This window comes from Cryptomeria japonica, chromosome 8, assembly GCF_030272615.1.
Source record: "Cryptomeria japonica chromosome 8, Sugi_1.0, whole genome shotgun sequence".
Taxonomy (NCBI): domain Eukaryota; kingdom Viridiplantae; phylum Streptophyta; class Pinopsida; order Cupressales; family Cupressaceae; genus Cryptomeria; species Cryptomeria japonica.
In genome coordinates this window covers 507,609,856-507,681,944 of record NC_081412.1, presented here as the reverse complement: position 1 = coordinate 507,681,944, position 72,089 = coordinate 507,609,856, and the positions used below count along the sequence as shown (strand labels likewise).

Sequence of the window (72,089 nt, the reverse complement as noted above, 5' to 3'; positions counted from 1 at the left end):
TCATGTACACACCATGTGTTGTTGTAGGATGCACATTGAATTTTCCATGCACTATGATGTTTTTTGTCATATTTGTTCTACTTTGCACACTAACTATGTTTTGCAGGAATGCAATATACAAGCACCTCCTAAGTCGGTAAGAGAATTTATTTCAAGTGTGCTATGTAATTGTAATCACATAAATCTATCCACTTAATTAAATGAATATTTAATATTTATTTGATTATTTAACCATCAATTAATAATTAATTAAATTAATATTTAATTAATTCATCTTAACCCTCTTCTCCTATTAATTAAATAAATTATTCAATTTATTTGATTTAATTCACTTAACCAAATTCAAACCATTAATTAAATAAATAAATCATATTTGTTTAATTAAAACTTCTCTCACATTTAAATAAATTAACATTTATTTAAATTACCTTTATCCTCCACCCAGTTGTATTTTCCTACAAATGCAAGTTGCACAACTATTTTAAATAAATTATTTATTTAAATCACCTTTATCCCCCACCCACTTGCATTTTCCTACAAATGCAACTTGCACAACTATTTTAAATAAATTATTTATTTAAAAACCTATTTATCCTCACCCACTTGAAACCTTTAATGGTTTCCCTTAAAGTCTTCAAAACTTAATGGCTTCCTTCTAGAGTCTTCTTAAGCCTTTAATGGTTTCCCTTAAAGTCTTCAAACTTAATGGCTTCTTTCTAGAGTCTTCTTAAGCCTTTAATGGTTTCTCTTAAAGTCTTCAAACTTAATGGCTTCCTTCTAGAGTCTTCTTAAGCCTTTAATGGTTTCCCTCAAAGTCTTCAAGCATTTAATGCTTTATCTTCTTTTTCTCATGTAAATAAATTAATATTTATTTAAATATTTATCCAAATGCAACTTACACCATTTAATTGAAATAAATGATTTTATTGTAATTGAAAATACCAAAATTCCTCCCACTTGCATTTTCCTACAAAATCCACTTGCATGCCTAAACCCCTTCTAGATTCTTCTAAACCCTTCTTAATTAACCTAATCCATCCCCTAAATATTATCACATTCCTAAGCAAATTGGAGTCACTTCTCAAAGACTCCAAAGTCTTTGAAAAGCAATTAATGTTTTGTGTGTTCAACAAATTAACCTCTAAAGTCTTCCAAACCACTTATGGCTCTTACATGACCATTAATGGTTAATTCCACTTGCACCCATGGTTAAGGACTTTGACCCCTAACTTAACCCTCATGTAACCCATGTGTCTCTTCACAGCATTTATTTCTTTGACTAGGGTAACCATCATATCCTCTCAAGCATTTAATGCTCCTTATCTCTCCTCTCAAGCCTCCTCATGGTGACACTTGTCAACATGGGATTGGGTTGAAAGTCCTCACATGGATTGAATACCATTCAATCCTGACCCTTGTTGAGATTACTTAATCTCAACCATCCATTGCTCCATTTTTCCTATAAATAGAGCTCATTTCTTCATAATCTAGATCCTGAAAACTTGTATGCATTTAACCTATAGGCATTTTAGAGAGCATTTAGCATAGAAAACTAATATCTTGTTATTTTGGTTAAAATCAATCATTTTAATAGCATCTAGTATTTTAGCTTTTCATTTTACATTTGGAGCAAAATACTCAAATCTCAATCCTCCATAAGCATCCATAGTGCAAACCGTTGCTAAGAGCTACACTATTTTGGAACTTGGAGAGGAGAGGAACAAAGGAGAAGGAGCCAAGAGCATGTTAGGAGGCATTTGGAGATGCCTCATCATATTTGCTTATTTAGTTAAATATTCTTTCATGTTCTTAGTATCTCTTTTGATATGCCTGTTTAGATTAGCTTTTGGTTAACTAACGCTAACGATTTCTTGTGTTTTGTGTTGTTTGGGATCTAACCCTAAACTACGCTTTATTCATAAATAAACTTAAAATTTCAATCTCTAAGCCTATTTTATACAAATATACGCAAACAACAAATATATATATCATATTAATGCTCATGAATAATACAATATCCAATATAAAGAAATTCAGATTTTCTACTTAGGCTTTCAATTTAGCCTTAAGATTATACAAGAAGATACATCCATTGATCTTCAGTCTAAGTTGCTTCCTTCTGTCTTTCGAACGTAGACAAGAACAAGAGTCAGGCGCTTTTTCCGCCCAACCTTGAAGCTTACGCTTCCCCAGAATTCTTGGACAATCAAGAATACCCGACCCTGCATGAATTGGTTTAACCAAAGAATTCGAAAGCAAGAGGGAATTTGGTGCATGCCTAGATGATATATGCATTTTCATTTTTCCTACTTCATTCTATGAAACAAGCATTCGCTATCATACTAGGATGTGGTAGAGAGTATAAATAAGGAATTTCCATCTTTTTCTATGGAAAATTCTAACAATAACTTGGTCGAGTATATGCCATGCATAGCAAAATAATAGTTGGAAAAAGTAGCTATTCTCTCTAAAGCATCCACATTCGGCACCCGTCTCGAAAGGTAAATTTTTCCATCTCAAGCTTAACCCTAGCTTGGTTCCCACAAACACAAATTCTTTTGAGAATACAATCATTCTTTTAAAATAAAAATAGAGATATCAATTTTGTCGCTTACTAATCATTACTTGTCTAATCTATCTTTCGAAGACAATCTTTCAAAAACAAACGATATGCCTTTTATAGGCAAACTCTTAAAATCAATCTTTCGTCTATCATAAAGTACATAAAATAGAAGGTGTTAAACATGTATGAGAGTAATCTCATATGTTAACAAAAGTACGTAAACACATTCAAAAAAAAAATAGAATTAAAAACTAAATATTTTTGTGCAAAGTACGATATTATCTACCTCTTTTCTCTAAACTCTTTTCTTTTATTCCATAATGGTTTAAAAAGATTTCCAAATACAATATTAATAATCGATACCCATTTGGACGTACGTATCTATTAACTAAACTTCCTTTTTAACACATTTTATACCAAATTTAACGAATAAAGTAAAACGAAATGAAAAACAAAAGATGCTAACCTCTTGGATAATGTTAGAATGGATTTTGAGCTTTTGACCTTGACGTTCTTCGTCAAATGCTTCGACTCATTGATCGTACGTCCCTCTTTCTCTCCAACTATTCTTCTTATCTATCAACTAATCTTCTTATCTAACTAATCTTTCTAACTATCAAACTAATCTAACTCTCTATCAAACTAATCTTTCTAACTCTCCCTTCAAGAATTTCGTTCTTCTAACTTCGTGTGAGAAAAGAATGTCATTGTGAGAGGGTGCCTACGTCTGTTTATTCAAATTTGCGGCTAAGTTTTCTGCTATCCTCTGGGTTATATTAATTGTTCCATGATTGTGGTTGCAACTATATTCTCCATGCATGAAATCTGTCGACTGCTGCAGTATTGTCGCATACCAAGTCATGAGAAAGTTTAAGTCTCCATCGTGTTGTATATTGTTTTGACTATCATGGATGGAGGAAGTGTTTTGCACATTTGTTTATGCTGTAAATGGGAGTAGTGGTGGTAGTATCTCCTACGCCTACCTAAACATCTTGCCTCCTGCGTTAATGCTCTGTTAGCAGCCACCAAGGATGGAGGAAGACTGGTTTTAAAGCTCTTAACAGTAATCACCGTGGGTGGAGGAGACTACCATGTGTGGAGGAGACTACCATGTGTGGAGGAAGACTACCACGCATTCAGAGCTTTGCTAGCACTCACCGAGGGTGGAAGGGGGTTCTACGTCCAATACGGCTATCATGGTGGAGGAGTCTTTACTGACTAAGTCGGCCACTGTAGGTGGAGGGAGTTTGTTAAAACACCGACCAAGGCGGCTTCTATCATTTACTTTACACGTCGACCTGGTTTAATACTTGGATAGCAGCTATCGTGGGTGAAGGGAGTGGTGGTAGGCTCTCCCTTAAGCTACGCCCACTTAACTAACTCTGCCTCCCACCGTTTGCTCTATGTTTAAAGCCTCTAACAGCAGCTATCGAGCATGGAGGAAGACTACCGTGGGTGAAGGAGTTTACATCGACCCAAGCGGCTATTTCATAAACGGTCGACCTCCTTTATATCCCGCCACCTTACGTTATAATAAAAGGATATATATATTACAATACGGTGTTTTATTAACTTGTTTAATAAAGGAATATGTAATATGGTTTACATTATAATTTATTTATAATGACACTCTTTTTCTTTTTATTAATATTAAACAATAAACTTGTTTTTAATAAAAGGATATATAATATGGTATGTCTTATTAATTTATAATTGACATTAGACTTTGTTTTTAATGTATTCTTGGATTAACCTTTTCTTTAATAACAAATATATATATCGGGTTTTTATTTACTTAGTTTAATTCCATAAATAAATACATTATTCAATATTTATGAAATTTAAACTCGTAAGTACTCTTTTTCATATATTTACCTACCTGAACAAGGACATAAAAACCTAAGGTCGGTATTCATTTTTGACACATTTATCTCTTTTAACCATAAAACATACTATTTCACAATTACTCAAGACAACTTATATTTATTTCAAACATTACTCACATCATGCAATTAATGCACCTATATAAACATTTAAATTAATCTACTACTTATTCGAATTTCATCATTTCAATTTGAACAAACACTCAATTAAGATCATTTAAATCATCCACACTTTCAAGATGCAAAATATAAATCCTAATGTGGTGTGTGAAAGATTCCCTTTTCTATCGAAGTCGTTTAGTTAAAGCAATTCTACCTGATTTTTGTTCTCGCCTTCGACCTCCTTCACCTCATCCTGCATTACTTACACTCAAAATTTTATCAGCAATGACAAACCCCAAAAGAATATCGAATTTCTTATCATTTGCAGGAGTAAGAAGCATATTATATTTCCTCATAATAGATTATGAAAGATATAATCTATTTGAATTTCAAAATCACATTACATCTTTAATTTGCACAATATTAAATAAAATGATTCGTGACACCTATAGGCATTTTAGAGAGCATTTAGCATAGCAAACTAATATCTTGTTATTTTGGTTAAAATCAATCATTTTAATAGCATCTAGTATTTTAGCTTTTCATTTTACATTTGGAGCAAAATACTCAAATCTCAATCCTCCATAAGCATCCATAGTGCAAAAAGTTGCTGAGAGCTACACTACTTTGGAACTTGGAGAGGAGAGGAACAAAGGAGAAGGAGCCAAGAGCATGTTAGGAGGCATTTGGAGATGCCTCATCATATTTTCTTATTTAGTTAAATATTCTTTCATGTTCTTAGTATCTCTTTTGATATGCCTGTTTAGATTAGCTTTTGGTTAACTAATGCTAACAATTTCTTGTGTTTTGTGTTGTTTGTCATTTTCTAACCTTGTCTATTTTGCAGAGCATCATTTGGTGAACCCGACGTGAATCCAAACACCCAAAAGATCATTTTTTTAACCAATAACATGTTTGAATGTTGAAATTGTCACACAGGTTGTGCTTTAGTGCTATTGATCACATTATAGCGCTATTGATACTTGTTGTTCTAGCGCTATGGTTCTTACAATAGCGCTATTGTATCAAGTTTAGTGCTATTGACATGGTTTGAGCGCTTTTGACCCTGTTTTAGCACTATTGACCATGTTTAAGTGCTTTTGCCTTCTCTGTCTTTCTTTTTCTTTTAGCGCATTTGTGTTAAATAGTGCTTCTGTTCAAACGTAGACTAGGGCTATTGTAACAGAACATTGTAAAAAAAACCTTGTAACAGAAAAAGTGAAAAATTTTAGGCTTGTGGAAGCCCCCCTTAGATATGGATTTTACTAACTAGTTGTTGTTTGTGCAGGTTTAAAAACTCACATTTTAAAATCAAAAACTTTATTTTGGTGTTTTAAAACTTGAACAAACAAACTTTCCCTTGCTTTCCAATTAGGATCACTTGTTTCTTTGGTGCATTAAAACTGAACAAAACAAACATTTGTTTTCTTGCAAGTTATGAAACACACTTCATTTGGGGCTTAAAATCAACACTTCTATTTTTCTTGCATCAAAAGAATTTACAATCCACACTTCTATTTTTGGTGCACATAAAATACACAATCAACTTGTTTAAAAACTTTTTGCAAAGCAATTTTTCGTTATACGTGCTTCAAATTCAGTTGACCAGGATTTCCAATTTCTAGATTACAACACATTTTGCCATTGAAATTAAAAAGAACACCATGACTGTTGGAGCAACATCTCCAAATAGTTAGATCACATTGCAATGGTAGATTAAAAAGAACAAGTGTTTTTCATGCTTGGCACACTTGTGCAAAAAGTGGGTCAAGTGGTCCCACTTCTAACACACACTATCCTCTCCCTTGGCTTTCGTGGTCCTAGGTGCAAGAGAAAAGTGTTAGTAACACTCAAAATTTTTATCTTTTTAAGAGAGGCCTGCCAAGAGACACATCACTCTTGGGAATGACCTCGCGTAGTAAATCCTTCGAGCCGCTATAGAAATCAGGAGAGAGCAAAAGTTGTAGCCTTGGGTATAGTTGTTCCTACAATGTAACTGGCCGAAAGGACATATGGGCCCCACCACTAGTTACAAGGCTCTTAAGTGAGTCACTGCAGAATGAACTTATGTCCAAAAACATCGAACATGACTAAACACCTTTAAGTAGTAGCCCACCCATTCTATTGATTGAGGATATTTGTGATATAATTTAGTGCAAGAGCATAGATGGTTTTGCTCCCAAGATACTCACCATACATATTTCCTTGAGTAGAAACATAGCTTTTTGAAAAGTCACTTGTGGCTTGATAAAAGTGGTGACTCCCCCATCATAGGAATCATCTATTTGTTATGTTCATGCAAGACTTAGTATATCACATCCTTACCTGCCAAGGCGGGATTCATAAGGTATGTAGTACCAAAGTCGAAGAAATATCAAGATGTGGGCTAAATTTATCACAACTGACCATTTGACCTTAGGGATAAAAAAATGTTTGAAGTGTGTTCGTTTTAGTCAAGACCAAGTGCAAATTGAGCTAACTTCAGGCTTTGGAAATACACCTTAAAATACATCTAAAGGAAGGGTCATATAAAAGTCCAAGGATTGGGTTGATCTAGACCCATACTCATTTGTGCCTTTGGGGCAACATTCTTGTGTTTGTGTGCTTGCTTTGTTTTCTTGTCAAAGAAAAATCAAAAAAATCACTTCCAAAAACAAAGTATTCATCCAACCAAACATTTCTCAAAACAACTAAACACATCAAAAACAAAGTGCAAAACAACAAAGAGTCAAATTTTATGACCATTCTTCACATCTTGTGAAAGAAGAAGCGTCATCAGAATATCAACTTGAAAAGAAGACCATTAAGCTCAAAGGCTTTGATCAAAAGGAGAAAATTATTTTATCTAAATAGACAAATCTTTGTCTCCCATAGAGTTTTTCTGCATCACATGCGTCTCTACCTTCAAGGCAAAACAAACGAATTTGATTCAGAATCATTGAATCGCATAGCTTTTTTGCAATATAGAGCTCTGAGTTATCACAAAAACCAAGGAGGTAAGATTAATCCCAACTTTTTCCCAAACGTCTGTATCACATACAACGTAGCTCGAGAAATACCACCAACACCCAAAAGGGAAGAGGTAGAGTTTGTCCCATTTGTGACACAAAGTTTTTATTGAAGTTGAAAAACATTTTCATCCATCATCTTATTCATACATCATCACTTCATCATCAATATGTTCCAACTCTCAAAACATTAAGAGGTTCTTGTCCCAAGTTCTCTTTTTTTTTAGATATTGCTTGAATCAAACACATCACATCACTTTTTAGATTGTTTCTACATCTAGGATAAGCTCATCCTAAGAGACACATCTACGCAGGTTAAAACTAGTTCATGAGTGAATCCTCTCATTACTAGGTAGTTCAATTTGTAACACATCTCACATTTCTCTACACCTTATCACATCAAAACTTATCAAACAAGCAAGCAATTCAAAGAAGGAATTTCGGTTACATCTACCTTAAAAGTGCTAGAGATCCACATACAACACAAATCACCAACCATCAATCTTTCATTTCATCAAGAACTCATCATCATTTTCACACAACTTCAACAAAATCTTGCAAGCAAAATGGCCCAAACCCAATCACAGTCAAGGCAACGAGAAATAGAAATGGAAGAAGAAGAGGAGGAAAATCTCAATGAATTTCAAGAAGCACTTGGAGGAAATGCAAATGACGAAAACCCAAGTACTCCTACTCCTGCAACAATAGAAAGGGCCCAGCATAACCCTCTCTTTAACAGACTTTTTGATGAAATACTCAGGAGCAATGCGGATGCTCACTTCTTAAAGCTTGCTCAAGAAGGAGCAAAACTCCCCTCTGACTTTGATCTTGCCCAATTAAGACAAGCATCAAAATGACAAAGTCACCATGAAGAGAAAAGAGGTAGAGATCCCATCAGATATAACATTCCTTGAGGTAACCCACCACCTCCTCCTCCAAATGAAATGGAGATGTTGTGGCAACAAGTCGAGAATCTCACCCTTCAACTTCATAGTGGTGTCAAGACTAACCAATTCTCACTCAATGACATCTGTCCCTATCCTTTTGATAGGAATCTTTATATGCCACCCTTTCCACGAGGATTCAAAACACCCAAATTCGAAAAATATAGAGGAAAGGGAGATCCTCGTGATCATGTCAGAGAATTTCATTCCGCTTGTCTCGAAGTGGCATATGAAGACACATACCTAATGTGCCTTTTTCCCCAAAGCTTGGGAGGAAGAACCACATCATGGTTTTCCCACCTACCAGGTGGCATTAGAACATTTGAGGAACTCATCCAGAATTTCCTAGCTCATTACTCTCATAACATTGAATGTGACATCACCATGGCTGATCTGTGCAACACTAAACAAAAACCAGGTGAACTATTCTTAGTATTCCTACAATGATGGCGTCAAATGTCTAGCAAACATTCTCTTCAGTTACCTGAACAAGAACTAGTAGAAATATTCATTTCCAACTTAAATGAAGAAATGGAATTTCAACTGGATGTCAAAGACACAAACTATTTTAATGATATGATCACCAAGGGTTTGAAATGTGAGCAGGCCCTCATCAAGAAAGGACTTATCAAAATCTATAATGAACTAAAGGATGGTCCTCGCCCAAGCTTCAATACTAATAAACCAAGCTTCTGGAACAAAAACAAGAATATCATCAATGATGGGGTTGTGGATGCCAAGACTATCAAAAGTGCACAACCTGTGGTTCGGTTTGTAGGACAGAATCCTCCACCTCAAAATAACACAAAGGTTCCTTCAAATCAAGGTCGCATCACATCTCACGATGAACCTAGACCTTGCCAGCAAAAACAAAAACAAACATACACTCCCTTAGGGGAACCCATCGAAATAGTATTGCGACAACTCATTTCTCAAAATTTGGTCACTCTACCTAAAACATCAAACTATGAACCTCAAGTCAAACCTACATGGTGGAGAGATACTGAACACTGTGATTTCCACCAAGAGAGAGGACACAAGAAAAGTAATTGTCACCGATTGAAAGATCTTATTCAGGATCTTATTGATCGAGGAGAAATTGAAATTGAAGAACATGACCCAAAAACAACAAATAATGATCATCTGATGTTCAAAAATCCACTTCCAGGTGAGGCACAGATACCACAAATTATATGCAGGCTGCATATAATTACACTATAAATCACCTGTATGATGCCAGTGAACAAGTTGCAACTATAACCATCAAAAATCCCAACTCCAATCGCAATGTTGTTACACGACGTGGCAAGGTTACCATCAAGGCCACTCCACAAGGCACCACCTCCATCCCAAAGTAGTACAATCTTGTGGAACAATTAGACAAAACACCTGGGCTTATATCCATTTTAGAGCTATTGCGTCTATCTCCGTCTCATAAAACAATCTTGGATCAAGCTCTCCAAGAGGCGTTAGTCCCTGCAAATTTGAATATAGACCAATTTCAAGCCATGGTTGGAAGTCTAAAGTCATCACCTTGTCTCACTTTTTCCGAAAGTGACAACACATCCTTCCAGCAACCTCATAACGCCTCACTCCATATTAAAGGGTTTATCAACCAGCACAGGATCAAGCAAGTCTTGATCGACAATGGAGCAGGCCTGAATATTTGTACACTGCAACTAGTCACATCTCTGGGATATGCCATTGAATATGTGGATCCTCGCAAGAAGATCACAATCAAAGCTTATGATGATGCAGAGCATTCATCCAAAGGAGTTGTGGTACTACCAATCCAAGTGGGCCTGGTGGTGAAGCACATCATATGTCTGGTTCTAGACCTTCCTCGGCTGTACAATTTATTGTTGGGAAGACCTTGGATACACGCCATGCAAGTCGTTCCATCTACCTACCATCAATGTATCAAGCTCCCACATAACGGTGTAGAGATCACAATCCTGGGTGATGCAAATCCCTTTGCATACCATCATAATATCAGCCATCAACCAAAGATTACCATTCCTAATAATAGAGAAGCCATTTCCTCCACATCATATATAAGTCCCGCCTCTCTTGCCAGTACGAACACCACTATACCAAAGCAAGAAAAACTTAAAATGAAAATAGCAGAGGAAGGTCCTCGGGAATACAACTTGAGTCAACTCTTTTGTGTGGGACAAATGCCCACTTCTCCTAGAACACATGGTAAACCACAGCAATTACTACAGCAGCCACTAATCACACCCACATGTGCTTTGACACCTTTCATCCTTGGAAAAAGTCAAGAAGAAGAAACCCAAGATGAGGACTTAGCGGAATGGATCTATAAAGATCCCATCACCACTGATATACCCCAAGTTGAACTTCCTACGGATCAGTATGGCAAAGGTCTCCTCATTATGCAAAGAATGGGGTATGATAGTCAAAGTGCTTTGGGATATTGCAAACAAGGATGACATGAACCTCTGCTGCTGGAATTAAAGCCCAAAGGTAATACAGGCCTAGGCTTTGAAAAAGAGATCTTTCCTAAACTCAAATTCAAAGGAAAACCCAGCAAACCATTATGTCAGCCTACTACAAAAAGGACACCTTTCATTATCAAAGCAACATCAAGCACCATCACCACTACCCCACCGAGGCTCAGAATCCCAACACAACCATCACCAATGCCATTCATCCCACCAAGTGAACCAACAATCCCATCAATAGTACCATTAGCAGCAGCAACTGTATCAAAACCCGCAGCAGCATCTATGGCACTAGTAGTTCCAGCAGAAGCCACTAAGTCAATATTATCAATACTCCCTATACCAGATTCTTTAATCCCCATCAACCTTCCTGCAACACCGATCACTGCAAAGGTACATCAACCAATCACACCTGTAGTATTTGACTCAAAAGAAATCCCAGTGTGGTATAGTAATTGGATGCTGGAAAGTGACTCAGAGACCAACTCACATGAGTGGGAATTTGATTTTGTCTAGCTTAATACTTTAGATGAGGAAGACACGTCACTACCTCCGCCATGCAAAGACATCCCTGTTTACGGAGAAGCACAGATAAAGACCACTTGGGTTCCTGAACTGGAAACATCTTCCATAAACCCTATGTCTCATCCTATGCCTGATTCTGACAGCGAGAGTACCATCAACAACCTTCACCATAACGTCTTAACCCTCTCCGATACATGTAACACACTTAACCTACTTGATGAAGTAATGCCCATTATCCACCCTAAACTCATCGAATGGAACCAACCAAATCCCCCATGTCTTGACTTCTTCCAAAATGATGAGGCCATCATTGACTTTTTGGAATTAAGGGATAACCTACCAAGCGGGGATCACAAAGCTGGATTCGCCATAGAACTAAATAGCGCAGCATACTTCGGGGTGGATGCCAAACCCTTCAACTACAAAAATATCACAATAAATCATGGATCTTCCAGTGAAAACCACACTATGGCACTATTTGATCCAACAAAAGTAAAAAGAAAGAGCATATCCAACGGTGAAAACCTCTCTGAGGTGCCTGAGGATGAAGGGTTTGAAATTCTCCTTGCTAGTACACAACAAGAACGATCAACGATTCTCATCAAGGAAACCAAAGAATACAATGTGGGGACTCCTAAAAATCCTCATCTCATACATCTGGCATCTCTTCTCACTCCAGAAGAACAGCCTAAATTTATAGAGTTCTTTCAAAAGCGTCAGATCAACTTTGCATGGTCATATGCAGACATGCCTGGGCTTGATCCTGATCTAGTCATGCATCACCTCACCATAGTAGAAGGAGCCAAACCTGTCAAGCAGAAGCTTCAGAAGATGCATCCTCAAATTGCAGTGCTAGTCAAAACAGAACTCAAGAAACTCCTAGATGTTGGTTTCATTAGAATAATTGATTACGTAGATTGGATCTCCAACATTGTGCCTGTCAGCAAACCAAAAGGGGGCATCTGCATTTCTACTAACTTCAAAGATCTAAACAAGGCATGTCCTAAGGATGACTTCCCCCTGCCAAATATCGACATCATAGTAGACTTGACAGCAGGACATGCCATGCTTTCACTCATGGATGGCTTTTCAGGATACAATCAGATAAAGATTGCACTAGAGGATCAACATAAGATGGCCTTCACATGTCCATGGGGAACATACTGCTGGAATGTAATGCCTTTTGGTCTAAAGAATGCAGGAGCGACCTATCAACGAGCAATGACTACTATCTTTCATGATATGATGCATACCATAATGTAAGATTATGTTGATGACTTATTAGCAAAATCACTCACTAGAGAAGGTCATCTCGACATATTAGATAAAATCTTTGATAGACTGGAACAATATCATGTTCGACTCAACCCAAAGAAATGTGTCTTTGGAGTAACCTCCGGGAAGCTTCTAGGATACATTATCTCAAGCAAAGGTATTGAGGTCGACCTCGCAAAGGTAAAAGCAATCATGGACATGCCACCTCCAAAGAATATCAGTCAACTAAGGACATTACAAGGGCGGCTTCAATCCATCCGAAGATTCATTGCACAATTGGCTGATAAGTGTCACCCATTCACACACCTGCTACACAAGAACATCCGCTTTCAATGGGATGCCAAATGACAGCAAGCATTCAAGATGCTCAAAGACTATCTTATGAATACACCATTGTTGATCCCTCCAGATCCAAGTAGACCGTTATTACTCTATATCTCAGCAACAAGTACAACATTGGGTGTACTACTGGCACAGCATAATGCAGAAGGAAAAGAGTGTGTTGTTTACTACATCTCTCAAACACTAGTTGGCTATGAACTCAATTACACACCTATTGAGCGAGCTTTCCTAGCAGTAATCTTAGCAACCACTAAACTGAGACATTATCTGTTAACACACAAAGTAAAAATAATTGCAAAGATTGATCCACTCAAATATTTACTTAGCAAAGCAGCATTGACAGGCCGCTTGGCCAAATGGGTGATGATTCTGAGTGAATTTGACATCAAGTAAGTGGACTGTAAAGCTATCAAAGGGCAGGTTATTTCAGATTAGTTGGCCGATGCACCTCTCATAGGCGATCATCCTCTCATTTCCAATTCTCCAGATGAAGAGATATTCATGATTACAATAACACAACCATGGAAACTATACTTTGATGGTTCATACACTAGGCATGGCTTGGGGGCAGGCATTCTATTTATCACACCTCAAGGTGATAGCATCCCAAAGTCTTACAAGCTCACATTTCCATGCACCAACAACATAGAAGAGTATGAGGCCTTGATCACAGGACTCAGGCTAGCCGTACAATGGAAATTACAAGAACTACAAGTATATGGCGATTCACAACTAGTCATTCAATAAGCAACAAATGAATATCAGACCAAGGATGATAAACTCATGCCATATAAGCAAATGGTAGACAATCTAAAGGCATCATTTACCACTATCACTTTTGAGAAGATACCCAGAGATCAGAATCGAGCCGCTGATGCTATGGCTACCATTGCATCTCTCCTAGATCTTCCATAGAATTCAACACGCTACGAGTTCTTGGTAGAACAGCTTTGGATCCCCGCTTATGATATCCCCGAATCCAAAATGATATGTCGCCTTGTCAGTTCTGAATCCCCATGGTACGGTGAATTCTACACCTATCTCCGCGATCACACCCTTCCTCCCAACCAATCGAATAACCAACATAAAACCTTCATTCACCAAACTGCTCGATATACCATTATTGTTGAAACCCTATACCGACGCAGTCTTGATGGTACTCTCCTTCGATGTCTGGAACAAGGTGAGATAACAAAGGACTTGGAAGAGGTACATGAAGGAATTTTTGGGACTCACTCAAGTGGTCTGTCACTAGCCAAGAAACTCCTGCGTAATGGATATTATTGGCCATCTATGGAAAAAGATTCCTACTACTTTGTCAGAAAATGCAAGAAATGTCAAGTTCATGGAGACCTGATACATGCACCGGCCCAGGAATTGCAACCAATCACAACGCCATGGCCTTTTTGTCAATGGGGTCTTGACCTTGTGGGTAAAATCCATCCATCTTCATCCAATGGCCACAAATTCATTATTACAGCCACCGAATATTTCACAAAGTGGATCGAAGCTGTTCCACTTACCCAAGTCACCGACAAGCAGATCGCCTCATTCATCCTCAATTACATCATCTGCCGGTATGGTGTACCCATGTCCATCATCACAGATAACAAACTTCCTTTCAAAAATCAAGATGTCCGTGAGCTCTGTGAGAAGTTTCATATCCAACACCGCTTTTCCACTCCCTATTACCCATAAGGCAATGGTCAGGCTAAAGCATCCAATAAAAACATATTGACAATCCTCAAGAAGACAGTCAATGATGTCGATCGTGATTGGCACGTTCAATTGAATCTATCACTATAGGCATATCGAACAAGCATTCGAACCCCTACAGGTGCAACTCCCTACTCATTGGTCTATGGTGCAGAAGTTATTTTACCTATTGAGGTCGAGATACCATCACTACGGGTTTCCTTGCACAATCTCATTGATGATGAAGCATATAGAGTATCCCGTCTTCAGGACTTAGAGTTGCTTGATGAGAAGCGACAAGCTGCATACAACCATCTCAAAGCCTATCAACAGTGCATAAGCAGAAGCTATAATCATCGAGTTAGACCTCATACATTTGAGGTAGGTGATCTTGTTCTCCGAGAGAATCCTCGCAACCAACTAAATAGAGAACATCAGGGAAAGTTTGAATCAAACTAGCTAGGTCCATATGTTATCATTGTTGTATTTGGGTCTGGGGCATATCAGTTGGCTACTTCAAAAGGAGAACCGCTAGCAGATCCAATCAACAGTATGCACCTGAAAAGGTTTTATACATGAGCTGCACCGAGCATCAAACTCCCTTACATACCAACAAAAATACCAAAAACATCCAGATAAATGTCCTGAAGAAAATACAAAAACATCAAAAAAAAGTAAAGAAAAATCATGCATCCAAACGGTGAACAAACCACTCCGGTGGCACCTTGGGTAAGTGCGATGGTGAAAACCTGGCAAACAGGCGCCACTCGTAATAGACTACGGCTCCAAGTATCTTTCAGGCTCATTGCGATCACATTCAATGCATACACACATCCATCCATCAACCATGGCTTGTTATAAATCTACAAATCCAAGAAAGTACTACATGCATCCTGCATCCTGCTTTTTTATAGTCATGTCTAAACTGGGGGCAATTCCCTTAAACTATTGATGGAAGTGGATTCTACATTGTCTTGTGATTCATTAAAGTTCTTCATTTAAAGCTATCTCACAAAATCCACAAACATTCAAAACAATTCAAAATCCAAAAACATCCAAAACACTTCAAAATCCAAAAACATTCAAAACAATTCAAAATCCAAAAACATCAAAAAACATCGAAAATCACACAAAAACATGGCAACACATTGTACATACTCATCTGTGTAGATACCAAACAAGCATTGAAAAAATCCTCGCACAATGATCACTTCTCAAATTGACCAAAATAATCAACATCAACAATCAAACTCTCTTCAACAAGGATGCATCCTTCCTTACCAAAACAAAGACACGATGACATTTTTCTTTGACAAGAAAATTTTGTTTAAGCTATCAAATACATGGTTGGTTTGTGGGTTATTCATATCAGGTTCTTACAACATTGTTTGTATGTCTTCTGTGATTTATTCTGATGAAGTTCTGGGGCATGTACTAATGGTGTCTACGTGGGAAGTTCACTAAGCTACGTGATTATAGTCAAAAATATAGTCATAGATCACTACGGCTTGCTGACTACAGCGTATACCTTGACCATATGAGCATGAACCATTACCAAGGATCCATATTCTTTATTCTTTATGTATATACTATGTGTTTGCAGGTACAATGCTCTTTCTTTGGTTCCTCCTACCTCATCCAAACTGGATAAAGGTTTTATCTCTTATTACGGTATGCACTTGTCTGAGGATATGATCAGCCTAAGATCAAGGAGGACGATCCAAGTCATGCATGAAAGGAGATAATCCTTGTCTGTTCCGCAAGCAATACTCAGGTCAACTTGATCCATTATATCAAGTTGCTTGTATTAACTTGCTATATCAAATCCATGTAAGAAATACTCTGGTCATCTTGAATCTTTATGTCAAGTTGCTTGTATTTTCTTACAACATTTTAAAGTTCAATGATGAAAATAGAGCACTATGGATCATCATCTCATCTCATCTATATATATTGCATTTCATTGCATTCCACCCCTCCATACATTCATAATAGTTGCATATCATGCATACATAGTCATAATAATGCATACTCTATTTTACTCAACTTCTTCCATAGGACTCAGTCCTAGTCCTCCATATCTTCTATCTAACATCGAATCCCCCCTCACCCTCCCTATCTTGATCATCAACATCATCCTAATCCCTTCATCGCTTCCCATCCTCACTCATCCACAAAATTAAGCCAGTTACTCTGTCTACATAGATACATTGACTCCCACACACCTAGACTATCAACAGATACTCTGATCAAGTATCTTCGGGTCTCAACAGGTAATCAATCATGGTAATCCTAGACTACATCAAGCATTTATCATAATGACCTAGTCTCAACGGGGTTGCCATGATTCCCCACAACCATCCATCACACGCACACACTATCAATTGATCAACCAATCAAACACAATCCAACGAACAATTACATCAATTGTCTACATCTCAACGAGTATTTTGCTTCATATACCTTGACTTCATCGGACAATTACATCAATTGTCTAAGTCACATCAGGTCACTTTGATTCACTTACTCAAACTTTATCATGTCCAAGCGACCAACTGATATCAACTGTCACGCTTTGACTTGACTGGGGCAATTAAACCGATTGCACCAGATTGTCCAACCAATTTTGATCATTGTATAGCATCAATCCAAACCCCACACTACATCCGCCATGTATCTCTTGCATGACCTCAGGGTACTCGCTGGCTTGTTGTTTCTCCGTATTCACTCTATTTTTCTTCCATTCTTTCACCGTTGTTGCTAATTTCTTCTATTCTACCTCCCCTCCACTTCTCATTCTTTTTCGAGAGATCGCCCGATTTTTTGAAATTTTTCAACCCATCTCTCGAGGGGGCATACCACCCACTAAATTAACATTTTTGGGGCATATTTCTCATACCTATCTTTCTTTCTTTGAAACGACACGATAAACCGCACCATCTCAAAGAGGGGCAAATGTAATCACATAAAGTTGTCCACTTAATTAAACGAATATTTAATATTTATTTGATTATTTAACCATCAATTAATAATTAATTAAATTAATATTTAATTAATTCATCTTAACCTTCTTCTCCTATTAATTAAATAAATTATTCAATTTATTTGATTTAATTCACTTAACCAAATTCAGACCATTAATTAAATAAATAAATCATATTTGTTTAATTAAATCTTCTCTCACATTTAAATAAATTAACATTTATTTAAATCACCTTTATCCTCCACCCACTTGTATTTTCCTACAAATGCAAGTTGCACAACTATTTTAAATAAATTATTTATTTAAATCGCCTTTATCTTCCACCGACTTGCATTTTCCTACAAATGCAAGTTGCACAACTATTTTAAATAAATTATTTATTTAAAAGCCTATTTATCCTCACCCACTTGAAACCTTTAATGGTTTCCCTTAAAGTCTTCAAAACTTAATGGCTTCCTTCTAGAGTCTTCTTAAGCCTTTAATGGTTTCTCTTAAAGTCTTCAAACTTAATGGCTTCCTTCTAGAGTCTTCTTAAGCCTTTAATGGTTTCCCTCAAAGTCTTCAAGCATTTAATGCTTTATCTTCTTTTTCTCATGTAAATAAATTAATATTTATTTAAATATTTATCCAAATGCAACTTACACCATTTAATTGAAATAAATGATTTTATTTTAATTGAAAATACCAAAATTCCTCCCACTTGCATTTTCCTAAAAAATCCACTTGCATGCCTAAACCCCTTCTAGATTCTTCGAAACCCTTCCTAATTAACCTAATCCATCCCCTAAATATTGTCACATTCCTAAGCAAATTGGAGTCACTTCTCAAAGACTCCAAAGTCTTTGAAAAGCAATTAATGTTTTGTGTGTTCAACAAATTAACCTCTAAAGTCTTCCAAACCACTTATGGCTCTTACATGACCATTAATGGTTAATTCCACTTGCACCCATGGTTAAGGACTTTGACCCCTAACTTAACCCTCATGTAACCCATGTGTCTCTTCAAAGCATTTATTTCTTTGACTAGGGTAACCATCATATCCTCTCAAGCATTTAATGCTCCTTATCTCTCCTCTCAAGCCTCCTCATGGTGACACTTGTCAACATGGGATTGGGTTGAAAGTCCTCACATGGATTGAATACCATTCAATCCTGACCCTTGTTGAGATTACTCAATCTCAACCATCCATTGCTCCATTTTTCCTATAAATAGAGCCCATTTCTTCATAATCTAGATCCTGAAAACTTGTATGTATTTAACCTATAGCCATTTTAGAGAGCATTTAGCATAGCAAACTAATATCTTGTTATTTTGGTTAAAATCAATCATTTTAATAGCCTCTAGTATTTTAGCTTTTCATTTTACATTTGGAGCAAAATACTCAAATCTCAATCCTCCATAAGCATCCATAGTGCAAAAAGTTGCTGAGAGCTACACTATTTTGGAACTTGGAGAGGAGAGGAACAAAGGAGAATGAGCCAAGAGCATGTTAGGAGGCATTTGGAGATGCCTCATCATATTTGCTTATTTTGTTAAATATTCTTTCATGTTCTTATTATCTCTTTTGATATGCCTATTTCGATTAGCTTTTGGTTAACTAATGCTAACGATTTCTTGTGTTTTGTGTTGTTTGTCATTTGCTAACCTTGTCCATTTTGCAGAGCATCAGTAATAAACATGATAGTTGCATTTATTATAAGATGCCTTGTTTGGAAGGTTCTTGTGCTATATGTGGTGGTTTGCAACGTTTACCAAGATGCGTACATTTGGAGAGCACACATGAAATTGGTATGAAACTAGTTTCTTTCAAAAAATACAAGACAGTCACATATGGAGTTAAAGATGGAAAATATTTGAAGAGATGTGAGTTAGTGAAAAATGATATATGTGTAGCTCAATTTATGAAAATGTTTCAAGAGAAACTAATTTATGAGTATATAATGCATACACATAGAGCTTGATGGTTAGATTAGCAATTCAAGTTATGTAAGGACACATTTCCTCTTGGCACCATTATCTCTATCGTTGATTTCGCTGAAAATTATACACTACAACCTCAAAATGAAGTGCAATCTATGTATTATCACTCTACACAAGTTTCTATTTTTGTACACATAGCATTCATGCATGCAAATGATAGTACAAAGGAGGATAGAAAGGTTGTAAGAGAGTATAACTTCTACATAAGTGATGATCATACTCATTCATCAGATTTTGTACAAGGATGCTTTAAATTTTTCTATGATAGTTTAAGGGAAAGGAACATATGATACAACCAACACTTAATATGGTCAGATAATTGCATCGCATAATTCAAGAATGCAAGGATGTTTTATTGGCTGACAAGGATGCATATGACAAGGGGTGTACAACATTTTTGGAATTTCACTGAGTCTAGACATGGTAAGGGAGAGCACGATGGTGCAGGAGCATGTGTGAAAAGAGCCCTAGCTAGAGAAGAATTGAAGTACGAAGGTGGTACTGAGTTGATAGATGCAGAAACAATTGTGCGATGGTGTAAGTCTATGATTGGTCCAAGTAAGCTAGGTACGTTAATGGTTCATAGATATTTTTGGTTGATCACTGAATCTAACATTGAAAACTATCTATATTATTGTACAGTTCCAGGATTGAGTGACATGCACTCATTTATGAGTTCAAATTCAAGTTCACTAGTAATTTATACGAGACAAATGGTATGTTTTTGCTCTTCATGCATGTATTGTTTGTGGGAAGAATGTGAATCACAATAGTGGGTTGACAAATGGTCTTGTAGACCATTGGTTCTCATTGATTCATATCAAATTCCCAAAGCACTACAATTGAGCCAGATGGAGACATCAGTGGATTTTAACCATGTATCCGACCTAGTGGATTCAGGTGATTTTTGAGTTAATTTTTTTGCAAGTATTCTTTTTGGTTCATTTTGTTGTACATCATACTTTATTTTTGGTATTAATTAACAGTTTATAAAATGCAGGTCATGTGTATGCAATTGTTTCAGAAGAGAACAATGAAGAAGGAACAGATTACTATTTGTGTCATTGTGTTGAGCCAAAAATAAAATTGACAACCACAATCATTGACGGAGAGGGTATTGAGTACCCAATAGTTGTCGTGACAGGAACATGGCTTTGGAGATACCCTATCAAGAATTCTTATGTTTGGTTGTTCGAGGACTTTGAAACACATAGACATATTCTTCATTTCTCTAACCTTGTTGTTGCAACAAATACATTTGATTAAGTATTGTGGTAGACCTCATAACAAGATTTTATGGAAAGTTGTGAATCTGGCCACGAGGCAATACTTCACACAATACGGGTTAGAGCCAATCCTGAAGGCTCACTTGATTGATTCTATGGTTCAGAGTAGAATGATTTTGATAATTTTGTATAAATCATCGACAAATTGTTCTATATTCATTTTTTGTATATATAAATGCCCATGAGCTGATTTTTACATGTTTAGGGGCATAATTTTGTATATTTAAATGGCAATGAGCTAATTTGTAGATATGTACATGCTAAATTTTGTATATTAAAATGGCGATGAGATGAATCACACATATTGTAATGCCAAATTTTGTATAAAAGTCCATGAGATGATTTGTAAGATATTTTTTTATATAATCAAATAGCCAAGAGATGATTTGACCATATTTAGAGGCAAATTTTTGAATAATATGTGACAATATTTTGTGACTATTTTTTGTGTCAATGTTTTGTGACTATGTTTTGAGTATATGTGATGTGTCCCTGGTCAATTGTGAGCATTCTTGATTCTTGTATAATCATGGAGAATTATTCGAGTCATTATCGGGTCACAGGAGTCATAGATTGAGACTAGATATAATTTGAGGAAAAATTGTCATTGTTGTCAAAAAAGTTGTCAAGCAACTTCTACATTACGTCGATAAGGTATGACTCTCGACATTTTGGCACTTTGGGATGCACGACAAGGGAATGCCTAGCATAAAAATGCCCACCCGGACACACTCATGACGTCGGTTTGTGCACATGACGAACCAAATCAATTCTAGCCAATCCTGCAACTTTGCATTGCATGCAACTGACAGTTTTTGCAGCAGGCAAAAAAATGCTACCAATTTAAAATGGTTCGAAGTCATCAAAAACCAAGATAGGAAATTGTAGAAGAGCCTCACGCGACCCCACAAGATCAAACGGATTGACCATATGTGTCCTGGATTTGAAGAAACAATCCGTCAAATTTTGATAATTTTTTGGACTCAAGGCACTTGAGAGATCGCCCCGGAATGGTATGACTCTTGACGTTCCGGCACTTTGGGATGCATGAGAGGAGCATGCATAGCATAAACCTGCCCACCCAGACGCGCTCGTGACATCCTATTGTGCACACGACAAACCGAACCAATTCTAGCCAATCCTGCAACTTTACATTGCACGCAACTGACGGTTTTTGTAGCAGGTGAAAAAATGCTACCAATTGAAAATGGCTCCGAGTCATCAAAAACCAAGATAGGACATTGTAGAGGAGCCTCATGCAACCCTACAGGTTCAAATGGATTGACCATATGTGTCTTGGATTGGAAGAAACAGTCCGTCAAATTTTGACAATTTTTTGGACTCATGGCACTTGAGAGATTGCCCGGGTATGGTATGACTCTCGATGTTCTTGCACTTTGGGATGAATGGGAGGGGCATGCCTAGCATAAACCTGCCCACTCGGACACACTCATGATGTCATTTTGTGCACATGACGAACTGAATCAATTCTAGCCAATATTGCAACTTTGCATTGCATGCAACTGACGTTTTTTGCAGCAGGTGAAAAAATGCTACCAATTGAAAATGGCTCTGAGTCGTCAAAAACCGAGATATGTCATTATAGAGGATAGATCCTCATGCAATCCCATGGGTTCAAACAGATCAAACTTATGTGTCCTGGATTGGATGAAAGAGTCCGTCAAATTTCAATAATTTTTTGGATTCATGGCACTTGAGAGATCGCCCTGGTACGGTATGACTCTCGACGTTTGAGCATTTTGGAATACATGATAGGGGCATGCCTAGCATAAATTTTCCCACCCAAATTCACTCATGATGTTGATTTGTTCACACGATGAACCGAATCAATTTTAGCCAATCTTGCAACTTTGCATTGCATGCAACTGATGATTTTTGCAACAGGCGAAAAAATGCTACCAATTGAAAATGGCTCTAAGTCATCAAAAACTGAGATAGGCCATTATAGAGGAGCCTCACATGACCCCACAGGTTCAAACGGATTGACCATATGTGTCCTAGATTTGAAGAAATAGTCCATCAAATTTTGACAATTTTTTGGACTCAGGGCACTTGAGAGATCGCATTGGTATGGTATGACTCTCGACGTTTCGGTGCTTTGGGATGCATGAAAAGGGCATTCCTAGCATAAACTTTCCCACCCTAATGGGCTTGCGATGTCAATTTGTGCACATGATTATAGCCAATCCTGCAACTTTGCATTGCAGGCAACTGACGTTTTTGTAGCAGGTGGAAAAATGCTACCAATTGAAAATGCCTTTGAGTCATCATAAACTGAGATAGGCCATTGTAGAGGAGCCTCATGTGACCCCACAGGTCCAAATGGATCAACCATATGTGTCCTGGATTTGAAGAAACAGTCTATCAAATTTTGATAATTTTTTGGACTCAGGGCACTTGAGAGATCACATCGGTATGGTATGACTCTCGACGTTCTGGCGCTTTGGGATGCATGATAGGGGCATGCCTAGCATAAACCTACCCACCTGGACACTCTCACAACATCGGTTTATGCACATGACGAACAAAATTTGACCATTGGGCAGGTGATTGTTGACTAATCGCTTGCAGCAGCCCAAACATCGATCATTGACATGATCCAATGATTGTTTGTCTCTGCATGAATATCCCAATGGTCCACTCTTGTGGGGGGGTCATACACAACAAGATTCACAATATTAGACAAATAGATAGTACAACATAATCAACTAATTGAGGAGCCTATAACTCTAGGTTTAACTTCATAATCACATGATACAATTAGAAAGAACCAACACAAGATGGCCTCATCTCAAATCCTATACCCTTAATCCATTACCAACTATATGTTAGTCAACCTATGTTCACTTCCTTGAACTTGATTTTCCATGGCACATTACATATTATTAGGCTTATTTTATTTTTTAAATTCTTTCATATTCTTTTAATTCTTAATTGGCCTCATCTGAAGTCTACTAGGGAGGTAAGGTCAAAACGTTAATCATAACTTTGAACCTTAGAGTTATCCCCCCTTGACCCTACATAGGGTCATCCTTCACCCAAGGACTGCCTACTTTCCCACTTCCAAATAGGTCAAAGTCACACATAGTTCTCCTTATAAGGTCTCTCAAAAGAACAACTACACACATGTTCCCAAGGTTTCTTTAGATGGTACAAATTAGTTTATGTTTGTGTTGCTAAACCTTAATTTTTAACATGTCTTCTATGTCACATTTGATTTTCATCATGTCTTGATATTGGATCATTCTTCCTATTCTATTTGATTCCTTTCCAACCCTAATAAAAATATTCAATCATAATTGGCCCTAAATCATCATGATTGGCCATTTTATCGTTTGATCATCTGGTCCTAAATCAGCCTTTATTAATAATTAATCAGTCATTAATTACCAATCTATTCAATCTTTTTATCAAATCCTTTTCGATTATCTTTAATCAATTTCCAGTAGTCTTCTATCAATCAACATTATCAATTTAAATCAATTGCAATGTCAGACATGCCATTATAATGACAAGATGGTTGAACGTAGTAAAGGCAAATGGCATGTCTGACGTTGCAAATGATTTAAATTGATAATGTTGATTGATAGAAGACTTCTTGAAATTGATTAAAGATAATTTATTTGTTGTAGAGCATAACCTCTGCAGCTTGGGAGGCCTCCTTAACGAAGTGAAACACTGCATGTATGGCCACCAGAAAATGTGAGTAGAAAAATAGAAAAACATCAAAGCAATATGATATTAGGCAATCACAAACCAAAATTGCAATGAAAATAGATCCTATCACATTCAATAAAGGAAGAAAAGCACAACATCAAAAAATAATGCAAACCAAAGTGCAAATGTCGCCTTCATTGACCTCCATTGTTTCTCTTTTTCCTCCAAATATGTTATGGATCTCACCTACAAGTGAAAAAGTGAGCAAAAAGAAAGATAATTGATAGTGAAATAGACAGTGTGAGGATACTTGAGATGTGGTTTTACTGTTGGTTCATCTTTGATATCTGGCAACTTAATGAAATTGGCTTGGATTAGATGTTGCATAACAGATTCAATGGGCTCTCCCAATGGTGTAAATTGTCAAGGAGGCCCATATCTTTACCAGAAAGATCTATGTTGATGACCATGTTGTTGGCCTTATTGCTACTGATTACATTGTTAATTTTGTCATTGTTGGATTACATTACTTGTTTGGTTTGGTGTTTGTTGAGTTTGTTGAGAAGTCGGAGCATTAGAAGCGCTTGGTCCTCTTATAACAATTTTAGGTTTATTCATGTTTATTGTCCTAGTATCAACCACACCATCACTAGTGACATTCTTATTCTTGGACTAAAACATAATCTTTTCGTTTGAGATATTCGAGTTATTATCGTTATTGACTTTGATTACTCCCTTGGCAATGAGAGCATTCTCAATGTTCATTCCTTTTTTAATGAGCTTTAATATAGTACTTGGACTCTTTAACTTCAGCTAATACATCATTTCAAGGACCAAGTTTTAAATAAAAAGATTAACCTGTTGTTCTTCTCGTATATCAAGAGAACATTGACTAACCAAGCTTCACCATCTCTATAAAAATGTCATCAAGGTTCTCTTGTCTTTTTCTTTGCGTTGTACAGATCTGACATAGTTATCTCATTATTGATGTTGAATGAAAAATGAGAGAAAATTTTCAGCCAATTCATGCCAAGATTTGATATTACTAGGTAAATGTGAGTACGAATCCATAGCTTGTCCTATGAGGCTTCATGGAAAAAGGCACATCAAATATGTTTCATCATAGATCACTTCAGTGCATGTCGCATAAAAATATTGGATGTGATCTATTGGATTGCCCTTTTCGTGATATTTCTCAAACTTTGGTGCTTCAAAATATTTAGGAAATGGAGGCATGCACAAGCTTTTATCAAATGGATTAGGACACAAGTCCTGCTCTATATATGATTTATTTATAATTTTGGTTTCTAATGTCTCAATTTGTCGCTGCATCTTCTCAATTTGTTTCATTAATGGATCCGATTGCAAGATCTTTGGAGGTTCATCATTCATCCCTGAATGTCCTCTTTGGTGATACACAGTGCCCCCAAGTGGTTGTTGATGTTCTGAAATGATCATCTTTGGTGTCTTCGGCATGTATATATTTTGATATTGTTCTTGTTGTTGAGGGATTGTCATACTTTGATCATTTTGTTGTGTTGACTGAGATGGGATGGCCATGTGCATCTGTGGTTGATATTGCACTTGAGGTTGTTTCATTTGCATTTGTGCATTTTCTTGTTGTTCTTGTTGTGGCACATAATAAATTTCTTGTCTTTGTTGCACATATTGAGGAACATACTATTCTTGCAACTAACATTTATTTTGAATTGGAATCTGTTGATTTTGTGCCACATGTTGTTGTCTTGATGTTAACTCCATTAGCTTCAAAAATATTTGCATATGTGCTTTAGGTTGTTTGACTTTTACATGCAGAATAGAAATCACATTTACTTGTTGTTATGTTTATCCAAACGACTGTTGTTTTTGCAAGTTTGCATTTACTTGTAATGGCCTAAAAGGCACTGTTGCTTCTTGTTGAATATGATACTATTGTTGTGCATTATGTGTTTGCATTTTTATTGGTGCCTGCTATGTACTTTTTAATTATTTCAATACTTGTGCTTGTATGCCACTACTTTCTTTCCTTGTTGCCATTATTTAAGGCCATGTTTGTAAACTCTATGCCATTTGTGAATGTGTATTTATCGCTTGTATCAAGCTTGAATGCACATAAGAACTTAATTGCATCGTATAATTGGTTTGAACATCTAGGACATTAGGCATTCTAGATGTAAATTTCTCTTGCATTTGTGATTGTGATCCACTTTGTAGAACTTGTGATATCTTTGGATATGGCTGATTTACCAATGTTTTTCCATTGCTATTTGATCTTATGGATATGACGTAGAGTTGTACAATGGGTTTTTAACCGTTTCAAATGTTGCCTTTGTGTGAATAATCACACTCAAATATTTAGAACTATATTTTTTCTAGTAGTGTAGTTGGGACCTCTTGTTGTGCATTCATTTCATTTGGATGAGGTTCAAAACTCAAAAGCTTGCCAACTTCATGTTGTGTTTGAACCTTAACTACATTGTTAGAAGTTGTAGCGGAATCCATCATATTTCAATACTTGTTGGGAAATATCTTGAATATCTTATTGAAAAATTTATCCATTTTCCTCTCCACTTTAGGATCATCAAGGAACATTTGAATATCATCGAAATTATCAGAATCTGATGAAGAGTCTGACATGTTACTTGGTTCAGTTTTTTGTTGAAGATCATGGTTTGATCCAAATCCTTGTAAGAGGGTCTATTCCTCATGTGTCATTTGAGGTTGTGTGCCATGTTGTAGGTTTAATTGATTAAATTCAAATGGTGCACTGCTTGGTGGTGTTGGTGGAGCACTTCTAAATCCTGATTGCATTAGTACAAATATGGGTTCCTAATATGGTGGTGGCCCCAATTCAACTGTCCCATATTATGGTGTAGTGTTACTTGTCGAACCAACATTTAGATTAACTGCTAGAGTATGATATTGTCATTGTGCTTGCATGTTTTGAGGGTTTTCCATCGAAAAAGGCATGGCTTGATACGTTGATTCGTGTGATTTTTTGGATTTAGACCTTGTTTCAACAGGCATACCACTATGCAAGATTTTTTGGGGATTTTGATTTTAAAATTAATTTATGCAACTAATGCAACATAAAAGGATGACGATGCAACCTATGCTTTTGGTATTTTGAATTTTTAGAGTGACAAGGGTATGCAAATCAATGCACCCTTAGCAAACGATAATAAAAACTAGGGAGAAAGTGCAACCTATGTTTTTTGTTGTTTTCAAGATTTGGACAAACCTTTGAAATGCAAACCTAAAGACACCACCTTAGGAAATTGAAATGAATTCTAGACCATAGTGAGACAAAGGACCAAATGACAAAAGGACAAAATCACAATGTCACACCTATACGCTTGGATACTAAGCTAGGTTTGACAATATGATGTTGCTGACAAGAAGGAACAATGTTGGGCAAGGTCAAGACTCCCTAACAATGACTTAGGGTTTAATCCCGGGTTTTTAATTTTTAATTTTGACAGAACCTAATCTTGGAACTATATGAAAAACAAAAAATGATTGTGACAAAGACCTAAGGTATGGACCGAAGGTATGATTTGATAATGACCTAAGTTGTGAAGAGACCTTAAGGGTGTAAATGAAACCTTGTTCTATGATATGGACAAAATTATTTATGACCTAATGATATGACTTAGGGTTATATGATATGACCTAAATCTATGAAATGTAATAACTTTTGGGACAGTGATATGACCTAATGTTATGAAACTAAATGACTAAGGACCAGTGACCTAATGCTATGAGACCAAGGATGTAAATGCAAATGTATGATTTTATTTAGTATGACCTAAGTGAAGACCTAATTTAGGTATTGACAATGATTATATAAAATGTAACCTAAGTGAGGACCTAATTTGGGTATGCAAAATGACAATCCAAGACATAGGGAAAATTATTTTTAACTTAAGTGCAAAATGAAGACACTACAAATGAAATAGACTAAAAAGAAGAGTAATGATTATGTCCTAGGACCTAAGTTTGGACTATGCAAAGTCTAACCCTAAGTGACATGTATTTTGAGACAAGTATTTCCAATGTTGAATGAATACTTGGACAAAATTTTGGACCTTTGTTTGAACCTTGTTTCGAATTTGGTTTGGAGAATGTTTGGACTTTCTTGAAAATGTTTTTTTGTGACACATGTTTTTAATTCAACTTTTGGCGAACATAGAAGACAAAATGTTTTGTGGAATTTGACCCAAAACAATCATTCACCTTCACAACATTTCCTAAGGTTGTCAAGGAAAATATCTATTTAATCCTCTTACCATAAAATACCACATTCAACCAGATAGTTAGAATCTTGGTAGCATTGACTCCCCTCCATAGTGCTCACCTCTATGGGTATACCAAGCTTCGAATTCAAAGGGAATCACTTCCCAAGAATTTAATATCTCTAATTGAGAGGTACATGAGAGGTTTCTTTGGCATGCATGTATCACAATGCCTTAGTCAACAAATAGAGGGATTTTGGTCTCTAAACATAAGAGGTTTTAGTCAGGGCATCTGTTCAGGTGGGCATAGATCTGGTGAATTTAATTGTCACTATGCCATTCGAGCACCCGTTTATTATAATGTTTCTTACAAACATAGTTATTTAGAGAGGTTTGGAAGAGCTTAATCTTAGCCTGTCACCACTTTGGGTCGTTCCCTCTCACCAATGCCTATGTGAAGTGTCAGGAAAATCGGTAGGTAGGCTCTCTAAAGGTAAAAACACACACACACACACAAAATGAAATAAGACATAAAAAACTCGGTGTTCTTTATCCTTTAGAAAACAAAGTGTACAACTATTCTCAAAATTGCAAACACTCAGTTTTGATGAAATTCTTTGACTGCGGCCTACACCAAATCAATTTGTAGTTTCAATGAAATATTTTTCCCATGAATGCCAATATGTTGCACAAATTATCAATAAACTATCCAATTTATAGCCCTACTTAAAAGGCTATATGAAAATTGTGGGGTTCATTTTAACACCTTATAAAATGAAATAAGAATTTTTTGTTCATTCAATCCCCTAATTAGACTATGCGATGATTCATTTTGAAACCCTTAGTAGATTGTAATGAGAGATTGTTGTTGAAGTGGCATCCAAAATTGTTGTCCCTCCATCCAAACTTTCCAAACCTATTACTCCATCACCTCCTTCATCCATTTTCGGTCCTTATGGCCCAAAATCCTCGACTATTCTTCCATCAAAATCCCGATATCTCAAATCCATTTTTCCTCCATTAGTCCACCACCCCTCAAGGTGTGTGCCAATATTGATATTGCCAACATTTTCATATACTCAATCCCAATTCTTCCAATATCCTATACATTATCCAATGCATATTTTCATCCTTCCATACCTCTGATCCAATCCTTGGCCTAAATCCTTAGTTCCATCTCATTTCAATGTCATTATCCTACCAACGTCTTTTTAGAAATACTTTTAAAAGTCATGGTATATCTTCAAGGCTACTCTCTGAATAGCAAGATTCTTGAGTGCTCCATTCATATCCTATCATGTGTCCATTTTTTGCTAAAAGTAAAAAATGACCAAAAATAAATTAAAAAAATAAAAAATAAAAAAGTAAAAAATAGTTTAAAATGATGAAAAATACAAAAAAAAAAAAAAAAATTATTAAAAAGGAAATATATCACCTTTGTGAAAACCTAGTAAACAGGTGCCTTGTGTGAAAGAAAAAAAAAATGAAAGAGAAAAGAAAAAAGAACAAAAGGAAAAATCATTCGCCCTCTAGTAAAAACCGCAAAGAGGTGCTTTGGGCAAGTACCATGGTGAAAACCTGGCAAATAGGTGCCACGTGTAGCAAGGTCGTCACTCCACCATCTATCTTGATTCGACCTATATATACTAATAGTTCTATAATGCCTATCCATTCCGATTTGACCCAGTGTCCCTATCCAGGCTTGTGATTGGTCAACATCCATATCTGTTTCCTATCTATTACAAATCCTTATACATATGTTTTCTATCCTAGTCATTGTACATATTTTGGACCTTAATTGGGGTTAAATCCATTGTCATGATTAATTGATGGAGTTATGATTGTGAACAACTTGAAAGATATGACATGTACATAACCTTTAAAGACCTGAAAAAAATCCCTAAAAAGCAAATAAAGTCCTGAAATAATACAAAAAAAATAAAAATAAAGTCTTAAAAAAATAACTAAAAATCAAATAAGGTCTTGAAAAAATCCCTAAAAATCAAATAAAGTCTTAAAAAATCCCTAAAAGCAAATAAATATCCTTAAAAAAATTGCAAAACATCTTGAAAAAAATCAATAAAAATTAAGAAAATGTCCTGAAATAATTTAAAAAAATTGTAAAATGTCTTGAAAAAAAGCACAAAAAAAAAATCAAAAAGTTCAAAATCCTAAAAATTGGAAAACGTTAAAAAATCCAAAAACAATCGCTTTTGTTTCATTTCACCAATAAATTGTCCCCTTTGTACATAGATAGGCATTTGAGCAGACGTCAAATAGAAACATATTAAACATTGGGCTTAAAGAAATCATGCATCAACATATGAACTGTTCAATCAACCAAGCATTCAAACTGATTTAACTGTCACATTAATCAATGATCAACATCAACATTATCAGTCCTATGTCAACATTATTATGGGCCTTATACAAGGTGTGGTATACTCGAAACCAGATTGTATCTTGTCTTAGACGGGGTATTACATTCCCTGAAACCAGACAACATGATCGTCCCTTCATCACAACATTATCAACTTTTGACAATGAAGATCAAAAAAAAAATTTGACTTGTTTGAATTTACAAGTCTTATCTTTTTATTTATTTATCTTTGGCTTTGACCGTGTTCCTATGTGGCTCAATGATGTCACTGAGTGATTTAGAGTGATTGGGATGGCTCATGGTCCTTTTTCTTATTTTTGTCTTATGTTTGTGGAGTGTTTCTAGCATTTTGGGGCAAGTATGTCTTAGGTATCTGTGATAAGTACATTCCCTTTATGAACGCCACACATACCTTGACCCTTGACACACTTCATGTCTTACAATGTTTTGACGTGTTCCTTGTCTGCGATGTGTTTGTTTTACGCAAAGGGATTGCATTATCGCTCTAACCTTCCATGTTAGGTGCATTGCATCCAGTTTGCTAAATCAAAATAAGGCTCTTATTCCATAATGTGCACTTCAAGAAGCAAGGTTTCATCATTTACTAGCTTTACATCATCTGATTTTTTCTTCATCTAATATTTCTTTAATATGTCGACATGTCGATAAATTGGTCTCTCATTTGTATTTTTTTGCCCAATTTATTGAGGGGGAACCCATATACCTCGTTATCGCTGGGGCAACATTATTATTATTTGAAACAATGCTCATAATCGCATTGTCTCAAAGAAGGGAAAAATGTACATGCTAAAAATATGTTTATGCCTGCGTCGCTAAACCTTAATTTTAACATGTCTTCTATGTCACATTTGATTTTAATCATGTATCGAAATTGGGTCATTCTTCCTATTCTATATGATTCCTTTCCAACCCTAACAAAACTATTCAATCATACTTGGCTCTACATCATCATGATTGGCAGTTTTATCGTTTGAACATTTGGTCCTAAATCAACCTTTATTGATAATTAATCAGTCATTAATTATCAATTTATTCAATCTTTTTATCAAATCCTTTTTATTATCTTTAATCAATTTCCATCAGTCTTCTATCAATCAGCATTATCAATTTAAATCAATTGCAATGTTAGACATCTCATTTGCCTTTATTGTGTTCAATCATCTTGTCATTATCATCATTATCAATTTCCTTGTTTTCTCAAAACACCTTTCGATTATGGTCTCCTTGATCATTTTTCCTTGTCAATTGTCATCAATTTTGTCATTATTGCCTATCAATCATTTTATTTCAATCATAATTTGGGCCTAATTCGATATTGGGGTTGGAATCCTATAATTATTTCATCAATTTCTTCATTTCAGTCATGTCATATTTATTAACATTTCTTCCTAGGTAAATCAATTTATTCACTTACTCCTCTTATCCTAAGATTACAATTAAATTATTTATTTATTTAATTGGCTAATTTGGAAATGAGAAAAAATTATTAATTTCCATTTCATTTCCTTTCTTCACTTAACTCTTCAACCTTCCAAAACGTACCTCGCTTCGCTTTCCATTTATGAAAGCTTCTCATTTTTTCTTTTTCTTCGAAAATAAAAACTTATCTTTTTGCTTTTTGTTCAAAAATGAAGGTTTCCTATTTACCTCTGCTTAACTCTTCTTCCTGACTAACATGAGTCGTTGAACATTTTTTGATCATAACCGTCCATTCTGATCTTCTTCCTCTATATATTCGATTTGTTTTCCTCTTATTAAACAACTTTGAACACTTGACATATGTGATTATTGTCACACTTTTTCTTTCATTTTCATATCTTCGAGTATTCTTCTGTATCACGCTTTTTCCCTTGCTTCGTTTGAATGCATAATGCATTGAGCCAAAATACCAACATAATTAGAAAAGAAAGAAGGAGCAACGAGGCCTTCATCGAATGGAGTAAAATTGGTTTGATTTCCTTTAGTTTGTTTTACTTTCTTTGATAACCTTGTTGTATGTGTTCAATTGGTTTTTGGTGATGATTCTAACCAATTTTCTTGTGCACAGTTTCATCATATCGATTTTTAAGCTAGGCCTACTACTCAACAAAAGCTACCTTAGTTCACACCAACTCATAGGAATGTAGTTCCATTTGAAATACATATAATACGTTCTATACTAATGCTCATACACTATAGGGGCTAATAAAAATTCTTACCCCAATAGACCAAATACCATTCTAAAATTATATAATGTCTTATTATTTCATTTAGAATGGAAGATAAAATAACATTAAATGAGCTTCCTACATGTACTATCACTACAATAGGCTTTTCAAATACTTAGTTGACAAATATGGTTATGTTTAATATTTTTCCAACTCAATTAGTTTATTAGTCACATATACACCACACATTATCTAATCATATCAAATAATGGTAGTCAAATTTCATAGCTACCTATTAGGATTCCTTTCACTAATTATCAACTATGATAACTGCTTAACAATGTGCAAAGAAAGTCAACCCTATTTCATACATGAGTGGGATGTTTACCCTATGATTCCACAATCCTTGACATACTATTACCCTTGAGGAACCAAGGATGGTCAAGTAACGAATCAAGACAATGTAAAGAAAACAATAAGAACACATGTATGATGTTACTATAATGTATTGGTTCAATGTCAGAATGGGCATTACTCTGATTATCTCCAACTTCTTTATATTATGTGGTCATAGTTGTGACATCTTATTATTAAATAAGTAGCAAAGTTGAATCATAACCTGTCTTTAATGACACAAACTAGACAATGAGCACCTATAAGGACAACTTGTCCAAATCAAATCCCTACACATAAACTAGGCATAATAACATAGTTAATATAAAATAAATCTAATTTAATTATAGTACCCATCCTCACTTCACATGATAATTCATATATCCAAGATCTCATCTTTAAGAGGTTGATAGACCTTTCGATTACATAAAGCCTTTACCACAGTATTAAGAGATTATCAAAGTACAAAGTTTTAGCATTAGATATATATTTAGTAAGGTGTAGTTATAGTGCCACTATACAAGTCACCCTCATAATATTACATAACCAAGAGTTGAGACTCATACTAATTATATATTATGCTCGATTCATTATATAAGGTTATCTTATACCTAAGAATTTGTCTATAACTCTTTGTCATCTTGTTTCCCTTAAAATTCAATATAAAGTTGTTCAAATTAATATTTTTTGGTTACAATAAGTTCTTACTACATTTTCCTTATTATATCGTAAAGGTTCATCCCCATGACACTGAGGTTAGGTTGATTTCTTAACAAAATTCTCATACTTTGCACGAACCATAAATAATCATTGGTCCAAGACACCATGCCATATAGTGTATACATTAACATGAAGTTTCTTTATTGTATTAATAATTGCCACATCTTGAAAGTTATTTTGTAATGCAAAGCCATGTAAGCTTTTATTGGCTAGTGCATAGGAATAAACAACACCTCATAGGAATCATATTATATGATTGAGCTCCTTTATTACTCTAATGAAACATGTCACTAACACATTGGAAGGTACCATTTACAGCCAACATGACACCATTATATCACAACCCATTCCTAAGGATTTATGATGAAGGTGAGGTCATCAAGTTTATATTGTTGTTATAATCATGATATGGTATACACTTCTATAATATCTACATGATAGATTACCAATATCCATGAGTATAAAAACCAAACTTGATTAAAGTTTTGTAATGATACCCATTTGTCACTTCTTCATTTATACATTAGTAATAGGGAATCCATAATAGATATGACGGATATCTTTGGATTACAACAATATTGTGCTACATGAATAATATTCTATTCATCTCTCCAATAAATCTTTAAATTGACACTAGCATTTAAGTTTCACTATTTATATTGTCTATAACCTTACTTAAGAACCATCATAATTGATCTCTATTGTTTTGTCCAAATTGAAGGATTACAATTATTGTTCACATATTCAGTTTAATATTTACTAGCTTAATAGGTATGAATAGTAATAAAAGAAAGATTTTGATTTAAAATATAATTATTTTATCATAATTAAAATTTTAATAAGACAAATAATTATAGATTAAATTAATTATAATAATTTTTAATTATTATTAAAAGACATAAATAATTAAAATAATTATTAACTTAATAATAAAAAAAAAGAAAAAGAAGACAAATTAGAATTAAATAAAGTTGGTTATTTCTTTCTCAATAGTTTTTCTTTTATTTTTTATGAAACTTACAAAAGATAGAATATTCTAATAAAAGAAATAATATTAAGAGATATTTTGACTAAAAGTAGATAATAGTGAAATATAAAAAAAAATTTATGCATGTTCTTTTTCTAATAAATAATATAAAAATGTATATTTTTATGTCGAACGCATTCCTATATGAAGCGAACCACCTACTTATTTCTATTTCTATAGTCTTACATTTTTTTCCTCGATTTTGAATCATTGATTTTAACAAATAGGTAATTCAGTTCATATAGGGAATGGCTTTGACATGATGATTACAATATAACACAATTTTTATAATGAAAATATATATTTTTCTTAAAAGCATAATCCTAATTTAATTTAGAAATTTTATATAATTATAATTGTAATAATACACTTAATCTCAAAGTTAATTTTATTTTTCTGATCGACAATGGGCCAAAGCCAATAACATGTACATACTCCACCCCCTTGTGGGATTTGAACTTGTAACCTCTCTTTCAAGAGAACAATTTCTCCACCATTAGGTCAACTCAAGTTTTACATCTCAAATTTAATTATTAATTTGTAGTGTAATATTATATTATTTTTAATATTTATGTAATATTAATTATAATTATTTTTAAGAAAATAACTATTAACAATTATAAAAGTGAAAATAAACATTTTTTGAATAACTTAATGAAAAATATTCAAATTTATGATTAAAAGTTATTAAATCATTTTGTATGTATTAAAATGATTTAAAAATTTATGATTTTAAAAAAGTATTAAAAAATAGAATGATTTTAAAACATATATAAAATATCTCTTGTTTCTTGGTTGTGGGAGTGTTGTTCGTTCCACAAGCATGCTGGATGCTAGCAATTTTAAAGGGCCTAGTCTGGCCAATGATGGTTTTTGGTTAAGGGTTAGTTATTTTGTTGGTAAGCTAAGGACTATGTTACTGGTTATGGGAGCCTGGGAAAACCCTTGTTTGCTGGTTTTGGGAGCCAATCTAAAACCCTCAACGAAGGTTAGGGGAGCCTTTCAAAACCCCAATATTATGTAGGTTTAGGAAGCCTTGTAAAACCCTTGTTTCTGTGTTTGGGACGCTCTGTGTCCTATTTGTGGCTTGGATGTTGGTTTGTCGATATTCTTTTCTTTTAGCACCATTTTTATGTGGGTTCCAGATCCTGGTAAAATCTGAAGGTTTCGGATCCCTTCAAAACCTGTGGGGTTTCGAATCCCTTCAAAACCTGTTTACGAGGTTTCTGGTTCCCCCAAAATCTGTTTACCCTTAATAAAAAACATATATAAAATATAATTATAAAAAATACACATAATTATTAGGTTTATTTTTTTAATAGAAATATTTGTATTTAATTTTTAATTTAATTTAATTTAAAATGAATCAAGTCCTTATACTTGATTTTATTATCTATATTTTGAGATAAAAAAGAATTATGAAAATTTATATGTCTATTTAGAAAAATCTATTGTATTTACAATATTATAAATAATAAAAAATTGAAAAAAAAAAAAGTATCAACTTTACAAATACCAAGTTTTTTGTTTAAAGCAAAAATAATAATCACTTTTGATTGGTACAAAATTAATAATCACTTTTGATTGATAGAAACTGAAAAAAAATCAAACAAAAAACAAGATAAATCTCGAAATTATAAATCACATCATCATCATCATCATTATTGAAAACAGAGCTCTTGATCAACATCATCATTATTATTATTATTGAAAACGGAGCTCTCCTATCCACAACATATCTACTTCTTGATGTTATCACGGGGCTCTATTTTAATCCATAAATTACAATTCGTCATTGCTCTCGTCACTTGCTTAATTATTTTATATTTTTATATCAGTAACGGCTTCACATTTCAAAAGTATATATTTTTAAAATTAATTTAATGGCAAATAATTCCATTGCTTGGTCATCGACCAGACGCAATTTTGACTTGTAGTTGTTTCTTTCTTATCACATGATGTAACATATTTACCTAGGCATTATCTTTATTTTAAATTTAATGAAACAACAGTGAATAAAATAATTGGAATAATTAATGAAAAAAATTCAACATAAATATACTATATTAAATTAAAATTAAATATAATTTTATGCAGGTTTTATGTATTTTTGTATTTTTAAACCAATCGCTTCGAGATATCTCGTTGTCTCAGTCTGGAAAATTGCTCCTTTAGCCGCTACAGGATTTAACTTTGGAGGCTTCTCTCAGTTGGGAATCATTTTTAACAATAAGTCCAAGCGAGGCCTAAATATTCCACCTCTGCATGACGGTATTTAAAGGAAGAAACTTATGCGTGAACTCATAAAACACTTCACATCTGCTCTTGTGTTATTGCAGCAAAATACATAATGCCTTCACCCCTTGAACCAATTTTACCTGAAGTTGATCTCCCTGTAATTGACATCTCTGAATTTCCTGAAGACTTGGACGGTGAAGATCTGAACCAGATTCGATATCAACCCCTCCTTGCCAAACTCAGAAAGGCCTGCAAAGAATGGGGATTTTTCTTTCTTGTCAACCATGGAATTCCAGTAGATCTCCTGCAAAGGGCTGAGAATGTTTGCCGAGATTTATTAGCCGTGCCCACCGAGGTGAAAGAGAGAATCTTAACAACAGGTAATGTGTTCGAGACTCATTACCGAGGTCCAAATTTTCAGGGCTTTCGCCTTCCAGACCCGTCAAATCCAGCTTTGGTTGAGAAATTGTGTGCAAAGATATACCCCGACGGAAACCCAATTTTTTGGTATGCTCGTTAATCGTCCTTCTTTTCAGTTTAATGCTAATTCATTTTTCGGTGTCTACTAATTAGAATTCTTGTATTATTGTTCTGCAGCGAAACGATTGCAGCATACTCTTTGTCTGTATCAAATCTCGGAAACAGAATCACAAAAGTAATTCTTGCAAGCCTGGGGTTAGATGCCAACGCTTTCTACCACTCTCACTTTGAGAACTGCGGATCAGTATTGCGTATAAACGGCTATTCATCAGGAAAATTATCCATGGGAGAGGAGACGCTCGGTTCCCATACAGATATCGGGTGCCTCACAATTCTTTACCAAGATGATGTGGGAGGCCTTCAGATTCGATCTGAGGAGGGCGAGTGGTTCAACGTCAAACCTCTCTCTCATTCATTTGTTGTCAATATGGGGGACTCCTTTACGGTACCATATTTTCTCCCCGCTTACCATTAAAATTATCTCTTTTAATATTACAGTCTGATAAGAATTGGGGATGAATATATGATGAATATGTTTGCAGGCGTGGAGTAACGGAAGATGCCGCAGCGCAGACCATCGTGTTGTTTACAAAGGTTGGAGAGATCGAATCTCATTTGGCTTCTTCACTACGTTTCCAGAGGAAACGGAAATCTGGGCACCTGTGGAGCTTGTGGACGATGACAATCCGAGGCGTTACAAGCCTTTCATATACTCAGATTTCAAGAAACAAATTATCAGCGATAAAGGAAATAAAGAAAAAGCTACGGCTCTGGATAAATTCGCCGGTATATGAAGACGTGTTACATTTAGTTTCATATCTAATGCTTTGAGTATCACCTGATTCGCTATTTGATGATGTTAGTTTTCCAAACGAAATTACATAGTGAGTCTATATAAATAAATAAAAATTTCCATATTAAATTATATTTTACCCATGTTAAATTATAATAAATTATATTTCCATGTTAGTATACTTTTATATTAAATTATTTTTTATCCATATTTTTCAGAAATATTATAATTTTGATTGTGACAATTTAACTTTGTTTTAAGTATCTTCTCTTTCTAGTGTTAGAATTGTTTGATCACCAATGGCATACAATCAAACATTCAAGAATGAAGGGTATAATTTGTCTCTTCCAAGGTCTTTGGGATCTTGTTCTCATTATTGAAAGATGATTTACAAAAGACATATTGTCTTTTACAAGATGGTTGATATGAAATTTTTTAGTGTTTCTCACATGTAAGTGAAATTCAATTTTAAAAGAACAAGCTACAAAGTAGCCATACTTGTCGAATGAACAATGAATTGTAGAATATAAATAAATAACTTAAAATAAACTAAACCATATTCTATTCTAACTATTAGTTAAACAAAAAGAAAAAGAGAAACATTAGAGAATATAAATAAATAAGTTAAAATAAATTAAACCATATTCTATTCTAACTATTAGTTAAACAAAAAGGAAAAGAGAAACATTAGATAAACAAATCTTGTACTTCCATAAAGTAGCACTATACTACAAGGAAAATATATAGTCAATTAACCAAGATCTTCCTCAATTTGTAATTGAATAACCAAGAAAAGAATTGATAATATTTTCAAAGGAAAATTCAATTTTAGGAGCTTAAGATTATCATACACCATATACATGCAAAGTATAAAGACTTAAAATTATTTTATATTATATTTGTAAAATAAGAATTTGTCACTTTTGTCACATAAGAAAAACCTTTGAAAACTCTAGATATCCAATAAAAATGTAACATAAAAGAATTAAAATTGTAAAGATAAAACCACTTCTTCCCAATCTACTTTTATGATGCATTACTTTTTCTCCTTCAACTATCCCATTTTCTTCTAATCCCTTGGATGAATAACCCTTATTAATACATCACATATTTTTTTTAAAATAAAAGGCATACGCTTGAACTAATGTTAATAGATATAGTAAAGGATACGACAGCAAGCGATAATACAAAGGCAAGATTAAGGTTTGCCTGAAAACTCTGCGACGTAGCACTTAGAAACGATATACAAGTCAACAGTACAAGTTCAATGTTGCGCTACAGGCAAGTTAGGTGAGAAAGAAAACATAGACGATCAACACAAAATATAGGCAAGGAGAAGCCAACATCCCAAGTAGCTGATCATTAGGATTATTTGTCTGGCTTTCATATCACTTCACATGAATAGGTAATATAGTTTTGCCAATGCAACTCAACAAAACTTACTTATCCGCATACATAGCTTTTAGCTCTGATTTAGCTCCATATGTCAAATTTTATTTTCTGCAGTAGAATAACTAGATCTCAGAATGCTTCAACAACCTTGTGTGATCACTGCACCAAATGCTAATGCAGAAATACCAAAGCATTGTAAGCTTCAACATCCATAATGAAAATCATAATGCGCATTCCAATGTAGATAGCAGACCCAAGCGCAAATTGATCAGAGAAAGAGGGGGGCAAATTATCATTGGAACTAACGAGAAACACAATAACGAAGTTCGATTGTGATGCTGGAAACTGCCATGACCTGTAATTGCAAAAACATGGCTTGAAATGTCCAAATCCTACTACATAAATTGAAGATCTGACTTAATAATTCGGAAGAAAATGTGGACTAATGTGGAACTTCAAGAAGAACCTCTTGAAGTTGAAATAAAACATCGTTTGGGATAATTCTCTCCCACACATTCAGTAGCACCCAGTACGAAGCTCTAGTTTCCAACATTCAATCTCAACAATTTCAATAATCAGAAGATCCTGACTACTAACAATTTTCAGAAAAGGGGATTCCGAATGGTGAATAGATGTGTTCTTTGTGAAGAAGCAAAGGAAGGCATCGACCATTTTGTGTTCCACTATAATATGTAAATTCTTGGCTGCTTAGATGTAATAATACTAGCAACCTTTTGTTATCCTGGGTGTGGCACCAATGCCCTAAAATGGTCTCTACTCCTTGGACTTCACCTACTACTCATCCTCTCATCCAAGAATTCTGGTGGCAAGGCTTTCTGCATGCAAGATGGAGATTATGGAAGAAATGCAACAATAGGATTTTCAAGGATCACAAGTCACATTTGTTGGTCCTAACCAATGTGATCATTAATCAGGCTAAGGAGAACATGAAATTCTTTAGTAAGAACAAGCATTCACACCCCCATTTGCCTCTAGAGTATAATAAGATGAAATTCTTTAGTAAGAACAAGCATTCACACCCCCATTTGCCTCTAGAGTATAATGTATGGCCAAAATTTGGGAGTTGGCCCAACAGATATCATGTCTAATTTTAATTACCCTCATTTTGGGTTTAAAAATAATATTAAATGGTCCCCCCTAATTCTGGTTTGTTGAAATTAAATTTTGATGGGTCCTCTAAAGGAAAGTCACGTTGAGTGAGAAGGGGTGGCATCATTGGAAACTATAGAGGAAAAGTGGTGGTGGCCTATGTGGCCAATCTAGGTATCCAAACTTCTAGTATGATTGAGGCAATGGTAGCATTTCATGGAAAATCCATTGCTAGAAATAATAGATGAAAATTATTTATTGAAGGTGATTCCAAGAATGTTATTACGATGTTACAAGGTAAAGTGAAACTAGGCTGGTAGGTGGTAGACATCATCTCTAGGTGCCAAGATGTCACTACTACATCAGACCATGTGAGCTATCAACATATCCTCGGGAATGCAACATGACAATGGACAAGTTAGACAACTAGCTTCCTTTCTTTAAGGGGATTAAAATCTAGACGAATTAACACAAATTGCCTGCAAATATTCATGCCATGATGAATGAAGATATTAAATTCAATGAGTCCTAAAGATTTAACAATCACCTTTTTTTCTTTCTATCTTGTCCATGGCGTATGTCAATCATTTCATAAAGGGGACTTGGCTTTTTTAAGGCAGAGAAAGAAATATTTATAATACAACCCTTAATTGTATTTTTCCTAAACCTAGTTTGTGTATACTTGTTTTTTCCCCTAGCTCTGATTTTGGTGTGATGACCATGGAAGGTGATTTAATTCAAATAGATCCTGATAGCTTTGATAATTTTAAAGAAAATGAGGCTCTCTAGGGGAAAGTGGTTAAGGGTAATCTTTCTAAGTACTTGGAAGGCATGAAGGGCTTTTATCCCTTGTTATTAGAACAATTTGCCTAGTCTTGGGAGGAAGGAGATGTCTAGGGGGGGAAGGTGAAGTTCATATTGTCAATGGAGACTATTGTTGTTGCCACTAGGTTGGTTTTTAAAGGCACGTCCTTCCCAAAAAAGCTTAAGGAAAACTATAAGGAGGACTTCCAAACATTTTTGGCCTAGGTGAGAATGTCACCCATCTCCAAAGTGAGTTCAAAAGGGATGACCTGCTAGCAATCTAGAAAGAGGTTGTATTTCTCTTGATGAAATTTGTCACCCTGGATGGGAGGGTTAAGTGCTTCCATTTCCAACTGTTTCCCATGCTTAATCATTTAAGGTGTGGTGCCAAAATTAATTTTCCCTTTTGGTTTTTATCATCTATTTCCTAATCTATTGTGGTGGCTAAATCAAAAGGTACCCTTCTCTTGCACCAAGATCTCATTCTATGCCTTTATAATTTTCACTAGATTTAACCCCAACTTGTGGCCAAACCATTAATCTTTCTAGCCTGATTCTATGTGTTGAGTTATCGGTCAACCTAGTTGATACAAAAATAAACCTTGAAGCCCTAGAAAGATCCTGCTTGAGTTAACCCCTCTACAACTACTAAATCTAAAAACCCATGACCTCTTGCTAGTGAATGCTCTGTTAAAAAGTTAGAAATTGTTGATCGAGACTTGGAGGAGATGGCTTCTTCTTGGTCCACTAGGTCTTAATGGACCCCTAACAACTCTATAAGTAATGATACCAACCCTCCTACCCCTCCTCCTCCCCTCGACTCCCCTCATTTTTCACTTCTGAATGTTCTGATTAAAAAGGAATTCCCCCTCATTATGGACAAGGTGAATGATCTCTGTGAGGATTTTGATAAACATAAACCTGTCATCTATTGCCTTCTTGGTAAATTTGAGTTGTCTAGGAAGACAATCAATAGACTCAAGGCCCTTGCTAAAGCTAACACTAGAGCTTTGAGTTGGAAAATGGACGACAAGGACCAAGGAGTTCAGATGGCAGTTGGTAAATTCGTCAAAATGGTTGAAAAGTGGGAAACTTTGGAGAAGGTAGTGAAGGGACATTGAAAAATGATACTAAGGATTTGGTAGATGGACTTGAGGCTCTAGATGACAATCAGGACTCCATGAAAAGAAAAATGGATAATATGTTTGCTCGAAATATGGAGATGACTAAGAAGAAATTTGTTTGTCTCTAATTTATACAAGATAAAATTGAGAGGAGGCAAGAAAAAAGGTCATGCCATTTGGGGATGAAAATACTTTGGAGAGGGGAATTTGATGGTCATGCTTTCTTGGTATACCTAAGGGTGAAAATACTTTGGAGGTTAAGCTCCCTGTGGAGAAGACAATTTTATGGTACCGAATACTTGGTCATATTGGTGAGAAGGATCTTAGAGCCCTAAAGAACAAGATCTTTTTTTAAGGCCTAGATGATTGTAATATCAAGTATAAATTTGAAAAAAAAAATTATGGTTATGGTAAACAATATTGTGTTTCTTTTAATTCCAATTCTCATAAGTCTTTTGGTATTCTAGATTATATTCATTTAGATGTGTTTCATCTTGTTATTGATCCTTTAATATCTAGATCTATGTATTTTATTTCTTTCATAGATGACTATAGTAGAAGGACATTTGTTTATTTCCTTAGAATTAAATTTGTTTTTTTTAGTCAATTTAAGGAATTCAAATCCTTGGTTGAAAATAAATTGGTAGAAAAATAAGTGTTTGAGGATTGACAATGGTAATGAGTTTTATTCAACAGATTTTAATAGGTTTTGTAAGGAACATGGGATTCAGAGACACGAGATAACTCCACACACCCCAAAATACAAATTATTTGAGAGGATGAACTGAGCGGTGATGAAGATGGCTAGGAGTATGTTGAGTGGTACTAGGCTTGAATAGAAATTTTTGGCTACAGCTGTAGCCATTGCATGTTATTTAATTAATATATCTCCCAATTGACACTATTCAAACAGAAACCCATGGAGGTGTGGTCGGGTAAGAAGCCCTAGTTGCGACATCTTAGATTCTTTGTGATCGGCATATGCACATGTGTCAAGTGACAAAAGATCAAAATTAGAGGAAAAGTTGATTAAGTGTATCTTAATTGGCTATGGTGTTGGTGTGAAAGGTTACAAGCTTTTAGATGCCATTATAGAGAAAGTTTTATATAGTAGAAATATGATATTCCATGAGTTGAAACCTTCCAGTATTAATTTACAACTAGAGAAGGAAGAAAAATAGAAAAAGGAGGTAGTTCAAGTACAACCTACTATGATGAAATATGAACTACACACCCCTATTAGAATTGATGATGAGTAGAGCTCAAGCTCTGAAAAGTTTGAAGAAGAGTATGAATCTCAACCTTAACAATTGAGAATATTTACTCATAATAGGTGACAACCTGAAAGATAGAGTTATTCACTTGAAAGGCTTGGATATTCTTTGTTGGATTCTAGTTACATATTTTCTTTGATTGCTAACACTGATGAGGCCAAGACTATTATAGATGATATGGGTATTCATTATGTAGATTCTTATATGGAAGCCATGAATGAAGAGATGGTTGCATTAGCAAATAATGATACATAGAATTTAGTACCTTTTCCTAAAGGATAAAAAACCCATTGGATGTAAATGGGTGTTCGAGAAAACTAGGTCCAAATAGAAATGTTGAGGTAGCATAGAGAATGGTTGATTGTGAAGGGGTATTGTCTAGTGGAGAGCATTGATTATGGTGAAATATTCCCTCTTGTAGCTAAGATGGCACCCATCTGATTCCTATTATCACTTGTAGCATCTTATGACTTTAAAATCAAACAAATGGGTATAAAGACAATGTTCTTTCATGATGATTTGGAGGAGGAAATTTACATATCATAGCCAGAGCATTTTGCTAAAAAAGTTAAAGAGAACCTTTTTTTAAGTTCAATAAATATTCGTATGGTTTGAAATATTCGATTAGAATGTTGTATCAAAATTTTGACACTTATGTGTTGTATTTAGGATTTCTAAGATATACATCTGACTATTGTGTGCATTTTAAATCTAAAAATGATCACATTCTTATCATAGTCATGTATGTGAATGATATGATTTTTATTGGGAACGGTAAAAGAATGATTTTCGATTTGAAGTCTAAATTATCAAATAGTTTGAGACAAAAGATCTAGGTGTAGTGAGATATATTATTGGTATTGAGATTATCAAAGGTAGAGATAGCAAAAAGCTTTAAATGAGCTAGAGTAAGTACGTTAACTTTGTGTTGGAGAGATTCAACATGATGGCTTGTAGGTAGTTAGTTGTTATAGTGTTATAGGGGAAAAATATTTATATGGTATATTATCAAAAATCTCCTACTAAGATGGATGCCATCTTTAAAATACCTTATGCAAGTGTTGTTGGAATCTTGATGTATGCTATGGTCTCTACTAGACTAGAAATTTCCCAAGTTGTGGGAGTCCTTAGTCAGTTTATAACTAATCATAGTAGGGTGCATTAGGATGCAATTAATAAAGTATTCAAGTATTTGAGGGGTAATTATGAGTATTATTTGCATTCATCCTACTATACCTCAACATTTAGTTTGCATTCATGGATATGTGGACTTAGATTGGGTAGGTGAAGTTGATAGCAAAAGATCCAATAGTGGATATATTTTCATGATGTTTGGTGTTGCTATCATTTGGATAAGTAAGCGACGGGCTATAGTTAGTTTGTGAACTATAGAAGTAGAGTACATGGAAGCTACTCATTCTTGTAAGGAAGCTCTTTGGTGTAAGAGATTGTGTTCTGATATTGGTTTTGATTTGGGACAAATTACTATCTATTGTGACAACTAGAGTACTATTTGTTTGGCAAAGAATTATTATTTCCATGCCAAATAATGCACATTGATTAGATTTCAATTTTTTTCATGATATGATGGAATATGGATAGGTAAAAATGGAAAAAGTTGATGCTTTGGTAAATTTTACAGATGCATTGATGAAACCACTGAATGGTGAAAATTTTAGATGGTGTGTCGATTTTATGGGACATGGGCCTTGAGAAAATTAGAGAGATAGAATATTGATAGGTCTTTGAGAAGTGGGAGAATGTTGATATTAATGTGTCTCAATACCAAATATGTTTATTATTTAGTTATTTATTGCGCCCACTTTGAAAGTCCTACAAAGAGGGGACTAGTGTCATAGGTTGATATATTGGAACTATACTAGTTTATTTTATTTACTATTATGATAATTAGTTCATTGTAAGAGTCATGGAGAGTTATTATTTAGAAATTTGTATTTATGGTTGAATTCACTTTTGAAAAGTTGTGTGAGGTGGGTGTTGCATATGTTAAGGTGACCATTATGGATGAGTTATGCAGTAGTGCTTTGGAAATTTGCTATGTGCAATGTGTCATTTAATTGAGAACTTGTTTCTTTTGATACCACTTACCATTTGAGGTATGACTTGGTTTTAGAAACCATGGTTTTTTTCCACTTCTATCAAACTCTATAAATATGTGGCTTCTTACTATATTTTATATGATAGGTTGGATGTCTTCTAAGAAGCTATATTGTCCCATATTTTCTTTATTGTTCTTTGTTGTTATAATTACTCCTATAGAGCATTGGCTCTATGCATTATATTGTAACTATTGGTTATTGCTAATAATACAATTGAGCTCTATCTTTTCGAGTGGGGTTTTTTTCTTGAAAGGGTTTTAATTTGTATGTTTTAATCTAATTTGTAGGAGTTAAAGGGTTTTTAAGAAAATTTTGCACTCTCCGATTAGATTTAGCATTTGGAAGCATTTTCCACACTTAACTTCATTTCACATAATTGTGGAATCAATCTATAGTTTTGGACATACTTGTAAGACAAATAAATGAATCAAGAATTAGATGGAAGAGCTAGCAACGAAAGGAAAGTGGTAAAGAAGTATTATTGTTTCTCAAGTTATACCTATTGTTTATAACTCCAACACTGATACCCTCTTAAATTTTTTTCTTCATTATTGTTTGGTGAGCTACAACATCCCTTGTCAGCTAATTAATTATTTACTAAAAAGACATGGTACAACACAATAATTGACAAAGTTTAAGTTTTGTTTCTTTACCATAAACTCATGAGAGAGTTAAATGGTACAAAGATATAATTATGTTGAATAGAATATTTGTTTATTATGAAGATCAATAATTGTAGCTGGATTTGTAAATATTTGTTTTTTGTAAATATTATTGATTTTTATAATTATTGTAATAAAAATTGTTTCCTTATTTTCTTCCTAATTACAAATCATGTAATTTGATCTAGCACATTAAAGAAATAAACTCAAACAACTATTACCAAAGGCTATGCACAAGTTTTATTAATAATTATATTTATTAACCATGTTAAAAAAATTTACTTATTGTCTAGATATAAAAAGTGTTGTAGACATCTCACCAAAAGAAACAAAGAGTGCGGAAACAATTGGTGCCCAATCAAGAGACACAAAATAAAATACCACATAGAAGAGAACCCAATATTGGATCCCCATTAGTAAATGATAGATCAACAACTAGATAAAACATAGGAGTACCACAAATAGTGACCGAGAAACTATCAGTGCAAATGAGATGGTAAGAAAAAATTAAGAGAGAAAGATATTTTTCTTAATAAAACACCAAGTTCTAAAATTAGAGATATTTAATAAATTTTCACTATTATTTTTTTAGATTGTAAAAATTGGGTAGCCCTCTATGAATTCTAATGTGGTGGGTAAAATATTTAACATGACCAATTACATTGGTTTGACATGCCCTCCAATATTGCATGGGCTACGGGCAAACTGGACCTCGTGCCTACCACAAGAATCTCTCACTGATCAAGCGAAGCCCCCAACCCATATTTTCAATATTATTAAAATATTTAGATCCAAAGACATTTAAATAGATAACATGTGTTGAGAGATGTATCTTTTGCATGAGACGTGACTCTACATAGAAAATATGTCAGAGTGTTATTAAATATGGTTTATATGTTTTAAACATAGTTATTATTTGTCACCATAAATGATTATCAAAAAACTAATATAAATGAGTCTATGATTATAATTGAGTTTATTTTAAATTCCTATTTAAGAATTACTTCATAAGTGCCTCCAATAAATTCTACATATCTTTTCTTGGTGAGAAATATAGTATTGGAATCCATTACTAAGTTAAAAGCCTAATCCAAGATGGTTAAAATGATATTAAATGTATTATTCAATAATTTTGACCATCATCTCTAATTGGTAATATATTTGTACTCAAAGGATTGAAGATGGCCCATATTTTATGCTTGGCATCCATCCATCTAATATTAGTATTTCTAGAAATGAAAGTGAAACATTTAAAAATGTATAATGCAATTACCATAGAACATGGGCTCCTAATATCCCTATTTAAACATATGTGAATTTTTTTATCATGTATTCAAATGTCTTCCATGAGTAATGGACATCACTAGTGATTTCATTTTATAGCATGTCCATCACATAATTTGCAATGAAATCAACTACCATATTAACTTCAATATATACATGTGTGATAATGAAATCTACTAATGTATCTAATAGACCATATCTACGTAAATATATTAATTAATTTCCAATTTGTTTAAAGTCTTCTTTTGAGAGTATTAAATATTATCATGATTCCTTATTCAATTTGCACTTCTGATACCATATGAGGCACAAGTTTGTAAACCAAGCATCAATGCCTATAGTTCAATTTTGTAGTTTGTTCCTTCAAAAAGAATCCCAAAGTAGCTCTTTATAGTCTTCATAAATATTTAAATAAACATCATACCCTTAATGGCCTAATGTTTTCCATAGATGTTCAAATGAAATTAATCTTAAACCAATAACTTGGTAGCAACATCTATTTGAGTTGATTCGCAAGATCGGTAGGAGAATTAACTCTATTGTCACCATTAAGAGAGGAGCTCAAGATGAACTTCAATAAAATTTCAATAAAGATGATAAAAAAAATAAAATTTAAAATCATTTTTAATAAACTATAAGATTAATTGATAAAATTATAAAAAAATTGATAGAATTTGTTTTATAAATAAAATTGAAAACTTTAAATAATATTCTAAATGCTTTTTTCACACAAATATAAAAAAATTGCTACACTACAAATTTTATCCTCGTTATGAAATAATTTAATTTATTTTTTAAAAGAATAAATAAAAAACAAACGTAATCAATTTAAAGATTATTTTTTTCTAAAATGAATTTAATCAAAACAGTCATTCCTCTTTTGAATTAAGATGTGTCACCAAATATCATTGTCCAATTTTTTACAATTAAAAATCTCAAAGTAGGATTTAAGAAAATGTTTAATATTAAGAGTAAATATTTAATTTGAATAAACTAGCCCAAACTCAGGAATCAGGTTGCCTTACACCTTTACTTATATATCAAACCATAACTTAATAGTTCACATGATTTATTCACATATGCAATTTTAGTTTCTTTGTTACATAAAAACTCAAAAATTCTATTATTTAAATAGACTTGCTATTTAATTTTGTTGGGATTAACAGCATTAAATAGTGAATCAGATGACACTCAAAGCAATCAATGTGCATCAGAATGTAACAAGTCTTTATATACCCGCGAATTGTTCAAGAGCCGTAGTTTTTTCTTTATAAGTCAGGCTTTCTTGCTTGAAATGCGAGAATACGAAAGGCTTGTAACGCCTTGGATTGTCGTCGTCCACAAGCTCCACGGGCGCCCATATTTCCATCTCCTCTGGGAAGACAGTGAAGAAGGCAATTGACATACGATCTCTCCAACCTTTGTAAACAACACGATGCTCTGCGCTGCGGCATCTGCCGTTACTCCACGCCTGCAATAATATTCATCTTTCATCTCTAACTCTTATCAGACCGTAATAATAAAAGAATTAATTATAATTGCAGGCGGAGAGAAAATATCATGCCTTAAGGGAGTCCCCCACATTGACCACAAAAGAGTAAGGGAGAGGTTTGACGTTGAACCACTCGCCCTCCTGAGATCGAATCTGAAGCCCTCCCACATCATCTTGTTTAAGGATTCCAAGGCACCCGCCATCTGTATGGGAACTGAGCACGTCCTCTCCAATGGATAATTTCTCTGATGAATAGCCGTTTATACGCAATATTGATGGGCATTTTTCAAAGTGGGAGCGGTAGAAAGCGTTAGCATCCAACCCCAGGCTGGCAAGAATTATTTTTGTGATTTTTGTTTCAAGATTTGATATAGACAAAGAGTATGTTGCCATCGTTTCGCTGCAAGACAATAATATTAGACAGAGTAAAATAAATTAGCTCAAAAGGAAAAGGGAAGATGAATAACATACCAAAAAATTGGGTTCCCTTCTGGGCATATCTTTCTACACATTTGTTCAACGGAACTTGGATTAGTCGAGTCTGGAAGGCGAAAGGCCTCAAAATTTCCAGTTCGGTAATATGTGTCGAATGGATTAGCAGTTAAGGCTCTGTCTTTGACCACCGTGGGCAAGGCTAATAAATCATTGCAAACATTCTCTGCCCTTTCCAGAAGATCTTCTGGAATTCCATGGTTGACAAGTTGGAAAAATCCCCATTCTTTGCAGGCCTTTCTGAGTTTGGCGAGGAGGGGATGATATCGAAGCTGGGTCAGATCTTTACAATCCAAGTCTTCTGGAAATTCGGAGATGTCGATTACGGGGAGATCAACTTCAGATGCGGCTTCTTCAATGGGTAAAGGCATTATGTATTTAGCTGCAATAACACAGGAGCAATTGTGAAGTGTCTTATGACTTCAGATGCAAAGTTTTCTCCTTTAAATACCGTTTTGTAGACGTGGAATATTTAAGCCTGGCTTGGACGTATTGTTAAACATGATGGCCACCTCCAAAATCGGAATCCTCTGGTCGCGGAAAAGAAACGAAATTTCCAGACAGACGGGACAGGGATATCTCAAAGTAATTGGTTTAAAAATACAAACATAAATAGTAGCTACATAAAATTTATATTTAATTGTTTTTAATAACTTTTATTATTTATTTCAATATTATTTTATTAAATTTAGAGTTAAGAAAGAGGGTACGAATCCCAATGCCCATGTAAATATGTGCAATATCATGACCTACACTCACATGACCAAAATAAAGAAATATTGGATGTCCAAATCGTGTCTTACCAAGCAATGAAATTATTTGTGACAACTAACTTTTAAAAACTATATACATTTGAACTCAGAAGCCATTTATGGATTAAAATAGAGCCTCTGATAACGAAAGAAAGAAGATATGCTGTGGAGACAAGAGTCACGTTTACCAAGATAAATAAATAATAATAATAATAATAATAAATGTTAAATTATATATATCCTTTCATACTTATGTAGGTTTTTTTTGTCATTTTTGTTTGGTTATTTTTGTTAATAATGAGAAAATAGTGTGATAAGTATTGTTAAGTAATGTGGAACAGTAACACAATTTTATTCCTATATCTAATATTTTGAATTTATTGACATTTTTGGTAAAATAGGTTTTTAATTGGGGGTAATAAATTTAAAAATTGACATAAAATGAGCTAGCAAAAGATGTTGAATAATAATACTTTACTTTTTAGTTGTAACATTTTTGTGGGTAAGCTAGGCTTTTATTCTTAAAAGGGTAAGCTATTATTGTTTGTCATTTAACTTTAGCTTTATTTTGCGATTAAATTACAACTTTTGTTAGAGATAAAGTATTTTAAAATAAGATGTAAAATTATCGTATTTCTTTTGATAATGTGGATAAAGGGGTGGGTAAGAGAATTCATGATAGAGTTGTGTAAGTAGAATTTTTTTTTCTATAATTTTGTGAGTACTGTAGGGAATGCAAAATTTTCATATGATTTTATATGATAGTTTCATTTCTATCTTATTATTTCTCTTTTATTTGCATTGAATAATGTGCATCACCAAATTTAATTATGTTTATTATATACAACCCTCTTAGAAAATTGGCTATCTTTAATCATTATAGATTAATATGATTGAAAATGACTTTCAAAAAGGTAAAATGTCCTCTCATGCAATGTTACAATAAAATTGCATTCCTTTCATGCTTTTTAAATTAAAATAATTAACATTTATACAAAGTATAGATCTTGGTAGTCACATGTCATTATGTTATAATTTTTTTTTCAAATTCACTATTGTATTTTTAGTGTGGGCAAATAATACATCTTTACAACACAATATGGACATCTATCAAAATATAAAGTTGCATTGTGACTATTCTAGTAGACACATGCAATTTGTATAAGCATGCACAAGACATACATGTCATTTTGTATCTTTATGTTTAAAAATTTATACAACCTTATTGATTTCTCAAGAAAAATTCTAATGGAATGAAATTATTATAGGTAATACACAAATTAGATTTGTTTCAAAAGAATTAAAAATTTTCAAATAAATGTGACTAGTACATATGAATTAAAAAGAATAGATCATTAATATACATTAAAAGATAATAGAAGGGTGATTTTTTTCAAAATTTCTTAGTATGCATGTATGTAAAATGTAAAAGCATAGACAATGTATGTGAACTTTTTTTAGAAAATACTTTAGAAAATAGACTGCTCTCATAGAATGGCTTTATTGTAGACATTTTAATAGGTAAATTTTTTTTTTAAGACAATATAATTCACAAGTGTAATAAAAAAAACATCAGCCCTTAACATTGTTCCTACTATTTCTCAAATTCAAGCTTTAAAAGATGGTACAAACATGCATAAAATATTAACAAAAATTGAATTATTTTCTAACATAGTAGTCCCAATTACTAATTTGAAATTAGCATAGGCTTCACAAGAACTTATGCACAAACTCAATTAAGATGAATTTATGCACCAATTCTCACTGGAACAATTCTAAATTATGAACAAGTTTCATTGTAGCTTATATTGTATGGATGGGAATTAACTTGTCTTGTAACTTACTATGATTTTCATTAAAGTGGTTCAAAACATATAAAGTTGTAAACAAATATTTGGCATCTTCAAATCTGATTTCAAGAAGCGTAACTTATTTTATAAATATGTTTTTATTTTTCTTCAAAATTTCATAAGTTATTTTTCCACTAACAGAAAAAAATTTAGTTCAAAATTTATTTTCAACAAGATCAAAATGGATGGAATATTTTAATTTTTCAATGAAAAGATAATTTTATTTATTTAATATTTTGGTAAATTCTTCATTTTTTTATTATTCATTATTATAGGTAGCAATACTACAACCTTTGATATATATATATATATATATATATATATATAGACACACACACACTAAAAATTGGTTTATGCCTATGTCACTAAACCTTAATTTTAACATGTCTTCTATGTCACATTTGATTTTCATCCTATGTGGACATTGGGTCACTCTTCCTACTCTATATGATTATGTTCCAACCCTAACAAAACTATTCAATCATACTTGGCCCTAAATCATCATGATTGGCGGTTTTATCATTTGATCATTTAGTCCTAAATTTGTTGGCAACTGACACTCATCTGATAAGGTTCATGGCTTTATGGGTTGTCATTGATGGCAACTCATCATCTTAGAGTAAATGGTTTTATGGTTTGGTTAACCGGCACATATTGCACTTAACCGGTATTGGTATTCACATTGCTTTACACCGGCATTGGCATTCACTCATACCCGGCTAAGTCCTGATCTCGGTAACATGTCTAGATCCCGGTAACATGTATATGGAACCCAGTAATGGATAAGACCCAGCTAAGGAAATATTTTGGTCTCGATTATGTCTTCATGGATTTTGGTGGTAACGTGTGATGGCTGACATGGTCATTGAATTTATGTTTGATTTTTATTATGTTCTAGCAGCCGACTTGTTTATATTTCTTGTTAAAGCTGACATGGTTAAGTTAGAAGGATATTTAAGAAGATCACTTCAGCAATAGATCAAATATTTGTTATATGGTATGCGCGCTTTTGATTGCGAATATTTTAGTGAGTTTTGGTATGAGATTGGTAGCGACTGTGTGCAGTTTCACATGCACAACTTAACCAGTAGCAGAATAGAGTATCAGACAACCAGTATATAGAGAAGGATATCAGAGTGTTTACCAAAACTTATCCAAAATGGTTATATTCTATGTATAAGTTCATTTTCATTTGTAAACACTTGTAAGTGTTCTGTAAGTTAGTGAGTCTTCCTATGTTTTGTGTTTGAGCAGAGAGCTCTAGGCGGTTGGCCTTTCTACATGTGTAGACCCTCTTTATAATATTTGTATACCTTGATCAAGTATATAGATATTGTGGGTATTGGCCCCACCATGGTTTTTCCCTTTGTAGGGTTTTCCACGTATAAATCTTGGTGTTATGGTGTTTCCTTTCATTGTGTTATTTTGTGTATGCATTCTACTTTTATTTACTGTTAACCGGTTAATAAGGAATAAGTTCAACACTAACATTACCGGTAGAACACTGATTCACCACCCCCCATCTCAGTGTTCTTGGATTCCAACAAAATCGACCTTTATTCATAATTAATCAGTCATTAATTATCAATCTCTTCAATATTTTTATCAAATCATTTCCGATTATCTTTAATGAATTTCCATTAGTCATTTGTCAATCAACATTATCAATTTAAATCAATTGTAATGTCAGAATTAATCATTTTCACATCTCATTTGCCTATTAATCATTTTGACATCTCATTTTCCTTTATTGCATTCAATCATCGCGTCATTATCATCATTATCAATTTCCTTGTTTTATCAAAACGCCTTTGGATTATGGTCCTTTTTATCATTTTTCCTTGTCAATTGTCATCAATTTTGTCAATGTTGCTTAGTCATTTTATTTCAGTCATAATTTGGGCCTAATTCAATATTGGGGTTGGATTCCTATAATTATTTCATCAATTTCTTTATTTCATTCATGTCATCTTTATTAACATTTCTTCCTAGGTAAATGAATTTATTCATTTACTCCTCTTGTCCTAAGTTCACAATTAAATAATTTATATATTTAATTGGCTAATTTGGAAATGAGGAAAAATAAAAAAATTATAATTATTAATTTCCACCTCATTTCCTTTCTTCACTTAACTCTTCCACCTTCCAAAAAGAACCTCACTTCGCTTTTCATTTATGAAAGCTTCTCTTTTTTTCTTTTTGTTTAAAAATAAAATCTTCTCTTTCTGCTTTTTGTTCGAAAACGAAGGTTTCCCATTTACCTCCACTTAACTCTTCTTTCTAACTAACATGAACCGTTGATCATTTTTTGATCACAACCATCCATAGTGATCTTCTTCCTTTGTAAATTCGAGTCATTTTCCTCTTATTAAACAACTTCAAACACTTTACATATGTGATTATTCTCATACTTTTTCTTTCATTTTCATATCTTCAAGTATTCTTGCCTATCACTCTTTTTCCCTTGCTTCGTTTGAATGCATAATGGATTGATCCAACATACCAGCATAATTAGAGAAGAAAGAAGGAGAAGTGAAGCCTTCGTTGAATGGAGTAAAATTGGTTTGATCTGCTTTAGTTTATTTTATTTCTTTTGATGACCTTGTTGTGAATGTGTCTGACTTTACATGGTTTTGTGTAATTTTTTGCTTACAATATATATAAATATATTTGAAAATAACTTAAAATGAAAAATTGGTCAAAGAAGAATGATAAGTTACTAATAAATATGAATATGGCTATGTGTGTGTATAAATACGAATGTGTAGATCTACATAATATAAATATACACTTTTAAATCAAATTTGAATCAATATTTGGAGCAATTCATTTTTACCCACAATATATATATAATTTGAAAACTAAATAAATGGGTAGTTGGATTTAGGCTTAGCTTGCAAGTATGGAGGTCACATCTCCTTAAAGGGATGAGACCTCCATCATGGGGTCATACCTTTTAGTAAGGGAGTGGGGGGTTGTATCTCCCCAACTCTCCCTCTTTTAATTTTTCTTAATAAATTACAAAAATGGTACTTTACATAATTATTTGTGAGGCACCATTTTAAAAAACTATTCCAATAAATAAAAAATAATAATTTTAGTTGGGTAGGGTTCAATAAGAAAAAATAAATAACTCACTCTTCTTTCTCAACTAAGGAGGGGTAAATTTTATCAGCAAAATTGTCATTCGGAAGGTTGATGAAACCCCCTAAGAATATAAATCTGTAAAATGAATACCACAATGAACAATGTAATCAATAATATTAAAATTGAAAGGGAATGTAAATGTTAGAAAAAAAGTAAATCAGAAAATGCTAAATTCTTTACCCAAGAGGAGAATCTAGGGTTCTTCTATTCTAACAAAACTATTGAAGATTCCAAATGAAGGTAGAGTATTGATTAACTCTCTTTTATTTCTATATAAGTGGGCTTTATAGTTGTTGGAGCAATTAATATATCCAATGGCTTGCATTTTTTATCCAATGATTAAGATTTATTGCTCAATCAATTACTCAAATCGCTCTTTTAATTTGAGTTATTTCAATTACAATTGCTTTTTTTTATATAATTTTTCTTTCAAAGTTTAACTAAAAATTAAAGTAAATTTTTTTGTCGATTTTCTTTTTGATAATTAGTAAGTTATCATTCTTTATTTATTAAGTTTATCTATTAATTATGTTTTGAAATAAATAATTTAAAAGTTAAATTATTTATTTATTTATTATATTAACAATAACGAATAGTCCTCTTGTAGATCCCATCGAGGTCTTTTCCATCTGCATTAGACTCCCTCACCTCCCTCTTTAATTTTTGTGCTCTTTTGTCTATGAATCCATTGGCAACAAATCATGTTTCTTTATCAAAGTGGATCCGAATACAAGTCACTTCTCCCACACTTCCTTTGCAAGGATCTAGGTAGATCTAGACCTTTGTAAACCACTCCTTGTTGATATCTCACTTAAGGTTTGTGAGCTTAAGTGGAGGCAAGAGCTTGGACTATGAAGGGATCCAATTCAGATGTAGAATTTTCTTTGCAACTAGACATGTGGTCTCTTCCTTTCTGTGTGGTTCTTAGTTTTATTCCTCATCTACTTGGTGGAAAAATGTTGAATGGTGTCATCTTACTATCCTCCTACGGTCTTAGACTCAGACTCTTATTTAGGTTTTGATCGCCCCTCTCTAGTGGATGGCTCAACTTCTATGGTTCATGGTTGATTGACCCTTGAGGCCCCTACCCAAGTGTCCCCTATTTCTATGGTTATTGATTTGTTTACCTTTCCTACTCTAAATTTTCTTGATCCCCCCTTTCTTTCTATTGACATTGCTTTGGCTCCCTTGGGGGATCTCTTGAGCATAGGACTGATCCCCCCTTTCTTTCTATTGACATTGCTTTGGCTCCCTTGGGGGATCTCTTGAGCATAGGACTGATCCCCTCCTTGGTCTTGGATTCCTTATCTTCAGAATATCAAGTGCCCCTTTATGGGCTTAACAACTTGACTCTTAAACTTTGTTGCTACTTAAGAGTGTTGTAATATTACAACTACCCTTGTTTATCTATAAAAGGATTCTTTGTGGATAGTTATTAGGTGAAAGACAAAGAATCACTCTCTTGTGACCCAAAAATATTAGGTTATTCCATTGGGTCCACTCCTCAATTCAAATTTTGATGTTTTTTGTGAGTTTCTTTGTTCTACTTCAACTATGTGATTTTGATGTCAATTTACTAGGATGTTACTATATTATTCTTCCATCATTCTGATGTATTTAGTCTAATCTGTAATGGGTTAAGGCCCTTCACCACATACATTAATAAAAAACAATGTTTAATTGTCTCACTACTCATTAGATCTCTCTTTTCCACCTAATGGCTATTATGTAAAATGGTTTGGGCCCTATCATGATTTACCTAATTAGAGCAATAATTAGTTTTATTTAAATGTTTAGGAATTTTATTTAAGAAAATTATTTCCTTTATTTGTTTTAATATTTTGTCTATGTTCCTTGTAACTTTGTTATGCTCTCTATATTTATTTAAATATGACATTACATTTAAATTATTTATATACTATATATCCCTTCAAATATATTATTAGAGTATGAATAATCAATATAGTATAGGTGGCATATTTCTTGACAACCAACAACATTTAATCAAGGGTGTTTAGTATTACACAATTTCTGTGGTGGTTAATGTGAAAACATAAACAATTGTTTGATATATTGATTCAATCAGATAAACTTACATTGATGTTCTTTGGCTATATAGAGACATTATTTTCTCAAATAACTACAAAAACTCCCTTATGGGAATAACCACCAAAATAACTAACAATTTATTTAATTTACTTATTAGTCTAAAACTAAAATAATTAATGTAAAACTCTAGCATTCCTATGCCCTTATTACATTAATTCAAACAAGAGCGGAACATTGCAAGGGTTTTGAACCCAACCCTTCTGGATACTTTGATGAAGCACCTTCACCAATTCTCCCCACTCACCAAAGAAACACCGAACTGACTTCATCAGTGGATCTCTTGACTGTAGAACCTGCAACCATCTGCACAACATGAAAGAGCATTAAAGTGTTCCCACTCTCCATGCACAATGAGACACATTTCATCTGATTCCATATCTCCTCTAAGTTTGTATAATGCCTCCTCTAGTGATACACATGAGACACCTTTCCTCTGAAAGTCCACATCTCCTCTGAGTGTGCCTAACACCTCCTCAAGTGCTTTGGAAGCAATCCCTCCTCTACTACACAAATCACTAACCAAGCCTATGGACATGAAACACCTTTCCTCACAAAGTCCACATCTCCTCTAAGTGTGTCTAATGTCTCCTCAAGCTCTCAACAAATCACCAATCAAATGTGAATACACCAAATGCACCCACAAGAAATTTGGTTCCCCCTTGCTCCTTGAAGGGATACATAAGGCCAAGCCCCCTCTTTTCTTTAGGTACAAAAATGTAATGCTTCTCATGCATGAATAATCCCTAAGCGAGAAGCTAGCTTGGGATGACAAATAACCTCCTACCTTTGATAATACTACTACACTTTATCCATTCAATGGCACATTAATCTCCTTGATAACATAAGCATGTGAGTCTTTGAAGGTCTCATCATGAATAAAGATGGCCCTAAAAGAACAAGTATTATTTTAAATTTCTATAACCATAACAATGTTGATTTCAAACAATGATAAACTCATAAGGTAGTCAACCTTATACCCTAATCAGAAAGTCCTCTTATAATTACATTGTCATGGTCTCCAATATGATCAAAACCATCCAAACTTCAAGTTTGATGTTGATCTCCAAACAAGATAGTTTTCTACTAATAGCACAAATAAGATTCATGCATATGTTTCACTCACAAATAAAATTTTCTTTAACTTTCAACTTAAAAAATAAATTAAAATTACATTTGTGCTTCATTTCACCCTTTTGACTAGTAAAAACAAAATAATTTGATTTTTAGAAGACGCATAGATTTTTCTATGCTCACAACACCACTCAATGATCGATATGATTGCTCCTCTACCATAACTTGCACTTTAAATTGGATTTCATTAATTTCGCACTCTATGACTGATCGATTCTTCTTCACATGGTCTTCCTTCGAATTTCCATCCATGCACTCCTTAAAAACACCTTTAGCAAAAATGCCTCGGTTGTTCCAACTTCTATTGAAATGGTACTTGGATCAACATAGAGCATAGCCACACCAGAACTGTGGTATGTAGCAGAACTATAGTCAAAACTTTGAAGCATTTTCTTATCAAATCTATGCTGTCAACCACTCGGCCTTGTTTTCTACTCAAAAACCTCTGCTCCACTTCGTCCTTTTGACACCCAATCAGTGGCAGGAAAGGTGGAAATTTTATAAAACTATTTGTAAGTGTCTCACTAATCGTATTCTCCACTCGTTATATAGCTATAAAGCAAAAAAATGTCCCAAAACTCTTTCATGCCATGGTCTTGCTACTTCTTGAACACCTGAACATCACACCATATTACTATCTAAATGCACAAAGAAAATTTTTGTCTGTGATTACATCTACTAGTAGTACAAAGAGTATTCACATGAAAATGAACATACTAAAAAATATTCACCAATTTCTACTTACATTGATGTTTGATATATTGATTCAATCAGATAAACTTACATTCATGTTTTTTTTCGGCTATATAAAGTCATTATTTTCTCAAATAACTGCTAAAACTTCTATATATTGGAATAACCTAAAATAACTAACCATTAATTTTATTTATTTATTAATCGAAAACTAATTTAATTAATGTAAAACTCCAACAGTTAATTTTATTGAATATATTTCCTTTCCAAATATGTATGGCATGAGATAATTATTTAATTAATATTAAATATTATTAAATGAATCATTGACATTATTAATTTTAAAGAAATTAATATTCTATTAAATTATTTAAATTATTAATTATACAAAAATTCATATTCCTTTAAATTATCTAAATTTTAGACATCTAAATTAGATTAGCTAGATCAATTAATGAAATAAATTTTATTGGAGTATATAGGTCTAATAATATTATAGTATCAATTATAGTGTGTATATTTAATTATGTAATTGATTTTGTCATGGGGATCAAATCATCTCATATATTTTGACCTTGAGAATTAAAATTTTAATTATTCCCTTGACAGTAACTTAATATTACCTAACTCTATTAGGAATACCTATCATTGTTTGGGTGTTAGATAAGTAACCTCATACCCACATTGTTTGAAAAAATCTCTTTCTTGCCTACTAGGAAACATGTTATTGATGACACATAGTCAATGTCATTAACTATGCATATACTTTACGAAAACTTTACTGATTTATTTTTCTCTAATTAAAAATTTAGATTGTTTCATGATATAAATTTAAAGCAAACTTTGGGGTTTCTCTTATGTTCACTTGTTTCAAATAGTGGGCTTGATGCGTGTCCTTTTTTGGTCCAACTTTTTGGGATTAGCACAAAACCTCTTAACTACATTTTTTATTCTCTACTACAATTTTAGACATCTTAAAACTAGAGCCCCCAACAACACTTTCTAGCATAATATACTCTTAATTTTAGATCCATATTTCGCTTTGTATCTTTGTTCTGGATCTAGCTTACTATTTTAGTTATTCATTTTATATCTTCTATTTTCTATTAAATTCAATCACTTTTATATGTGTAACCTATCACATATATACACTTCACAATCTCATTTCTTTTGTAACAAATAAACAAAACCTTAGTGCTTAGCTCTCCTATTAATACTATAGCCAAGCTGATTTGTTTTGTTATATTATGAAATAAACAAGGATCTTTTGTTTGTATTAATTGTCCTAGGATCCCATTTCCTAACATATCGAGTGCAAGGTTAAAAGTCTAAGCTTGCAAGACTTAGTGACTTTTTTAGAGGGCAAGGTATTGGAGATTGAGAAGTAGATGAATAGAGCATGTACTAAGGGATAGTATAGATTAGGAAGTATAAAGCCTCGTGGATGTAGAAGACATATATGTTTAACAAAATTTCAAGCTTGAAAGGTTTAGAATACTAAAGACATTTTATTATGAAAAGGAAACCTTCGAAACTTTAGAAAGCAACACATATTTTTTTTTTTAGGACTTGAGTAAGTTTTTTAGATTCAACTAGGAAACAAAAAAAATGGAAAACTGTAGTACCCCTGCCCTAATCAATTTCTAATCTCAGTTTGACCTTGGTTAGTTTATCATAATATAATGATTATAGTCAAGTGTTTTGATTTAAGTGCATAGTTGTTAATGTGGTTTTTGCACAATTTGTATGCAAGTTATTAATTCTCCTATTTCGTGTTATTATCTCGGGCTAACGCTTTCATTAAGTTTATATATGTATGCATGTATGACTCTTGGTTGCAGGAGATTCCAGGTATAGTGTCGTGTGGGTGTGAGGTTCGTCTTCACCTGGATTCACAAGTTTGAGTGTACCTCTTTGGACCTTAGAACTTGGATTAGGTGGTCGTAAGACCCTCGTTTGACCATAGTCATGCTCAAGTGAGCATCGTGAGTCGTCGTCGGTATTCCCTTTGGTTGGGGTTGCGGGTTGTTTGTTTGTTTGACTTTCTTGGGTTGCATGTTTTGTGTGTGGTTAAATCGAGTAATTAATTCTTAATCTCTAATTTTATTTAATGTGTGTTTTCGCATTCATATTTTGGGGACTAAATTAAATAGGCTCCTTTTTTATGTGATTAATCGTTAATTGGATTGCTCAATTCAGGTTGGTAGCAAGTTTAATTAAATGGTTGATTTTAATGTCAAATTATTATGTTTATGATGTTGGAAAAGAAAGATTTAAACTTAATTAAAATAGAATTAATTTTATCTTGTTGGCATTTTGAAAATAGAAAGGTTAATTTCAATTATTTGAGAAAATCAATTTTAAATTGAAAAGCAAGTTTAATTTATTGGTATAGTTTAAAAGAATGGTTTTTGTGATTTATTTTAAATAAAAATTTTGGTCAAACCTTTCCCATTTAACCTAGATTTTTGGAAAATATGGCGGATTGATTTTTTTTTGGAAAATATATTTGGATGGAAAATTTGGGGGTTTTGGGAGGAGAAGGAATTTCTTGAGATGGAGAATTGGGCTCTTCTTCAATCTTGCCAAAATTGCTTAACCAGGTCGGCCTCTGGTTAATTTCATTGGTTTCTTATTTTTAAAAGATTGTTTTGGTATTTTTGTAGTAATGTGGTTGTGATTGTAAATAATATCATTTATTTGGGGAAAATGAAAGAAGTTGTAGATTAAATTCTTCATGCTTCCTTTCCAATCTCCAGATTGAATTTTGGTTGTTCCCCATAAACTTTGTTAAAATCTCCATTGGATGTTCTTGATTTAAGTTTTATTTGGAGAAATTAGTTGTTTTAGTCAAGTTTGGTAGAAGGGTTTGGATAATGGATGGTAATCCTTCTTATTTTGACCATCTGGTGTTTGTTTGTAAGAAATATTTCCCTTCCTTGGATCTGGGCTTTAAAAAAAAGAAGAAAATGTAAATTTAATTAAACTTATAGTTTTCTGAAAAAAATATATATTTTTCATGTCTCTGCTGAGACTGTATTTTTTTCTGCTAGTGTTAACTTTTAACAGTAAATTTTTTTAAAAAAAAAATTTTAAAAATAATTTTACACTCTATTCTTGTGTTTTAGCTTAATCTCTTCGGGGTTTCCTGGCGGGGCATTACAAAAACACTCAAGAAAAAATATCACTACATATTCTATTCCCAAGAAATAAAATCTAGCATGTGAAAATACAAGAAAGTGTGGAGCTAATAAATAAGAATAAGTGATCATTAAATCTCCAATTCTATTAGATTTTAGGGCTTGTGTGGAATAGAGAAGAAAGAGAGATATTAAATAATTTCTAGAAAATTGATAAACTATGAATTTCTATAAGACTACAAGAATGTACACAGTGAATGGAAATAAGTAGAATTGAAGAAATATAAAACTAAATTAAGGAAAACTCCATGGAGATTCAATAATATGGAGGTCCATATGTCATAACATGTTGAGCAAATTCTTGATATGCATGAAAGATATACAAATTATTTGAGAAGCATAGAAAAGAATCGTTTAGAATAATTCAAAGTGATATAAATGTATTTGAAAAAAGTATATGTTTGAAGGTTTACAAATATAATTTATTATGGAGCTTAAATTAATTAAAAAATCAATATCTTTTTGAAAAATTAGGTAGGACTATTGGAATAGAAATGTTTGTATTAAATCATATAAACATAGTTCAAAATCTAGATTTAGATGTATTTATAATGAATCGTTGATTTTTTGTAAATAATCTAAAAATATAATAATTCTTAATCCTAAGTAACTATTTGTTTTGGATTCCAACTAGAAGAACTAGTTATTAAAGATGAAAGGTTCAAGTTAATTTACCTATCCATATAAGAGAGCCTTCATCTAAGTCAACATGTAGACACGGTAGAATAGAAAACATAATTAAAATAAATGCTTCACTCAAATGAGAACTTTTTAAATATCTAATTTTATTATTATCTACTAATATCTTAAAGTGTGTTTGATCTCCTTATTTCAATTATATTTTTTACTCTCTCAATTTGAGATAGAAAAATATACTTCTAAAAAGGAGCTACAAAATTATGAAATTCTATATGATAAACAATTTGATGATTTAGAGGGTAGAATGGCTATGGACTGGAATGATGTCCATGTGTCGGATGACTCAAATTATAAACCCTCAGAGGATGAGGGTCCCCTGCAGAAGACCACTTCGGGTACTAGTAGCAGTAGAAAATATCTACCTACACGGGCTACTAAAATGAAATCCCCTTTTTCATAGACCCACATCTTGGGCTTGCAAAATATGAAAAAATAGAAGACTAGAAAAAAGGTGGAGATCCTTGACAAGGAGGATAATGAAATTAACTTGACATCCCCCTCAATGTAGACTCCAATGAGACTAAATATGATGAATTGGATGTTGATAAGCTCCTGGGGAATTTGTTGACATATCAAGAGAAGTGCTTTCGATGGATTTTTGGGGAAATTAACATTCTAAAATAGGGGATTGAGGATCTCATTATTACCTGCACTGAGATTTTGGCTCTAGATAAGACTGACGAAATCCTGAATTTGACCCAAGAAATTGTGAAAGATATTAAGGTTATGAAGACTGAACATGAGGCTAAAATCGATAGGCTAGAGAAAGAAATACATAAGTTGAAAAGTAAACTTAAGGTTTGGTGGAGGGTAGCAAGGAAGCCATGTATAATAGTGTCGAGGGCCTCAAAATATTCAATAAGGAAATTTCCATGCAAAAGGAGCAAATGACCAGTGCCGAGAGATTCCCAGATATCAACTTGGCTAAGAAAAACTAGGAGGTGCAAGCGTCCACGTGACCTACTACCAAGACCAAGAGAAAACATTAGGAAAAAGGTAGTTTGAGGTTCATTATGGAGGAACTCTAGGAAATTAATAATAAAGCGATCCAGAAGAATGTTGAGCTTATGAAAGCTCTATCTTAGTTTTTTTTTCTTGTGTATCTTGTTTAGGTCTATTTTTTTTGGTTTTTTGTTTTGGGGTGAATCCCCTGGTTCTGTTATTATTTAGTGGCTGGTTTGACTCTGGTTACTATATTTAATGTTTTGATGGATTTCGGTTTCGGGTCCCTATAAAACCCGTCTATCTAAATTAAAAATAATTTGATGGCTAACAAAACTTAATATTATACATTTATGCAAATACTAATATAATGAAGTACTATTACAAGCTCAATGATATCAAGGCTAGGTCTAACATTGCTATCGATCCTTAAAACATTAAAAAATTATATTGGAGTAAAGTTTATTTAAAAGATTTTTGAGAAACTAAAAATCATAATATAATAATCTTATGAGCGTATATAAATCTTAAGCCCAAATATTATATGAAGTCATGACATTTTAATAGAAAACCTAATTTATGAAATTCACCTCACACAAATAGTAAGAGAAGGTCACTAAATTCACTATGAAGGACACTAAAAGAGGAAAACGGTACCAAAACTTTCATACAATCAAAGATATCTTCAAAAAATGCAATGATAATAGACATAAATATAATTAGAAAATATATTAAAAATTAATTGTAGATTTATTTTTTAATTTGATAAATGGACACTACATTTTAAATTTTTATATAAAAACATACATAGATTTAGATCAAATAAATATTAGAATCTCTAAGTTATTTTTTTATGTGTATATTACTTAAGGTCTCTAAAAATAACACCTAACATACAAAAATATTATAAAATAGTTGACTAGAAGTTTTAGTCTATACAACAAAGAGTTCGATCATACTTTGAAATCTAACCAATGTAATCAATTAAAGACTAAATAACCTAATGTTTACTCATTTACTAGAGGAGATGGTAGGTTCTTTGAATATTATTTCTTAAGAGATGCAACAAACATAAGTAGCTCCCAAATAACTTGAAAAATGTAAAACAACCATCCAAAAGATAGTAGAAAGAAATGTTTTCTAGATTATACATGTAATCTAGTAGATAGATGGAATATAATATATAAAAAATATGAGGGACCTTAATCACAAAAGTAAAGTAAATGACACCACACCATAGGATTATATTAAATGTCAAAATAATATGATATTGGACATGTAAAGTGAATGACACAAATATGTCTATAGTAAGTTTTTCTATAATTAATGCTTGATAAATACCCATGTCTTTTTTGAAAACTCTCCATTTTAGCATAGGATGGGATTGAATGTGAACTAACCATTCACCTAGGATACATGCTCAAACTAGACTACAGATATGTACTAACATAACACGTGTCATCTCATTCGATTTTTTTTTTTTTACTTTCTTAATAGAAAATTAAACTCACCTAAATTTAAATAGGCCAACGAAAAATTTCCAATAGAATTAATGTTTAGAAAAGAGGGAAAAAAATTAAAATAATGTAATAAAATTAATTAATTTGTTCTTACATATTTTTCAAATAAACCATAAAGACTTTATTATCCTTACCCAGTCTCTAAAAATCATTTCTAAACTAACCAACAAAAAAATGATCGATCACAAACAAAACAAGTATCAAAAAATATAAATTAACATTTTTGTTATTATTTGTGGAGATACAATCAGAACAAAACATAGTTAAACATAATTCTCACTGATATGTTTACAAAAATTGGCTCTTAAGAACATCAAATTGATTGTCAAGCCATGTTTATGTTGGATCATGCTGATTACCAGTCAATGCAGCTCATCCAAAATTACAACACATCTTACTAACCTTGCATTCTTCCACGTATTTTCCATTATTTTAATCCATAGATTGAATTTTTCCTATTCTATTCTCCACAACTTATCTACTTCCTTACTCTATTTTAATACTTAGATTTCAATTCATCATGGCCTACGTCACTAGCTTCTTTTTTAATTATATATTATATCACTAATATCTTTTAAGTTCAAAAGTATGTATATTCTTAAAATTAATTTATTATCAATACTTTTATTTCTTGGTCATCGGCAAGACACAATGTTGACCTCTAACTGTTTACAATGACAATCCAAGGCGTTACAAGGCTTTCATATACTCGCATTTGAAGTATGAAGATAAAAGAAAGAAACTTCCAAAGGTATGCAAAGTTGAATATCTATGAATTTTTTGTTTGTTCAAGAAAGGATTGAAAATTAGAAAAATATTTGTTGTAGCATCTTATGTTTATTTGCTACATGTGTGTGAAAATTTTACATGAAGAAGAAGTAGATCAATGCATATAAGAAGTATCACTAGTTTGAGATAGGAACCGAGAAAGAAAACAATTTGTGAAGCAATCAACCAATTTTAGTACTAGGTAGATTAAGTTATTTGTTTTCAATGGGAAAAGTAGTAAAAAGGTGAAAAAAATATAAATTTAATTACTCAAAAGGATATTTTAGACAAAGAAATGGTAGAAATTAAGAAATGTAATTCACAAATGATATTAACTAAAAAAAATTGTGAAATAAATCTATATGAATAATTATGTAAAATTGAGAATCTTGATAAAGAATTGGAGAATGTTAGAGTAAGAAATGTAGAGTTAGAAGAAAAATTAAAATTGTTTGATGAAGTTAAAATGAAAAGCGAAGATCTATAAAATCAAATACAAGTGTTGAAAAAAGAAAATTAATGCTTGAAATTAATTCCATTAGTTTTTGGTGTCTCTGTTAGCAAAAAATATTTTATATTGCTTTATAATGTTGCCTTTGATAAAGAATGTACAGTTAAAAGTGTGTTCCAAACTAGAACTTTTGCAATGTGATAAAACAAAAAACAAAAAAAGAAAGGTTTGAAAAAAATGTTGATCTAAAAATTATGAAGAAAATGATAGATGAAGGAAAAGGTTTAAGAAAACATGGGCAAGGAATTAGATCTCGCCCATTAAACCAAATATGAAGCCAAAGAATGAGGGCCTAAGATATGGTAAGAGAAATAACAATCATGTTGCAAGTGTTAGAAGTTCTTGCAAATCAACTCAAGGAACACATTGTATACAGTGTTCTAATTGTCATAGAAGAGGACATAAGAAAGAAAAATGTTGAGATCTCCTCCCTAGTATAATTTATGGGTTTAGGAATCATTCGTAAAGTTAATGTTGGAATAAAGAGTGAACTAGACAATTTTTGGAAGATTTTAGGCAGGTCAATGGATTGGTGGATCCAAATGGAAAAAGGTAATAAGTATGCTCAAAAATTTATTTAAAAAGTTCACATGTTGATCAAAGTTGTGGTAAATCAAGGTTTCCATGTTTGAATCAAGTGGTTGATATCTACTTTTTGTGTTTGGCATGTTGAAGTGCCGTGAGTTATCTCAATGTTGAAAAATGAAGGGAAATCTTTGCGATCTCTCATGAGGGAGAGAGATGAGTAAATGGGTACTACAACAATAAGTTTATTGAGAGGGTCTATAAGACCAAGTAAGACCAAGTACAATAGTGATGGCAATATTGCATTTTGACTTGTAAAGATTTTGTTTGTGAGTCTACTCAGCATTAAGGGGAAGTATGTTGGATAGTGATGCAAGCATAAAACTGGAAATCATATCAATAATGTTAAGAATGTAGTTGAAGTTTCTAGAGATACATTCTAAATTAGTTTTTTTAATGGTTTTAGTAAATTATCATAGATGGAAATTTTCATCGTCTAGAATTTTCCTTATTTGTGATGCAATGAATCATTGTGTTTTAGAGGCTATAACCTCTATAACATACCATTTCTTGTATTGTTTATGTAGATTAAAATGAAATCTCTATGTTGGGGTGAATCACGATGTAATAGATATTCAATTAATAAAAATAACTGTTTGTGTTGAATTTATTTATGTTTTTAATCTGAATAAATCTATAAAATAATTATGGGATGGTACAAATCATTTAATAGTTAAAAAAGTGAATAAGATCTTGATAATAAAACCATTGGAAAAAGATTCCCATATGTGATTTTTAGACTCAAACCATAAACCCAAACAATTCACATAAAATATGGCAAACACAATATGAGATTTATATAAATAAAAAATGCAAATAGCTACAATTTTTGTCTATACCTCATCAGAAAGTTTGACAAAACTTGTTGTATATTGAAAACCATTCACATTTTGATTAAACAGTGTTAAATTATTATTAAATATTGTTAAAATTATTTATTATTTTTAATATTAATATAATATAGATTACTTATTGAAATTTAAATGAGGATTTCTATTTATAAAATTAAATTAATATTAAATACTAATTTTACATTAAAATACTTTTTTCAATAATTATGTTTAATATATATTTTCATAATTTATAGTACATAATCAAATGTAACACTCTTGGATAACAAACATACTACTAATGACAACATACATGGTAAATATATTAATAACATAACATAGTGAATATATAAAGAGTGGCACCATCAACTCAACCAATTTGAACATCAACCCACTATCATTCGCCTCCATTAGTAGAGAGGAAAGCCTCCACTACAACCACATCATTGACCTCGCCAAGGTTTTCAAGCAAGGCTTCACTATTCACAACATTAAATGCCCCCATTCAATGTGTTCAAATAGTATAACTAGGTGGAACATTAAAAATAGTTAGTTAAAATATACTTACTACATCAAATGGGTAACCATAGAAAAATGCATCAATATTCAATGGAAAGAAAATAAATAGTATGTAAAGGACTAAAACAATTTAATGCTTGAATGCAAAATTTATTTCCCTTAGTTTTGGTGTGTTTATGGACATATTTGTAATGTTTTCAAAAACATCATGGATGCAAGTGAGAGAACTAGCAAATAGAGGAAACTGAAGCTAAAGAACCTTTGAGAAAAGGTTTGGGACCAGGAAAACAAAACTACAGAGCACACAATAGATAAAATCTTCAATGATATCCTTAGTGACGAATAGTTCCTCACTTGTATCAAATGACAATCGCAACACATAGAAAAAACCTCTCCCACTTGCCGCAAAATATTGCAACCAACCTGTCAAGTGGAGGTAACCTGCTAAGAAAATGAAATAATTTTTCAACAAATACAAAAAAAAATAAAAATGAGGATGATGTTTACCTTAAGTGGCAACCAGAATATGAGGATGTCGAGAATGATGGCATGGCAAGTAGGTGTCTCTATATACGTCAAGGTCAGGTCTCCTTGTGTGCAAGCATCTTGTTGCATAGTAAATGGTAGTTTTTGATCCTCGGGCAACTCACTTTGCAGTTTGCATTGCTAGAGTGAAGAATAATACAAAACAAGTGTAAAAAATGGAGAGAAAGTGGGTGTGCTTTGAGATGAAATAAACCATTAAGTCGTTGTTGCATTCAATATTCGGTGGTTAATAGGTCGATGAAATGTGGTGAGATGCGTAGTAAATGCCCTCCAATGGATGGCATTCAAAGGATGATGCAACATTAATATAGCTTGTCTTGTATAGAGGTTGGTACACTTCTTGTACGCCATAGAGACAATAATAATCGGATGCCTTCCTTGACATGTCACTTGTCTTGGTTGATGTGCACCATGACTTGTCAACATAAAAATAGCTCCCTTTTTTGACAACTTGGACGAATCACACCATTACATGTGTCTGGTCAAGTCCATGGTGGATAAAAAGAATTTTTCCAGGTTTTTAGCTATTTTTACTGCATGTTAGAGTAGTTGGATGTCACTGTGTACATACATGGAAGTCCATGTGGTGGCTTGAACATAGGGTGTCCCACTTCTAACCCTTCTTATTAACTTTCTTTTGTTAGTAAATATTCTAGTGGCTATGCCACTAGGAAAATATTTGTCATAGGTGGTAAATTGCCTTTCATAAGAATCATAATCTAGATGTCGTTATAAGAGTCTATCAATCAATCTCCAAATGTATAGACTGCACAAATAAGTGGCTCCCTACCAAACTTTAGCTAGCATAATAATATTTGTAAAATAAAGTCCAAGAGTAGGAATCTACATCTAGAGAAGCTTTCTATTTGAAATTAGGGTTGTCATTGCGTAACAAACTGATTGCAATTCTAAAATTTAGTGTGATAGTATGTAATGAGAATTAGGTAGATATATATGTGGACCACTTTATCTTATTTTTATATTTTTTTGTATAGCTTAAAATAAAATATTGGATCATTATCTTCAAATGAATTAGTTTAGCAATAATTTTAATGTTGTTCATAAATAATAACATATTTGAATAACATTGGATCATTATCTTCAAATGAATTAGTTTAGCAATAATTTTAATGTTCTTCATAAATAACAACATATTTGAATAACATTGGATCATTATCTTCAAATGAATTAGTTTAGCAAAAATTTTAATGTTCTTCATAAATAACAACATATTTGAATACATCAACAGAAAAATTATCAATACATATTTGATTCCTAACAAATAAAATGTACCATGTAGGGATACAAGAAAGTGTAGAAGTAATAAATGAAAAAAATTGATCATTCGATTTCAAATTCTATCATATGTA

General features: G+C 33.2%; 1 protein-coding gene across 1 annotated transcript; it reads right to left on the bottom strand.

Annotated features, from left to right (window-relative positions):
• Positions 1–50,161: 50,161 nt before the first annotated feature.
• Positions 50,162–51,288, bottom strand: LOC131057233 (2-oxoglutarate-dependent dioxygenase DAO-like). Its single transcript, XM_057991419.1, has 3 exons — positions 50,897–51,288; positions 50,498–50,825; positions 50,162–50,404 (listed from the first exon to the last, which is right to left on the bottom strand). The coding sequence occupies exons 1-3, from the start codon at positions 51,286–51,288 to the stop codon at positions 50,162–50,164; spliced, it is 963 nt and encodes a 320-aa protein (XP_057847402.1).
• Positions 51,289–72,089: the final 20,801 nt, after the last annotated feature.

Coding starts and splice junctions, on each gene's coding strand:
- LOC131057233 (XM_057991419.1), bottom strand. CDS start 51,288: ATGCCTTTACCCATTGAAGAAGCCGCATCTGAAGTTGATCTCCCCGTA. Junction 50,826..50,896: donor GAAGGGAACCCAATTTTTTG/GTATGTTATTCA, acceptor ATTGTCTTGCAG/CGAAACGATGGCAACATACT. Junction 50,405..50,497: donor ATGTGGGGGACTCCCTTAAG/GCATGATATTTT, acceptor ATATTATTGCAG/GCGTGGAGTAACGGCAGATG.